The sequence below is a fragment of the Megalops cyprinoides genome, chromosome 17, assembly GCF_013368585.1.
Source record: "Megalops cyprinoides isolate fMegCyp1 chromosome 17, fMegCyp1.pri, whole genome shotgun sequence".
NCBI classification, from domain to species: domain Eukaryota; kingdom Metazoa; phylum Chordata; class Actinopteri; order Elopiformes; family Megalopidae; genus Megalops; species Megalops cyprinoides.
In genome coordinates, this window is record NC_050599.1 from 13,530,175 (window position 1) to 13,602,263 (window position 72,089).

The following is a 72,089-nucleotide window of genomic DNA, read 5'->3' on the forward strand; positions in this document are numbered from 1 at the left end:
CACTGACTATAGCGCCCATCAATAGCATATTGAGGTACTCCTGCTCTAGTTGTGTAGGTGTCTTTCATTTCAGTATAAATTTCAATTTACTCTCACACAGAATGTGGGCAACATTCAAGAATAAAATAGCAATGAAAATAAGCACTTAAAGTGCAGGAGATAAATCACTGTTTGGATTAGATGTGCTTAATGCAAACAGTGATTTAAAGACCATGACTACCCAGCGTTTCAGTGACTGACAAGACAGAATACAATGTCGAAGAAGTCCAAGGGGGTTATTTAAGGTAACAATACAGTAAGTTACCTTGTTGGATGTGAGTGTTTATGAACAAAGACTTCTTGGTTTTGAACGTTAACAGTAGGGACACCAATGAGAATGATTTGTGATTATTCTTTGAGGTGATGTAGTTCTGCCCGTACCAGTCCCAGAGATTCCCATGTGGATCTGTATCTCTCAACATTTATCTCTTCAATTTTATCCTGTGGTCATATGAATTTTAAATCTTCGTATATTTGTGTGCTTGTTTCTGATGTTCTGTCTTGCTGTATTTAAGTATAAAATTAACAACAACAACAAAAGCAATCAAGCACCCCTGTTTATTTACTTCCTGTTCTTGCTGTTGTTATTGCAGCACCACAATCAATTTGGGGTGGGGGCTTCCTGTAAAAATGTGAGCCCACTCTGGATCACCTCTGGGTACTAGCTTTGGAATGGTTCCAAACTGGTACAATCCATGACACAGATCGTGTTCATGCAAGATCAATTTTAAAAAATCACAAGCTGCACCATGCTCTGGAACACTACAAAAGGGCATATGTGAGAGTACCCCTAAACTGATGTTGCCTTTTGCACCTTGATTTCAGACGATGTATCAAGCAACACAGAGAAATTATCACAATACTTCTAGCACAACTACATTTGCCATGTAATGTGATGTGTGACATGTTAGTTGATTACATCATGAAAAGTTCATAACAAGCTAACATCTTAGGTAAGCACCATAGTGAATGTGTCTGCGATTTTGGATACTATACAGTGACAACTGTACAGCCTTCCTTTCCCAAAGGTGTTTAGCAGATTTACTAGGCAAATAATTTGGTTAGTTTTATTATTTTCTTCATGTTCCTATGCAACCTACATTGGTAATAAAAATATGCATTATTACCAGGGCAAGTGAAAGTGCAGTTTAGTAGCAAGAAGCAGCTTTCTCAGTTGTTGCAGGATAAATAAACAAGAAAACAAACAGCTGAACAGAAAATGTATACCATCTCCCCTACTAAAACATCAAAACTATTGAAACAACAGACATTAATATTGTGGTGTGCAATTGGTTCATCTATTTAGTATGCTGTTATTTTATGAATGAATATCCCACCATTTATTACTGGCCTACTGTGTTTCACTTCTGAATTTTTCTTTATTGCTTTTTAAGTAAGAATTTAAGCTTAAAAAATCTTTTCATGTCTTTTTGTTTTTTTTTTTTGTTTTTTTTTTTAGAAAATTAGAAAATCATATACAATTATTTTACATTAAATAATGCTATTTTCTGGCTTTTCTGTTTTGTTTAAATGTACGGTAAATGACACTTCTGTCACAAAATATGATCTATAGAATGTGCAATGAAACAAAAAATAATGTACGTTCCTACAGGCTAGCCAAACAACTGAAAAAGGTTACACACACTTATTAGATACATGCATACATGTACATACAATATAGTGCCATGCTTTCACAGTCAATTTGGGAAGTTTATGAATTCAATTTGCATTTTTTTTACCATAAGAGTAGGTTATCATGCCTTCTTGTTATACACAAATGACATGGCATTTATAAGTTCACGATGATGCCATCAGTGACAGATGCTGAGATTTGCCTGTTCTCCCCACTGCTTGTTGCAATACATCAGGTGACAATAATGGGTTTGACAGTCATTGTTTAGGTATTACTTATTGGGGTGAAACATACTAACAAGCGATATGTTTGAAAACTGGATTTTTTAGCATTCCCATTTTTCAACAGTGCTTCCTCCACCCATCAAAAAAGACAGTCATTCTATTCAAAGCCACACCAGCAGGCAAACAACCACTTTTCCAAAGAAAGTGGTCCATCATTGTGAAATATTAGCAGCTCAGTACACGTATATTTTCATGTAATACCTTATTTCAACCACAATCCTGCCATGTGGTTTTCCTCTTTCTGCTTTTGAGTTGACCTTTGTGTCAAAAGCAGTCCTCCACCTTTTAGGTGGGTGTTTGGGTGGTGCCATGCTACTTTAAGGACCAATATCTGGACAGCTTGATAGTGATACTGATAGTGAAACTACAATACTGAATAGCTTCTAAAGGCCAATATGATTAAGTTAGCGTCCCACAAAAGACCCTACAATGCCAGCCACCACTTCTATGAGTGTCAGTTTTTGGATATGACCAGGGCATAAGAAGTGTCTTTTGATTACAAAGGCCTGACATCAATAATGCTGATAAGATCAGAAGCATCTTACTTCTTTTACATTAATTCCTTCCCACAAAACTTCCACTATGTACTAGATATAAAGTTGGAATTTGTTACTGACCAATATTGGACACCAGTTTTTCAACGGACTGTTGTAGTTGAATGCTTTTTACATGTAACGGTTTAGCAGTGTAGGTTGGGGGACATTATTCTTGAGCGTTAGTGTATGACATTTTAAAAATGCTTTTTACCGAGTGTAACTGTCGGCTTTTATCGAAGTACATGCATACTGTAATGTTAATAAAATGTGTATTGCAGTTCAATCCTCAATCTTGGATAAGGCAGATACGACAATTATTATAAAGAAAAATGACCCATGGAAATGCTACTTTCATACCCTAATGTCAAAGGATCATTTTACATAATGGACAGTTATAGGGCAATCTGCTCTGCCCAGGTATTTAGATCCGTGTGGAGAACACACGTGCATCTTCTTTCACTGTTAATGCATTTTCACACTTAAATGATTCTCTAGATTGTGAACCATTCTCATCATCTCTTGAAACTGTTTTCTATTTTCCAGTTTCACACGACGTGCTCGGGGAAATTCTCTCTTTCCTCTCTGTTTCTTTTTATAGCATTAACAGATTTGCAAGGCTTTCACAAGTTCAGGTGATACAGTAGACATTCTGGGAGAATAAATAAATAGTATCATTTTCTAATCAGGACACAATCATTGTTGGAAATGCAGCTTTCCACTTAGAGGGAATTCCTGAAAGCCAATTATAATATTGTCTGAATTAATTTATTTAGCTTTTATCTAACCAGGGCAGTCAACTGAAAATGACATTCTCTCAATAGTGGCAACTTGGAAAGTATAGTGTGAGTGTGTGTGCGTGCGTACATGCGTGTGTGTGTGTGTGTGTGTGTGTGCGCGTGTGTGTGGGTCGGGGGTAGGGGGGATTTCAGTGTTTTGCAAAGGAACGTGTCATCAAATATCAATTGAGGTTGATTATTATGTGATCACAATAGGCAATTAAATGATCACAACAGAATTAAATGATCACATAGTTTTAATTGTAATTATATTATATATAATGTTAAAAGCAAGTAATTAAAGGGGCAATGTGTCCAGAACGTCACTGCATCGGGGGCGCATTAAAACTGAAAAATCCTTAACAAGATTTGCTCTTTTTTACAGTCTGGCTGCCTTTGGCACTGCTGGAATAAATCCATAAATCCTGACATTTTAATGTTGTTGATTCATATAATTTCATTAAAATACTCACATAATCTTGTGTCCTGTTTGTGACACTCCCAATTCACTTACGATTTGAACTATTCTTATTAAAAGGACACACATATTTCATTTTTCAGAAATTAGACAAAATTATATAATCACTACTGGAGAATGACAGGAATGCAACACTATTTGCCCCAGACGGCTACAGGACCACCTGAAATATTGTCCCAAATGAAAGAACAGGAAATGTAGATATTGCGCACTGAGAGAGTGCACTATGGAGAAGTTTCCTGCTCTAGATGGCAAGACTGACTGGCTTTTGCTTGGGTGTCTTGAGTTCCTATCCTTTCTCTGTGGGCTGGTGAGCTCTGTCACTTCCTGACCTGTGAAGTGCTGCTTGTTGTTGCTGCCTTTTTTTACAGGAGATGCTCCCGGCATTTTCCCTTCATATGCAGCCTACAGCTATTCAGACATTGGTCACATGGTCAGGGTTATCCCTGACCTCTATGCACTCGATCTCCTCCCGCTCCCTTTCTCTCTCTCGTTCCTTTTCTCTTTCCCTCTCCCTCTCCCTTTCTTTTCTTTTTGCCCGTTTCTTTTTCTTGTGTCTCTTTTTGGAAGGAGGAAAAAATGTTAAAAATACAGGTAAAATGACAAAGCAGTGTAGAACTGTGCAGCCAGCGGTGAGGAGGGAGCACTTAAACAGCGTATAGGTCAAGTTGGAAGGCACAAACACCAAGGGCATCATCCCGATTACAAAACAAGATGCATTTTGTAAAATGGCTGCTCCATGCTCCTCCAGTGAAATCTTAATGCACTGAGTCCTGGTGTGCTCGGTAGCGAGTACAAAGGTATAAAGGTGAGGGGCACAGTGATCCATCGCAAAATTCAGCGTATAAATAAGGCACAGAATAGATATGCTATCCATGTCAACATTCCATAGTGTCATGAGACCAAGAACGCCCAGCTCCACTGAGGTGACTGTCAGAATCAACCAGAAGTTTCCCAGGGGGTTGATGACCAGAAAAAACGTCAGGATCAGAACGATCAGGACGCTGAATCCAGAGGTCAGGATGGGAGAAATGACGGAGGAGCTGTATCGATCCATGAACACAAAGGTGGGGTTGAAGACAATGAACTTTATGCTGTTGATAAGAGACAGAGGTCTCAGTCTCTCCAGTAACTCCACTACCTCCTCCCGTGTTTTTTCCGTGGTTCTGGCCACCAGGTACATCCTGGACGCGATGATCTCTGTTTCGTCCCTCATTTTGTAAAAAATTATGTCGTCCTTGAAGTGCTGGTACTCTGGGCTCCTCAAGAACGAAGTCTGGAGGATAGATATGAATTCGCTTTTGGTCGATGCACTGACATTCACCACCCTCAGATACTGAAAGTAGTTGTCAATCCATGAAATCTTATTGAATCCGTGGCCCAGTGTCTTCAGGTGTTCCTGAACAGTGGAATTCCAGTACTCTATCGGCTCGTAGATGTAGAACCCAATCACAGGACTGTAGTTGCTGAAGTATTTTTGCTGGGTGAGAGCATAGGAGACGCTGGGAGAGTTGCTGGCTAAAAGGTTGACTATATTCGATCCGTCACTGATTTGTAAACATCCCATGAACGAAAACGATGCGTAAATCAGGTAGAGTATGACGACAAAGGGTTTGACGTAAGTGTTGGTAATCCACTCGGTATAGTGCTCCCGCAGGAAATGCTGGATGAAGTGATTCTGGTAGGGGATGCTGTCGTGGTGGGTGGAGAGGTCGTGCCCGTCGCTCATCATCGTCTTGAACCACGTGGGCTGCCTGTCCAGGTACTCCACCGACGGTATCTTGCAGCAGAAGACGCTGTGATACCTGTTCTGCTCCAGCTGGCCGGCGAACACCAGGCAGGAGCCGTAGAAGGAGAAGACATAGAAGTAGTTGACCAGGATGGCCACGCACATGCTCTGGCAGAAGATCTTGACGGACTCAATGTTGGTGAACGGACTGGCGCCCATCCCGAACGTGATGATGTAAAGGGAGCTGGTCATGGTGTAGCACACCATCACGTCAGCGAAGGCGTCAGCCACCCTCTCCTTGAACGGCAGGTTTTCTCGAGTCCTTCTCCACCCAGCAAGAAGCTCAAAGACTCCTTTTGTTCCATGCCCTGAAACAGCAACAGAATAATGAGTTGATTACAAGTCGGGTGAAACGTTTTTGCAGAGTAAAAAATAAAAGATACTGCTCAGCCAGCACATGCACTCACAAATGGAAATGCGCTACAGTAATATTTTGTAATGTATTTGGAGCAGTTTTACAAATGGAGGGCTGAATACTGTGAATTTAATCGCTTCTGAATATTTTAAACTACAATAACACGTCTTGAATATTTGAGAGGACGTCAAATCATTTTGGATTGTCTGTGTGCCCACACAGATTTGAAATATTCACCTCGTGCTGAAATCTATCCGATTGTTTCTTTCAATCGTTGCACCATAAATTTCCAATCATTGAACGCAGAAAAAGAGTGGATTGATTTTACAGAATTGCATCAATATAATGACTGAGGCAAATTGCTGAATGGACTCTACTAGCTTGCAGTTTTATTAGACTGCAGTACAAGTCAATTAGTTAGTCTCAATTAATTTAGCAGACATGGAAGGAATTGGGTCCTAGCTTTGGTTTATTCATGCAAGTGTGAGTCATTTTATCCATACACAGTTGTAAGGTGGAGTACCATAATTTCAAGTAATATGTACTGGATTGGGGCAGACTTTTAAACACAACACACTACAGATCACGTTTCTTAATTAATCCTGGGCAATCTTCAGACTGTAGAAAGTCTATGAATAAAGACGTCTTTCCTATCCTCCTCATTTGGTGAAAGGTCACAGCCTAATATGGCTACTTATTAAAGGCTGGAAAGAAAAGGAACTCAGCTGAATATAACCATGTTGTGAAATATAATAAAGGGCATGAAATGCACTTTGAATAAGCTGGGAATTTGGATCTGCATGCCAGCAGTTGTGTCTGGAGTGCACAGCTGAATTAAATCTGCTTTAAAAAGGAGGCAGAATCCACAGTATTTACTTTTCCATCAATTATCCCTGTGTCTGTCTTGGGTGCAGGGCAAGACCATTCATAGTTTCTGTCTCTCACAACACATCGCTCAAGCGGGGAAGAATCGACCTGCTCTGAGCAGTCTCTGAGGCCCTCTCTCCTGCACACAGCCTCCAGGGAGACATCAAACTTTAAGCGCAGTTTCACAGAAACGCATCTCTGGGACTGCAGTATGCACTTAATTTTACAAGGGATACACCACAAATTATCAGGAGCGTTGGAGAAAATGGTAGAGGTTTTGTCTTTCATTGACTCATGCTCTAAGTGCATGGACATATTAAGATGGTGGGTAAATTGGCAAACTCATTTATTGATTCAATCTCCAAACCAGTATGAAAGACCGGGAACTCAACAGATTCCTCCCATTCATCACACTGCAAAACCTCAAATTTATGATGAGGCTGAATAATTGAAATTCACAGAAACATAAAAATGGCAGATGTATCATGAATTTCCCTGTATGACTCAGCGTCTGCGACATAAGCCGGCAGCTCGTCGACTAAATATGTCGACGTCTTTAAACGCAAATTAAATATTTCATTAAGTAAGCAGTGGAGGACTGCCAGACTTATAGAAACGGGCCATAAAGAGAGCTGAGAAAGGAACTGAACTTAGCAGCTTAGACTGCAGGACCCCGCCACACTTTCCTTTCAAGTGGCCATATGAATCACCGCTGCACATTTCCACATTAGCATAGTGGTGGAAGACAAGGTCAAGAGGAAAGCTCTTCAATTCACAGAAAAAGTCTTCCGTGAAGGTTCTCTATTACAGCCTTGTGTGACCACGCTGCAGCGTGATCCATGGCACATCGAACTGTTTTCCACTAATGAGAAAAGCACATAAATAATTCAGTGAAAAAACTCCTCTGCCAGAACTCACTGTCCACTTTTAAAATATTTGTGTACAAGTGCTTATATAGATGCTTATAGAACTGTGTGGACTTGCACAACTGATTTGCTATTCAAGCGTTTGCTTTTGATAAAAACCTGTCACTAACAAAACAATTACATAATGCCACTTTCAAATGTCAGCATACAACAACAACAGCAACATTGACACACATACAGAAAATTACATTTTTAAAAGTAATGCATAATATTGAAAAATTGACAGTGGAAATAATGTATAATTTTGTAATATATACCATATGCTTTGACATATATTAAAATGTATTCATTTTATATTGAACATCATGTTACCCTACCATACCTGTTCTTCCTGAGGAATAATACCAGGAAATAAAACAAATACATATTTCAGAAATTTGGCTTAGAACAGGTATGTTACATTTTCATTTCAATATTGTTTTGTGCAAAAAGTGCCTTCAAAAATAGATAGATAATGACAGTGACAGAGGTCACGGGACATAAGAAAATAATAAAATAATGCAGCTGGAGTGGAATCAAATCCAAATATTGACCTTCCTTTTGCCAATAGAAAATGAGAGAGTGACACATTTAACATTTTATGACTTGGTTTGTCTTCCCACTTTATAAACTGTAGAACAAAATGTGGAATATAAAATTCATTGTCCAATATTTGTATTGGTCCCTGCCCTTAGAACATTTTAAAACACATGGCTGCAGCATACACATACTGGAACATTTCAGTGTCAATGTCATTAGTAGTCAGAGCTCAAGCTTGCACCAGGTATGCAAAGACAATCAAAAAACTAAAATAGGTAACTCTTTGAAGTATAAGAAGCAGGGACAAGCATAAAACGTCAGATCAGCCTGAGGAGCTCTAAGTCTGAGTGGGTATTCTGCAATGCACAGTTACATATTGTGAAATAGTCTCAGAACAGCATCTTTTGCAGGTGACGTGGTATTGACATGGGTCACGCTCTCCTCTGAAGCTCAATGGGGATTTGCTCTCAGGGAAATAAAACTGCAGTGAGCGTCCTGGGTGAGGTACCAAAGTCACCAGCCTTCACAAAGTCATTACTGCAGAGGTAGACAGGGTCTGTGTGTGTGTGTGTGTGTGTGTGTGTGGTGGGCGGATATAAGGAGGGGGCGGTGGTGGTGATGAATCACACACAGCAGGCAGGTAGATGTCCTGTCTGGGACTTTATGAAGCAGCTTAATTGAAATTGAGGGTACAGAGTCCGATCGTTATGCCACCCAAATCAAGCCTGCCCACCACTCATAATTTCAGATTAATTGCCATAACACATCTGCCAGGACCACATGTCCTTGGACACATCTCAGGACAGGGCCACAATTCAGGGCTCTAAAAGCACAGCCTGACCAACACACATCACGTACTCTGCTCTGGAGTTGGTTTATTTTGCCATCCGGCAACATTATCTAAATGTGTAACAACTGTGGAGGAAGGCCCCGCTGCAAATCGTCTTTGGAGGATGGTGCCTATCAGGGAGTGATCTTCAACTAAAACTTACAGCGGGTGTCCCTGGAGGTATGTGTGTGTCAGGGGGGGTTGGGGGAGAGATGAAATGTTGTATGTCATGTCACAAATGCAGCTTCCAGACAGTTACGATGTCCGACAGGGCTTAAGAGGGCAGTTTGTCACAGGTCTCTGATGGACCATTTCGGGTATAACAGCAGAAAAACCCCGCTTCAAAGCTCTGTCTGATAATATAGCTCCTGCTTCTCCTTGCCTCAGCTCTCTGTCGTAAGGCATTACGTAAAGGTACTACCATAAAAGTTCAATGATACTGAAGCAAACAAAACAAAACAGCAAATAAAACAAAAAATAAATCATAAAAAAACACTGCACAACTGACTTTTAATTCACAGGGTGTCACAGAGTTTCAACGGGGGGATTTAATATGATAAACAAAGACTCCTTTCTGTGTTTCTTTTTCAGTTAGTTCCCTTTGGCATTGTGAAAGACTTGCCATGCAAACTTTTCATTCCCCTGGTGTTCCCCCACAATAATTAAAATGATAAATATGATGTTGTTTTTTGTCTACAAGGGGACAATATATTCATACACAAAATATTGTTTATTTAAAATGAAAGAAATTTCATTCTTACAGAAAAACCTGGTATTCTGCATATGACATTGAGGGCAACAATTGTGATTTAATATGTAGAAATATAGCAGTGTGAGGCCATTATTAATTGGACAAGCTATTTTAAAATCAACAAGGGAATTCTATTATTGATCACATTTCTAATTAATTGAAGATACCTCAAATGCTTCTGTGGGTTCAAAGAATGCTGTGTACATATCTTGGGAATTGATTCACTGTTTGGGGTGTTAATGAATTGATCTGCCATGGTGGAACATGTCGAGCTTTAATGACTTTGGGAGTTGCATAAGCACCACATCACCTCATGCGTCAGAGATGTGGTTGGGCACAGGTGATGAGGTTTTTCAACCTACATACAGTGGGAAAAGGCTGCATCAATGGAAAAATTCAGCATGTCAATAAAATGCTACATATAACTTGTTGATGTACATTGTTTAAAGTGGAAATACAAAAATCTCCATCCTCAAAGATAGATCAGTTATGACTGGTATTTTTTAGATAGCAGTAAGTCAGTGAGTCCACATTTCCAGGGTCAGCTAAAGGTTTCCAGGGGCAAATAGTAGCCTTTTTTAAATCAATACTACACAGCTGTCCTGCAGACTCATCGATTTCTATTGCATATGGATTGTCGGATATAGCGATTTCAATAAATAGGATGAGCCATCCAGATAATGTGCACTGTAACATGCATGACATGTACTGTATCGGCTTGTAAGTGGACATCCTTTTGGGCTGCCAGAGGTCATGTGGACCTGACCTCAGCCAATGAAAAACGCATGCAAAAAGCATATCTCAGAGAAAATCAGTCTTGCTAATTAGTTACAGCAGTACAAGATATATCAAGGGAAATGTCAGGTTACATGTTTGCCTGCTTGTGAAGAGCCCCATTCTCAAGTCACAATTGAGTAATAATAAGGGCTCATGGAATCTGGGCACTTCTTTCCCCTGGGAGATAACAGTCCCCACTACTAAAACTCTAGTAAATATCCACACAAGTCTGAATACTGTAATAATCCATTTGTTTTAATCAATGTTAGTGAAAATGTCAGAATTTATAGATTCATGAAGCAATGTCAAAGGGCAATGTCTGTGTTCAATAACACAGCAAAGATTATACACAGCAGAAAGTACAATGTATGGCTACAATATCAGTGCAGTAGTTTTCCATTCAATATTCTGAGCAAAACCTTGCATTAGCTCAACAGTATGATAAAATTGCCAACACCCATAAAGAGAATAAAATGTCGTGTCCAACAGTTTTCATCACAGTTTCTCATTTGTACGCATTTATTGAGCTTAAAAGTAGGACAACTGAGGGTTTACGGCTTTCACTCTAAGAACTGAACAATCTGGGCCCAATGAATTCAGGACAAGTTTATGTGCTTCAATTTTATCATAAACTTCAATCGCTGTGCTGAGGCATTCAAACTTTATGCTGCAGTGATATGAGTGCCTTTTATGATTCCAACCAGTGCAAAATTGTTCCATTTTCACATGCACAGATGTGGGATGCTTCCTCTTTCCTGACTACATTAAAATAAAGATACCAACAGTAAAACTAAAGTATACAAGATAAGCTCTCGATGTCTTTTCAAAGGACCAGGGAAATCCAGTGTATGGAAGTGTGTATGGAAATCTCCATACGAAGATTCAGTATCATAAATTAATGTACTGCTTGCATACACTATTTTAACCTTACGAAGAGTGTACGCAATAGTGGTGAGAGCGGGATGATTACTTCTCAGTACAGAGCAATTTGGCATATGAATAAAATAAAACTAAATTTAGCTTTGGCAGGATCAGATCTGTCAAGTCAAAGTACATTCCCTGCTGATAGTTCAATTAAAGATGGATTACGTTATCTTGGCTGCATTGATTCCCATATATAAAAGTGAGCATGCTCATTCAGCATTAGCCTGTTTGGTAACTACAAAGCAGAACACTTCACATAATATGGATGGAACTGCACAAAAAAGGCCAATATATACAAAATTACAGGGCATACGCTAGCCATGCAATACTTTCAGGAATGCCCAAATGAAGGAGAATTTTATCAGTATATAAAAGAATAAAGGAATAAAGGAAAATACCAGATACACAGTACAGTAAATCCAAAAAAGAATTACACATTGATTGGCCCTTCCTTTCCACCTCAGTGAACATGTAAATGCAATTTTAAACTCAGCTGTGGCTAGCCTCACTGCAAGAAATCTCCTTTCTCGTAATTCTTAGTCTAATGTGACAATGGCAAATTAAACAACTGGTCACTTAATGGAACATAATATGTAATTCAAAAAGACATTCACTATAAGTAGCTTACATGTAATACGACTAATCTCTTTCTGGCGATTTTGTGTCCTCTTCAGCACAGCAGTAAATCCATACAATTCAGTGGAAAGTTTTTTCGCTCTTTGTAGCAATCTTTAGAACTGTTTCACAAACATATATGAATAAAACATTATTATGTTTATGATAAAAAAATAGATAAAAAACAGGAAAGAATATTATTAAAAGAGTTGACTTTGGCCACAAGCACAGTGCATGGGTGGTTCTGTCATCTTGGAGGTCAGCACTGATAAAAAATAATAAATAAATTAAAAAAAAAAAAATCAATGCCCTCAAAGTCATGGAGAGAGTCATGACCTAAGAAACGGGAGCAGTAAGATTAATGACGTGATCATTCTCTTGGGAAACATTTTTATTATCAGAAGACAAACACTAGCCCCTGTAATCTTCCCACTTCAGTAGCAGGAATGTAAAATATATTTGCTTTAATGCTGGGCATACACTGCTGCAGAATTGTTTGAAATAATTCAAATATTTTTTTAAAAGCATTGTTATATCTTCAAAAAATTGTATTCATTAAAAAGAATGAACTATAAAGGCCTCTTGGCAAGTGGAATCATTCACAGAGTAAGAGGGAAGGGTGGAATATTCTGAGCAAAGTAACATGACATTGACAGCATTAATAATCTTTTTCTTTAGTTTTGTATTCAGTTTTTCTTTTGTCCTGTCAATACATGTCTTCTTTTGTTCTAAAAACAACTGTGTTGTATTATGGAGCCATACTTAATCAATGGCATAAAAGGTTATCTCAGATTTTTGAGGGTATGGGTGGGTTTAAAGTTTTGGGCAGGGCTATGAGTGGGTTTAAAGTTTGGTAAATTTGAGCAGAGTGAGAGGGATTAGAGAGGAATAGCAGGGGACCTTATATACACCAGCTGCAGATACAGAATAGCATTACATGAACTGAAAACACTGTTACACTGAAGCACGGCATGTTATATCGAATATGAAATGCTATCATATTACTGTCGCAATGAAAAATGCTATACTGACCAAAGCTGCCCCACCCAGAGGAATGATGTAGAGTTTGGATTATAAAAAAAGATTCAAAGCACAAAGACGTTCCTGTTAACCAACGGGTGACCTTTGGCTGTTCGCCTGAATGTGGTCCCTAATGAATGATAATCAATAGCCTGTGTGGTGGGAGTGTCTACTACAAATTGTATAGACAGACTCTCTTGTCCACTGTACTCAACAACCTATTGATCCTAGCTAAGGAGACTGACTCTTGGCTAAGACTGTTGGTAGAAAAGTATGGATTCTACACTGAAACACCAGCAAATGACAGAATGAACCTGCTTATTACTTCAACTTTGTGCACACATTAAATTAGCTGATTTCCCAACTCTTCATAGCATGAAAATAGGGTGAATAGGGACCATTCAACGCAGCATTATTTCACCTTAGAAACACTGCCTGTCTCCATGCGATGCTATTCAAGCTTGCTGCAGAGAGACATGGATGAATTTATTTCCCAATAATTGATTACTGATTGATTGATCCTACCCATTGGCGTTCTTTAATCCTCCCTTCATAAATGACTTGTAGGTATGAGACAATATACTCAGCTCACGATGCAATATGTTTCACGAAATGCAGTTCACAATATGAAATTATCACAAAACAATATTCCCCTGAGAAATAATGCTGATAAGAAATAAGAATAATGCTGGTCTTAGTAGAGTCAATTGCCATTCTGCTGCCTTTCTCAGCTAACATTGGCATCATGCGGTGGTGCTATTGGCAAGAAGCAATGACTACAGAAAGCAAACAGAAGTCAAGAAGACTAATGGACAAGTAAAAAACAAAATTTCACTGACATGTTTTATACATTTCAAAAACATATGTTACTATAAATCTTTCTTTCATTTTATAATTTCACAGAATTCGATATTACTATTTTGTTTTGTGACTTGATGTTCAAAACGCTTCAGTAAGTGTCCTACAAAAGTCCGGAATGCAACCCACAGCAGACCCATTACAAAATCACTGCACTGGCTCTATACATACAGATTGATCTTGGTGTTATTGTTAACTTTCAAACTACCAGTGACCAGGCTGTTGCAAAAATCAGCAGCTGCCTAACACCTTGCAAACCTGCTCATATGCTAGAGTTCTCCAAGTAAGCCTGTTTAATGGCCCACGCTACTAGACTATACTCAGTACAAACAAACATAATAGCTGAAACAAAGGAAACTTAATTATAATTATATTATAATTATATTTTATTTTATATTTTCCTGTCAGGAAGTTGTCCTGCATTGCCCAGCTTGTCTTTTTCTTTACACCCCTGTTTTCACCACACTGCCTTTTACTTTGCTGCCTTTAAATCTATTTTTTTTCTCTTTCAATACTTCTTTACATTCAATGTCAGGGCTTACTTTTCTGCTTTCTTGCCATTTCTCACATTTTTGCCTGCACTACTCTCTGATAATTTGTCTTCTATCAAAAGTGCATTTGGATGTTGATTGCATATAGAGATAACTATGTTGGTGAAATCTTTGTATAAAAGCCTTTGTGGTCATGTTTCCCATACAAAAATAATATACTGAGAATATATTTTACAGAATGTGTTTTTTTACCTTATTCAATTTGTTGAATACATAAAAATACATAACTTACTACCGCTTTGGTATACTGCAATATATTTCTGGGCCACACAAAATATTCTTAAATATAGTACAATATATTTCATTTTCATATGGGATAATATTAGTATTTGAGATGTGTCATAGTAGCCATCATTTTTAAATTGTACTTGCATTTTTCAAGAGATGACATTTAGAAAATCCCTTTAAGTACTTTGTAGTTCATGAGACTGGAGTCAGAGTCCTGATGTCTTATAAAACAATGTCATTTTTCACTAGCTGTAAAAAAAAACAGATGAAAGAAAATAAACACAAAGACAAAAATTCTCTTTGAGCTTCCTCATTTAAGACTGTCTGTAGCATTTGGTGAGTCATCTCCTGACTGAAACCAAAATAACCTTTGAGGAACATCAAAAAAAAAACTTTCACAAATGGTGCCTGTCATGGAATAATATGTAACAAAATGTAAAGAGTTCATTAACTACTTTACAGCTAGGAGGTTATTTCAAAACAATTACATAAAAACCTTTGGTTGTCTTTTTTAAGGCTAGTCATGGATAGTCATGGATAAGGATAGTCATGATTACAAATGTCTAAGCCTGTGTGCATTTCCCCCCAATATAGATAAGCAATACTAACATGCCCTTTGGAAAACTTCATGCAATCCCCATTCATTTTGAAGTCCATCAAATACATGCTGTGTCCCATGGGAGACCTCTGTGCAGCTGTGTCTTAGATGACTGGATAAAATCAATACTTTCAAATTGCCATTTAAAAACAATGTAAAATACAAAAGGCAATATATCAGAAAGTCCCGCCATTAGCCAAGGCAGGGACTCAAATGCACGCTTTATAGCAATTCATCTTGGCTTGGACCCAAGTTAACATTACCCTGGAGTCTGAAGGCAAAACATTTCTTTTCTATGTTGAAGGACATTATGTCAGTAAAAGAAGCCATTGACGTTTTTCAAGTAAATTCTACACGCATTCTACACATGTCACGTATGTACAATCTGTTTGAAATTTCCCTTGTCTCTTTGGTAAAAAATTAAGGGTATTACATTTATTTCATGTATTAATAACTTTGGCAGTAGCAATCTAATATTACCTAGTATAAAATAAGCATTTTGGTGTTCCTGCAACCACAGCAAATTCTAGTTTTATCCAATCTCTGCTATTTCCACACCATTACAGTGCACAATTGTGTGGCCTGGTCAACCCCTGAGGCGTAAACATTTTTGATGGCCATGTAATTCAAATTCAGGTTTCAGGTTAAACATGAAAGCACAAGTGCTGGTTTATACCACTGAAATTTACCTGTCATAAAATCATAAGTATGGACAGAACTGTCATATTGTAGCTGTTTACATTCTAAAGGTGAAAACAGTCGTATTTAAACAAATGGAAAGTACAGCAAAAATAGTTTTAGATCAGATGCAATCTGTTACAACTAAGTAATCTCATCCATTGTAATGTCAGTCATCCCACTCTTTTCTATAATATTCCATTTTGTACAAAACTAGCCAAATGAGCACATTTCTACTCCAGTTTTACTGCCTTTTGCTTTGGGTATCCCTCTTTTTCTGTGCATTATATAATACATTACTTCCAGTAAACAGCACAGTTTTATTCCGTATCTAAATAACGATTTCCCCCCCTATGCATTATTCAGCTGTAGTCATTCTTTTATTACTAGGAGGCCATTATCATAATCTTCACATGTCATACCACCTGGCTGTCCCTTTGACAAGAAACAACACAAGAAACAACAAGAGGTCAGAAGAATGAGAGTTTCCCTGAAGCCAAATGCAACCCTGCCACATGTAATGAACATTACCACTGTCATAAATGAATTACAGTGAATTCACATCCAAATAAAACTCAATATGAAGGTAGTGGACAATAGTTGACAACAGCAGATTATACAAGGGTCAGTGATTTTGCCCTCTAAATGTAGCAAAATCAAGATATAAATAAAATGGCACAATGAAACAATGTAAGTCATGCTCCCGTAAGAGTCTGTGAAAGGGAGGCAGAGACTGTGAATACTGAAAAAAGGCCTGTTATAGACTGCCAGCCAGGTGCACAAATTCAGTACAATTTTAATTTCCATTAGTAAATCAAGGGAGTGAAAAAAAAAACATGTGAGCATTTGAGAATGTGTGAATAAATTTCATTATTCATAAGATTATTTTATTCATTGAGATTATTTCATAGATCTCAATTTTCTACTGTCTGACTCAGATCATGTGATGAATACTGTTGGAGTTAAGACCACATGCAGTACATAACTGTGCAAGTTAGGCATGAAATATGTGCTGCAAAACCTATTCAGAAAACAAGGTATACCTCCTTTCACTGTGAGGTTCTTCTCAGCATTTCCCATATTCTCTCAGAATTACAAGTAGTAATTTAATCTTTAAACTTTTTACTGTTACAGGTAACAGTACATTTTATACACAGAATAAAAGACTACATTGTATGTAAATATCAGACTAAATGTTTAACATGCATTGTGTTTCAAATGTTTGTTATATTGTGTGTTACCTACAGTATATCACTACAGTTATCACAGTATATCAGTATGACACCTACAACAGCTGTATGCAACAATTTCCTTTTTAAAATGTTTTAATGCTTGGGGTGATATGTAAATCACAACCTACTGTGACTTCTACAGGCAGAGAATCATTTCCAGTGCTTGAAGTGAGTTTGATATAAAAGGAGAAAAGTAGATTGCAGAGGCTACTTTTCATTTCAAGACAAACTGAGGTGCATTTCGCCAAAACCATGAATCAATATTAGAGGACATTATTTCAGTGGCTTTGGGCTCCCAATAACCGCAAACAGTGTAGTAACGTATTGTCAATGTAACAGAAAAATTGCACCTGCATTTAAGAAAACAAAGAAAATAAGGAAAATGCATAATAATAAGGAACTGCATAAGTAAGACATATTGAACAAAGCACTCTGATTTATGGAAATAAATAAGAAGTATGTGAAAGCAGTGTTGGCAAGATTGATCTAAATCTCTTAATGCCATTAAACACTGAATTTACGTAATACATAAACACAAAGAAATATACAAGATATTGGGTTCTACATCCAAATCCTTATCCAAGGAACCAGTCTGAAATGAAGACAATATGGGAAAGAAATGTCTCACAGCTGATGATGAACACTGATCCTACAGTGTTTTAAACCAATGAATATGAGTTCAAGCGTTGCCAAAGAGTGATGGTGATCTGCATTGCAACAGTTGTAACAAACCAGATCAGAAATGCTATACAGCTTAGAAACAAATACTCAAGAAGATAGTGGACCAACAATAACAGATAGTTTAACGATGCGGCCCAAATAAGGCCCAACTGACAACAAAGACCAATGACCCAGCCTAATGCACGTATATAAATTTGTGTGCACGTGTAAAGTTGTGTGAGCGTTATTGTTGGAGCCAGCCTTGTCAAAATTTTGGATGTGTATGCAAATGCAAGAAATGCAAAAAAAAAAACACCTGACAAAGATGAAAGTACAACCAAAGACCAGAAAATGGTGGGGTACTTTTAGGAGACAGGCCGATTAACTCTCCATAAAATGGACATGCACTGGTTTTATGACTCGAAATTTTCGGATTCAGTACCTAGTAAAATAGCTCAATTCACATAATTGAACATGAAAACTCATCATATCATCAAAATGACGAACTGTCTCACTACATGTGAGGATCAAAATGCCTCCACATACTCTAGACATGACACAAGTAAAATTCTGAAAAGTTACAGTATTGGAAAACCATTCTGTACCACATGGATGCCACACGTTTTAGCATTTAATACTAATTAGGCCCACACTCAGTCTAACTGTAATGAGTTTTTGTCTCCAACTTTGAGTAATGGATTTTAACCATGTGTTACTTTTTTTGTTTGTGTTCAGCAGCCACTGACATTAATTACAAATTCTGTGTTGTGTTGGGCACAGTGATAAAAATGTAACACTGAGAATCAGACAGGGAGTAATAGATTTGTGTTTACAGCCTCCATAAATGCAACCCCTAATAAATGTCACTAGATGTACACATTAAAGCTCTGAAATAAACAGCAGTTCGTAAAACATATTTACAAAATGATTCTGCTGAGCCCATGCGGATAGCATATATTTATTTTGTTAAATAATATTAACTTATGATTTCTATGCATTTAACCCACAAATCAGAATATAATTCACATACCACAAACTAATACAGAATGTTCTTCACAATTTCCCATTTATCTCAGACATTCAGTTCTGGACCTGGAGGTCTATGATGTCTTGTGGGCCAAAGAAATTTTGATATAATGGTGCTGCAGTTCCAGAGGTGCCTCGGGCTTTATTCAGCCCAAACCATTTCAAGTTGGTTAAGAGAAAGTCAGCAAAACTAAAGGGTCTGCAGGAGCACAGCTGACTCCCATTGTCCTAAAAACATACTCGGCTAAAGGGTTAAAGAAGCTTGACTATGTGGAATGCATTTAAGCCCCCCCCCATTCCTGTCACATGCTTAAGTGCAATTATGTGATATGTGATATGCAATTGATATTTGAATTGCCATTTGTGAGATTTGTCTAAGCTTGTCTAATATGCTATGCACTTGTCGTGTTTTGTGTAAGTAAAGTAAAGTAAAATTTCATGTATGTTAACAATGACACAATAATATACAAAACACTATGCATTTAACATGGAATGTGTCAATGTGTCAAGGAATTAACAATTAAACAATAAACCTAAAAAAGGCTTAACAACAAATTAAAATGGCTGCACATAATATCAAGCAAAGGAATAAAATTTTTATTCAAATAATAACAAATAATAGCCTTGCAAAGCCCTTATTAACCTAAGCAGATAATGAAAGTGAAAAAAAAAATGAAAGGAATACAGACTGACATTTTGATTAAAGAATAGCCCATATATTTGACTATAATTCAATTTAAATACATTGCCTGGAAAATATTTGATATGGCTTCCACCAACATGCTTCTATTTAAATTCAGATGAACACATTCAAAATGGTGTTTTCACCCACAATGAAAAGAAGACTGCAGTTGTAACATTTAAACATTAATTTCATTTGGCCTTAAGCATTTTCAATGTGCCTGTAAACTCAATGGCATAGTTAATACCATATTGTTTCACTAAAATGACAGTTCCGTACAGTGTTGCATTACATAAGGTGAGTTAAACTGGAAATGACAAAAACACAGAAAAACTAGGGCTGCAACAATTATTAACTATCCGACAATTAAATTAAGTTAATTTCATCCAATGTCACTGTTCAAACCAGTGGCAGAAATTAGGGCATAAAGTAGGCTTAATAATCACAAAACAATAAATAAATAAATAAAGACGAAGGGGTATTTTTATAAAATGTTTATTTTGTTTTTTAATGAGTGAGCCACCGCCCTCATTCATAAATGCGCTTTTTAGATTCACTGTTATTAACAGAAGGGAAGACAACATCAGAACTACCGCTTTTTGTGTCATTAGCATATCATTAATTTAACTGAAAAAACAAAAATCCAAATAGTAAAAATGCCACCTGCTCACCTGTGGTAGTAGGCATGGTGAGAAAGCAACAGCATATTATCTCATGATGAAACAGATTTGTTGTGCATTTAAATGAGAATATGCTAATGGTACTACTTTTGGTACATTCATGTTAAAATTCCCCTTTAATATTGTAAATGTCAATGTGGACACTACTGATGTCACCAGAGGACACCAGGAGATGCTAACTCCCGCTCAACTGGCAACCCATTTTTGATTTTTGTCAGGAGCTCAGCTGAAGTCTCCCAGACCATCTGAACATACCATGCTGACACTGACCAAAGTTAATGAACAGCATTTCTCTGGGGATTTTCAATTCCGCATGTATGCTCTGTTTTGTTTTCGTATTCTTACCTACTCACAGACAGCCTAGTACCGTGACTACGGCTGCAAAATTCTGGGATTTTTCAAAATGGAAAATTTTCCATGGGAATTAATGTTAATTTTCCAGAATTTATGCAAATTAATATGTTATAGCTTTGCATTTTAAGTATAAAGTCTCAAATTAAATAAAGCTCAACATCTTGGCAGATATAGGTTATTCATAGTCCCTGTTCCCAGCTTAGTTGTATTGTTCTGTGGAGAAAAATAAAGGGGGGAGTTATGAATGATGAAACAGAAACAAAAGTATAACACATTGTAATTTCATAAGTAGAGTTGGATAATTAAATTACACTGAAATTGAAATTCAGATATATTATTCCATCTACAATAACCCTAAGGTAAGCTTTTACATTTGCATAGATACAATAACCATATTTAACAAACAGCATGATTCCTCTGTCTATAAACTCCTCAGCACAAGCTGAAATGGTTAGTTTGTTAGGTCTGTAGTCTTTGATGCAATGCATACAAACTTACTATGCAACACCTACAGGGCCTCGGAGAGGTGTTCAGGCCTTTAGTCATTTCTCACATTTAAGTGAATTACACATGATACACTGAAAATTCTTTCTGTATTTTATGAGGGAGTGTTACAATGTCACCTTAAAACAATTAATTACAATGATACATTGAAACTGAATCATCATCAGTAAGTTTGTGTAAGTGTTTTCATGAGGTATGTATCTCAGATTTAGCTAGTATTTTGAGCTAGCTTGCAAGCTAGTTCAGTAGGGGTAGACTCTGCAGGGTTTGAATCACTGTCATCGCAATCTGTACAGCACACCAAGACAAACTTGCCAGTTAATAGCTTGCCAAGCTAAAGGCCATAGTCCCCTGCTGAAGGAAACAATCATTCTCTTGTTCTGGCTCTAGGGGGTAGGCTTATATTCTGCTACACTACAGTAGTTGAAAAGTGACTGAACGCTTCACACAGACTCTTACTGGAATGTTAATCTATGTAAAGCATACATAACATAATTGTCAGTTGACTTACAACACTTCTTTAATCTCACTAACCAAAACAAGAGGTGAGCAACAAACACCTGCATGGATCATCATATCTATCTGTTTGATTACCCAACGAAATCATAATGAAATCAATTTCACTATGTAGATCTAAAGCTACAGCTATCTATTCAGTTTCCACTTGAACTGGCTACAAAGCATTATCATACTTCACACTTGAACACTGCAGGACAATCCCAGGCAACCCTAGATAATATATGCTGATATATTACTATGCATACCATAGTAACTGATAGTTACCATGGTCAGCTGGATTGCTTCCCTAACACAGACTAAAATGCGCCCCCATAAAACACAAACATTGTATATGAATTTCTCTGCAAAACATCAAAACATGTAAAAAAAAAAGCTTGCTGAAGAGATCAACATTTAAAAAGTTGCAATATCTAATGCTTTGTTAGCTAGCTTGAGCTCTTCGCTCTGCAGTTCTACTTAAGGGTGAAGTCCCTCATATTAATATAATCAGAATTATTATTCAATATTGGTAATTCAGTAAATGCAAATTTTGATACAATGTTGCCATTGGTGGGAGCGTAGGGGTACAGATCTTTCATTTGGAGTCCGATGAAAGGATCAATCATGGCCATGAGATATCATGATATCCATGACCCCATGGCCCCTATTGAGATATCATAAACAGTAGAAAAGTTTTAGATGGGGTGGAGGAGGAATGCCATTGAACAGCTGAAACAGAACTGAAGTGGCAAGTGGGATTTTTATACTTGTGGATGGGGTTAGTTGGTCGAAATTGATTAATTTCAAAACGACTATCTGAAAATTCTCCTCCAGAATCTTTGTTTGGAATTTGTCTTTGCATACATCCACATCATATCAGGCAGAATCATATCATACTAAGTACATCTTTATAGCACAACTTCACTGGAAGTACCTCAAATTTGACATGCTATTCTTCACCTCTTTTGTTGCGGGTATCCATACTGAAAAGCTTTTCATTTGTTTTAATAACCAAGAACATAAGTTTAATTTGAAATCATTTCATGGTTTCTTAACCAACTTCATGCTATCTAGCCCCCAAACAAAAGCCCAGAATTCACTGCTCTGCTTCTCCCTCTCTCTGTGCAAAGTGCACTTGCAATTCGCACTGTTGTTACTTATTCTTCATAAAAATACCTTATCACTGAAATGCATAAATACAATTCTGGGGATTGAAGGCAGACAGGAAGTAGGTATTAACGAGCATTTCAGTAGAAAGTAAATAGCTTAAGTGATTCAGTAAAACCACATTCAGAAGAAAGCTCTGAATCCATTTCTTATATAGTTCCTATGACGATTGGAAGAAATGAGTTGCAGGGAATTAGAAATCAAGTGTCTGTCCATTTACTGCTTTTGTATTACAAAGAGGGAATGACATCGGGCCAGAATATTCTTGCAGAAGGAAATTTAGAAACCAGTAACATGTACCAACAATTGAGTATGGTTCAGGTAGCATAAACCTGTATATGAAAGAAAAGGGGTCATCACTATAGTTTTGAAATTAACTACATGAATAATGCGCCATTTACTGTAGTGGTTAAAATAACACAGATTTTTAATTATTTTTTAAGTTTTAAATGTTAGTACTGGATGTCACTTGTGATTTAGATAATGAAAACACTATTAAAGCTTCCAAGTTCACTACAAAAATAAAAGATATCAATAACTATAACAGCACTAACTGTTGTATGAGTTGTTATTTGAGAGAAACATGATTTCTGGCTGTCGGTGCTGTTTGCATTGAAGAACTGTTTACAGTATCACTTCTTTTCTGATTTCCCTGCTGTAAATTTTACAGCTTATGAGGTCGTTGCGCCTTTTTCTGTCCAGTCAGCCGAGTGTATGCAAACCTTACAAAACAATAAAAGATTTACAGAAGTCATATAGAAACTTCCCTATTCTGTACTAAAGTAACACCTGCTACCAAGTGAAGCAAAGGGTGCTTTGGGAGCATGGTGGTAAGCCAGGTCCACACCAAACAAAAATGCACTTATCACATTCTCTGACTGGAAAATGTGGTAGATTTGTTAATAATAATAGGATTCCTTTGATACTAGCCCCATGTGAATAGTATTTACTCCACTTGTGGTGGAACTCAGACAGCCTCTGTTTTTCATAAAACTCAGAGGGCCATGGTGATTTCAGTACAAAGACTTAAGAACGAGCCTGATAACACCAGCTATGTGCTCTACCGCTATTTGTCACCTTTTCTTTTTGTCTGTTCATTCTTTATTTCAGCTCAGGTGTCTTGTTCTGTCATTGTGTCAGGCAGCAGAAAAGCTGCATTGTGCGGTGGCTCATTACCATTATCTCTCCTTTCAGCATTTAACTATTCCAGCATTCCAGATTCATACATTATTTTGGTACAATAATGTGAACGTTTGTTTGGTATCATGTCAGTTTTATGCACACTCACTTCATTTAACCAAAGTGGATTCTCTGATTTTTTAACTTGGTTGCGTCATTAATATATTCAGATATTCAAATCGGAATGTGTGCTGAATGTTTCTCCTGGATCAGTGACAAGACGAAACGAGGAATATGGACTGCAAGAGACCATTATTTGTGCATAATGTTGACAGTTCAATTGTTCCCTTTATTTACTTGGAAGATCTCTGCTTAAATATCAACGATGGGATAATGAAATAATTGCACTTAACTTCCCTTTCCCTTTTAGCTCAGCAATGAACTTGGGATTTCATAAAAGCAGCCCAAAGGACCATAATATGAAAAACAATGCCTGCAAAAACTGATAGCCGGAAAAAAAAACCCTGGAATACTGCCATGGAGATTTTCATGGGATGCACACAACACCTGCAGCTATGGAACACAATTAAAAACTCCTCTTTGAGGAAGCCCATGCAGTAATTTTTGGTCATAACCTCCCTATGCAGCTGGGAAGGGGTGTGTATGTGGGGCGGGTAGCTGTCATTGGAATACTCACCCATCGCAAAGAAGGGGATTCCGAGTAGCGTCGAGTTAAACTTTCCATCGGAAATGAAAAAAATCCCTGCTGCAGTCACCATGGCGATGCAGATGGTGAGAACCCCCAGCAGGCCGAGGAAAGGCTTCCCCCGCAGGCAGTCTCTCATGGAGCTGGAGACGGTGGCTGCCAGCAGGACGAGGACCAGGCTGACCAGCACCTCGCTCCTGGCTAGCATCCCCGTCTTGTGGAAGTCTCTCCAGAGGCTGAAAGAGGTAAGCGACTGAATGTACAGGTCCTCGCTGGCCTCAGCCAGCTGATGGATGAGTTTGCAGAACTCATTCTCCCACTGCTCGGCAATGGCATCCTGGGTGACCGAGTCGTAGTTGTGGAGGTAGTATGTGATCTGAACGGCCCTGGCGAATTTCACCTGCTGATCGCGGCTGTTGGGGGCGAACACCACCCCTCCCAGCTGGTGCCCAATGAAAGAGACCCTCCCGTCCTAAAGAAGAGACAAAATCAATTTGGTCAGACAGTAAAACCTGGATCTGGCACTACTGCTAGTCCATTTGCTAGTCTAACCACATTATTGAGGAAATACTATTACTGAAACTGGCATTTCAGTTTTCATTTAAGCCATATTTCAATTTCACATTCCTTATCTTTACCCATTCAGAGATCTACAAACAGAACCATAGATCTTCCGAATGCAGAGACCATTAAAATATGTGCAAAACTAGCAAACCAGCAACACAGCTACTAAATATGTATCTACAATGACCAAACTATGTGTACTTACGTAGTGTTCATACACACACAATCTGTACAAAGTAGCCATATTTGATAAGGAATGATACCCTCTCTTACTTGTCTTAGTGATGTATTATAAGTAAGTTGTCACATCACACAATTAAATTACATGCATCATATTAACATTATTGTTTAAATTTGATATTGATTACTCAATCGTTTATCTTTTTTTACACTCTGTCACACCTCACATAGATGTGGCAGTATGGATGTAATATATCTTGTTTATCCTATTTTTACCAAGGTGATATTCTTAAACACAAACCAGGAATAGAAATGTATTCCATTGAGACATGACTGAAGTACTTGCTTCAACTTGCCCTCTCCACCCCCTGTGAAATTAAAATGGCCTCTTCCTCAAGTGAAGCAATGGTTACGAGGTCATGCAATGGAAAACTGATGCTACTTAAATACAGTGCACTGATTGCCGTTTCAGGCTGACACATGATCAAAGCATCGTCCACTAATAAACACCTGATGGTGGACTATTGTTTTCTGTTACGTTTTATGTTCCTGTTCTACTGCAGCCTGATAACAACAGAAACAAACAGTTATGTAGCATTAACACAGCAAATAATGGCACATTCGCACCTGGTGACTTATTAGCACATAGACAGGATAAGAACAAGAAAAAGAACAATACATCAACCCTCCAATTCATGGAAAAACATACTTCTTGCAGAGCCCCCATGCATGCAAACAACATCAAATTTATCATTGCCAGCTTTGCGTTTAACATTGAGTTGCTGTGCATGAACTTACTATCAAAATATGTAAATATAGTAGATAACCCACACAAGCAGACATCAAACGCAAACAGCGCAGTGCAAAATCTGTGGAGAAAATCTGCACAGACAGTCAGGAATATCAAGACCCCACAGTACGAAGCAAGTAATCACAAAGACAGATATGAAGCGGGTCACTTTCCTCATTCAAATGAGAATTTTCGGGATTCCCGAGGGACACGGTGTTTGAGGGTCGCTGAGGAATGAGACAGGAATGCACTGCTGGTGATGACGGCAGAGAGCATTGGGGGGAAACGGCAGCAGGGGAGTGCTGTTGCCTTGGATGCAGCATTACAGCCTCTTGATGTTCAGGTTGGGAGTGATTTAGTGTGAAGCACAGTATGAATGAACAGGCTCTCGTAAATTACTCACAGGGAACAGTAAACCCCTACCCCCTACAGCTGGCCACTGTAATACAGTCATACCAGCCCCCCCCCCCCCCCCCCCCCCCCCAAAAAAAGCACCATAAATACAGATGTTCCAATGGGTAAGTTACATTCAGTTTTGTGTATCACGATAAAGGGATAAAATTCCAATACACTCTGATCCAGTTCACCACATGGATATAATTCTCTCAATGACCATGAAGCACATAGTACACTGGGCCCCCACGGGGAGCTGTGTAAGAGGCTACTGTATTCACTGAATGAATATATTACAGGCTCACACGCCATATGAATGCAAAAACCGGTTCTATATTCAGTTCATGGGCATGTTGTGCATTTAAAATCTATTTTCAGTAATACAAACATTTTGATCCCACTAAATATAGTTAAGTGATTGCCTCATATTGCAATGCAGAATCATGCCGTGACAATCACACTCATTTTTTAAAGGAAAAGTTGAAGGAATTAAGGTATGCGGCTGGGAAAGTTATAATAATTGCATACACGGACGTAGCTGGTCACATCTTATACACAGTACAAATGCAGAGTCCATGGCAGTCTATTATGTCATTCCAGATCTGTCGGAGAAGGAAGAAACAGGCGACTGCTTCAGTGCCGCACGATTTATTGGAACATTTCTCCTATATGCATGAAATGCAGAACATTCTGTCTGTTTAGTGTGCCTGTGTAGAGCAAATGCATGGCGATGCAACTGCATCTATTTTAGACATTTTCATTGTTCATTTTCGTCTAGAAAACTGGATACATTGCCAAGCATCACACTGCCGCCACTGCAATCGTTATTAAAATTACGGAAGCTACCCAGCTAGTTAAACAGCCGGTGCATCGTTAGGGAAAATCCCGGTAATTCAGATTTTGGCTAATAATGCACCTAAGGCTCGTCCATTCTAACATCGGGGCACCTGACTCATGCATTCCTTCCATAATTGATTGTGGCTCCAGTGGAAACGCTATATTTTAAAGAAACAGCATTTAAAAATCGCTACTGTCTTACCTTTAATGTTGTATTTGGATAGCTCACTGGCACCTTTGAGAAAGTGCTGTTAGAAAGAATAGCTAAGCGGATATCTTCGAAAATTGTGATTATATCATCCAAAAGACATCTCTTATCCCGGTAGCTCATGACACACAGATGAGCAAAAGTGTAATTGAACCCTTTGTAATTAACCCGCAAATCCAGCACCTTCTTGTGGACCTGCAGAACCTGCTCGGCCAGTTCCAGTATGTTTCCCCCGGATTTTGCCAGCAGGATCAACCTGCCATATCTGCCGGGAGTGTGCAGGTCTGAATACAGCTTGTTTTTTGACTGGTCGATGGGGAAAAGACTGTTCGCTAGACTCCGTTCTATTTTAGCAAGGCTGTGCGTCGGGGCAACCAGTATCTCGAGGTCTGTTTCGGGCTTGAATCTGCTCAGAACGGTGGATCCAAAAATGATGGTTAAGACTGCGGGAACAGTGAGGAAAAAAACCGGATGCCTGCTAACAAATAAACCCAGCCAGTAGAAAGAAGCTTTAAGCCCTCTGTGAATCACTTGCCGCAGCATCCTCCTCCGGATCCAGCTTGCAGATGTCCCGTTTCTTCCTATGAAGCACATGTGACATGTGGCTCCGTTGCCCCGCTTTGTCAATCCGTTTTTTTTAGAATACACTACACCTGTAAAACGCTGCAGCAATTTGCAACGAGAGAGTCAGGTATTGATTACTCTTGGCTTTTTTTGTTTCATCTCAAGCCATCCCTCCCCCCTTTTAACCGCTGATCTGGGACTGTTTGTGTTGCTTCTGCTGCAACAGCAGCAAGCCTTGGCGGTCCGATGTAGCATGTGTGCCTAGTTCTTCTAACTACACTATCGGTGGCGCCTGATTTATGTACTTGACTGTAACCATGTGCGGTGTTGAAAGGGGGAAGACGCGGAAATGCTGAGGCAGGGTTATTTTAAGAACACGCGGCCGGTTAGCTATCGTTATTGGGATAAAACCAGACAGACGTGAAAAAAATTCACCCATGGCTTAGTGGTCAAGTACATTTCCCCGAAGGTCTCCAGATTTCAGAGCAATTAGGGGAAACATTGTGTAGCCTGCTTATTTAGCTCATGTTAAACACTACATATGTTGTGCATATAATTTGAACATTTTTTTTTCCTGTGAGGCCACATCTATCTAAATGAAAGCCTAAGACAAAAGCCTACAAATATGGTAGTTTTTTTTTTTTTTTTTGCTTTTTTTGTGCCCGTGAGCACTGCATTCACAGGCCCGGAAGTGCAATGAGGGAATTCCTTTGCATGTCCCTGAGTAGGTCCTTGGCTGGAATTCCTTATTCTAGTCATACAGGTTATGAAACCGAGTCAATACACACATTCCCTTAATAGGATTATGAGATATCAGGTGTCAATTTGTCCTAGGGTTCCATGTGTGTTGCTTCTGAATACTAGTGGCATTTGTGTTAGACTGTCATCCACAGGGTTTTCTGTTTGTTTTTGTACTCTTGATATTCTGGAGATCTCTAGTACAGCTCCACTTCAGTCCGTAGGATGGTTAATAAAAGGAACCTACGCACTCCACATTCCCTCCGAATTTGGCAAAGGAGCTCTGGTTACTATTGAAGTTGCTGAGGAGTTCAGGAGACCTAGTGCTATGGACTTATTTTGATGGAATGTGGAGTGGCAGGGGTAGCAGCGTTTTAGTGTAAAGTTACTGTGTTAATATACAGAATGTCTTGACTCCAGTTTTTATTTCCTCATGCTATACAGGTCCTCCCATTGATTTCCAGTGTTTCTCTTGTATGCCTCTAATTCCATTCTTCTGTTTTGTACCCCTCTTTCTCCCATAGATTTCAGTGTGTTCATCCTTCTCCTGGATGCATTCCCAACATCTAAGGCTTAAATGTTTCCAAATCTGACCTATCATTTCTGCCCTCTCCCTTATGCCCATTTGTTGACCTCTGTACCTCCCTGGAGTCCCCCCCTCTCCTTCTGCCAAATGTTAGACACTCTGGGTTCCTTTTTGTCTTAGTTTGCATTATATTGTTTCTATCACTCCCTCACTTCCTCTGAGGCAGTCATTTTAAAGAAATGTCACACTGTTCTTCACAGAACTCCTTGTCCACCCAGCAGTAATTTGTCCTTTACCTTGGCTATTGTTATACTTTCTTCACTGCTATATTTACACCTTACATTTTCTTCGGTTTATCCAGGATTGGGTTGCTGGGCTTGTCTTCACTCTGTCTTGATCATGTCTCTCGTGAGTCTCCAGCTCACTTCCCAGCACTGGCTCCCTTTCCTGATGGGATCAGAATTGGAAAACCTAGGTGTTGCTGCATGTTGTGCTATCCACTCTACTCCTCTCTGTCTGTAATCATTTATTCCCCTGCCTCCTCATCCGTTGAGATCATTGGCTACTAAGTATTATTCCATTCCTTTGATCTTCCATTTTGAAATCTCGGTCTTTCTCTCGGTTTTTCTCAGATTTGTGGTCAGTAGTGGAAGACACAAACTGCAGATATTAGAGCTGGACATGCACTTATCTATCATAACCATCTTAAGACACATGTTTAAACACAACAGCTTTGCATTATCCTTACTACTGGGACATGAAATGCATTATATTGCTTGTGTATTTAGATTTCCATTTCAACACAAGATGTATTCCAAATTAAAATGTTGTTTTATAGATTTTCTTTATCATATTTTCCCCACATATTTTGTCCTTGATATATGGGATAAGGGTAATGGCATAACAGGAACAACAATAATAATAATCATAATAGTTAAACAAATATTTCTGTTTTAAAGGAGGCCATAAGATCTCAAGGGAGTTGGATGACAACATCGTAGCTCAGAGGATGGTAAACCAGACCGCTGAACAGGACAGAGAGTTGCATTGATAGTTCTTGCTTTTAATTGCATGTCATTGTTATATTTTATGAATTGGATAAGAGCTACTTCATGATAAATGGTAGTTAGCATGTGTAATAAGGAAACATCTTTCTCTGCTGTGACTTTTCATTCAGATCCCTAGGTACAGTGTGAGCCTGACTGTAATGATACTTCCCATGAAGAATATGTAAAACAAGCAGAGAAATGAAATGCTGAAAACATCTGTCATTTCAGTGGAATCTCAATACACAAATGTAATGACATTTTTTAAAGAATCTGTAAAGGAAGTCATAAAACCGGAGCTCGTGATTCTATAGTACCTGGACATTCATCGAAAATAATACTGTCAAAACAATGCAAAGCTCAAGGTGGGTCATGCATACATGTTTTGTGTGTGACAGAACATGCAGTCAAGAGTGGTATAAGTGGGAAAGTTGTCTGGACTTATTTATGTGGTACATGTAGCCCCTGGACTTTGTTGATAATGAGAGGTTTCTCCATGGGACAGTGTCATTCTTCCAGCAGCTAGTTGTCTGGAATCATTTTTTCCATTGTCTATGGCATGGTGGAAAGGAGCAGGTCTTGGAAACAAAAGGTTGCTCATTTGTTTCCTAGGTCTGGCACTGCTGTTGTACCCTTGAGATGATTTCCTCAGTATATATATCCAGCTGTATTATTGGATCTTAGGTAGGTTATATTAAGTCACTCTAAACAAGGGTGTCTGCAAAGCTGGTAAATAGTAGTAGCTGTCTTAACCATCAAGCTATTTTGGAGGATTTGATGCTGGCTGAAATAGTCTTAGTTTTAGTCTGAAATGATCCACTGAGTACCATACTGGTTATTCATGTTCTGGATGAGAAATATGGCTGTTGCATGCAGCAGTCTGGCCTTGACCTTGTTGGACTTGTTTATGTGTGTGTATTATTTAAATGGAGACTCTTTAAAAATGTAATTTCCTGCCTCAGTAACCATCTTTCACCCTTGCGATGGGCTGCAATCTGTCAGGCCACATGAAAGCCTTTCAAATCAGTTATAGGACTAATCAGGTCAATTCATCAAAAACTGTATGGACGTGTTAGTGTATCCATATGTTCACCTCTAAGAATATGTTAGAGGTCATCAAACTGTTTTGTTTTGTTGAAACATAACATTACACCTCTAGAAGCATCATGCTGAGATTATTTTGCAATCAACAATTTCAGAGCCTTCATAAATTTCCATTTCTAAATTTATGCTTCTGTTGAGATTCTATAGTTCTATGGGTACTGCTGGTGGATGTTTATGGTTACTGTACACAAATATTCATTTTTGTATGTCAAATCCCAAGTTAAATGCGTTGAAACTGGGACAGAGTGATATTTTTCCATCATATTATAAATTGGGCCTTTTCCAAATTTTTTTGTGGAACCCTATTAATCGCTTTTTATTTCCTGTCTACATCTTCTTTCCACTCCTTTCGACACAAATGAAGGGGAAAGGGGATGTGTGACAACTAAATTAACCATGTGATTGGCTCAGCATCTTTCACATTGAGAAATGAAGGGAAATTACACAGGAGTCAACACAATTAAGTAGTTAGTCAAGTACCTAAATGTGACTTGTTTGTTGAGTAGAAATAAGTACACAATCAGGTATTCTTTGGATATGTAGGGAAAAAATGCTTAGATCCATGACCTGAAACTGGATAGGTATGTTTACCTTCAACAAGATCCTGTGGAACACTGTCGTCACTCCCTATGGTTACACTCTCCTGAAATCATAAGAAAATAAATAAAATACACTATATATCATATAAATGATCATTTCATGATACAATTTTTAATCTTGAAAACTATTTCATCGTGTTAATGCTTAACAACCCCACCTTTGGGGTCACATTCCATATATATATTCCCCACTATAACCATCCTCCTCAATTGAGATGTACTGTTTCATTCAGACCCTCTTCAAAATGAGTCTTTACACCTAAAGTTGACTACACTGCATTATTTAATGAGGTTACGATGGCAAGTGTCACTGATTAATTCAGCTTGTCCTTGCCTATTCCCTAGACTGGAACCAAATAAGTATCGTACTTTTCTTAGTAAGCTAATTTAACCTAAATTGAGATTCATTAAGCCCTCATCTCAAAGTTTTCCACTGCAGCTCTCATGATAAGCATTTTAACTGTAATGTCAGGGTTAGACAAAAATAGTCATTCATCAGCGGGGTTCTTAAAAAAAATAACCAAACATGGTTGGCAAGGTCATCTTGTTACATTATTTTCTATGCAATGAGAGTAGTTCTTGAGAAGCAGTTTAGGACATTACTATGCCATGCACTGACAAGCCTGCTGTGTACAAACAAAAGGGCATTTCTGAGATGTGCACAAGAGAGCAGGGGAGAGAGAGAGAGAGAGAGAGAGAGAGAGAGAGTGAGAGAGAGGGGGGAAGTGGGCTGATGTGCACTGTGGACAGGAATCCCTTATTTATGCAGACTCCGTGAAACTGGGCCCGCATTCAAAGGCTTAACGTGCAGTTCCTGCCAGGTGGTGTGCCTCCTAGGCACTCCCGTGCAGAAGTCTCTGAAAACACCACCGAAAATGACCATCAGAATAAATCGCCTGACCACGGACAGAATTCCAAATCACCACTCAGTTTGAGGGCAATCTGCTGTGTGCGAGTCGGTATCTCTTCGAGCCTCCCTTTTCCAGCCAAAAAAGCAGCAACGCTGACAGTCTGGCCACTGCTTCTGCCTAGTGGTTTATAATGTGGCAAAATACAATGTATTTCGAAAGAAATGGCTTTAGCAAAGTCATTAAAGTACCACTACTGTAAAATGTATGCAACCAAAATTGACTCCGAAACTATCAAAACTAGTGACATTACATACATTTGACTCATGAAAGAGTCTAGAGTCTAGTGTCTAGAAATGTTCCCATCCGTGATGTCATTTGTCATTTTGAAGGTTCCATCAGTAGTCACATTATTTGTTAAAAATGACATTTTCATATCTGTACATTTTGTATGCAAAAAATGTTCAGTTAAAATGCTGTTGAAAAATAATATTCATCATGTATACAAGCACTGCTCAGTAGATTTGTCTTTAGGATAGGTGACATTTTACAACTGATGTCTGATGAGATCCCCTGTCAAAGATTACAGGAAGATGTAAGTATCCATGGGTTATTTATATTTTTTACAATGGGATACTGATAATAAGTGACTAGTAGGCAGGACAGCTACTGAACTTGCTATATAGCAAATAAGGTAACTACAGTATCCAGGCAGCTGGCTGTCTGCTAATGTTTAGCCAGCTAACTACAACTGTAGCAATATACCAGAATGATGTACCAGAATGATTGATGATGGTTTTGAGACCTACCTAATATCTACCTTAGTAGATATTTCTGCACAGATGTCTTAGATAGCTAGTTATTGGTGATTGCTCACAAAGATTTCTAGTTTTCCTTAAACAATATTGAAATCCCCTCCTGAAATTTGTCATCAGCTCACTCTTTTCAGGTAGTCTGGACACTTGATAATTTGGTACAAATGTAATTGGGGATATCAATAAGGAAGTAGAATTTTCAGGAAATATATTTTGTTCATTTTTTGCTAGTACCAAGGAAACTGCCATCCAGGCTCATATGCCATACTTTTCCCATGTCATTAAGGAAAGCAGGAAGTGAAATCTTGCATTGTCATGAGAGATGTGAAAGAAAAGGGTAATAAGGGATTAATTCATTGAATGGAATGTATGCTGTCTTCTAGACGTTCTAGTGATTTCTGTTCGGCTTAATGGTTACTTTAAAAGATGGTTAAGGCTTAATGGTTACTTTGAAAGCTCTCTACCATGTGCTGATTGGACCGAGGTTGTTATTTTGATTTGTTTAGTATTAAACCCCATTATCTCCCTCACATAGTTGGGGAAAGATGCACAGTTGGTAAGCAAGGCTATCATCTCACTGAAAATAAATTACAGGAAAAGAACCCCCCTGGCCTCAGTTTCATCACAATGGCTTCTCTGCTTGGAGGTACAGCATCAGTAAAAGGAATTCATTTAAACTGCTGTTGTCAATACATCCATTTAATATAAGTAAGTGAGATTGTGCATAATTAATGATATACTCAGGTATTACAGTATTCAAGATGGCCCTTAGGGTATTTCTCATATCTTTTATGTTGGCTGAATATACTGCAGATGGCTATTCAAATTGTACCTCAGGCATATTCTTCTTTTCTTTTAATTTTCACAGACCAAAGCCCCTCCACCCCCCTCCCCTACAAAAAAGAACCTTGAATATTTCAGGTTTGTCGAGCATTGCACATCATGCGCATTGTCATGCATTATTTCTATGTCACCTCATTCAGAGTTGCGATATGAAATTTCCTTGACAGTATACCATTGGGGATGTTTTCTTTAAAAGCATGAAACATCCAATCCCCAATTAAAAAATAAACCTGGCTAGCAAGTTAAGTGTGGGGACTTGGGTGTTAGGTCACTTTAGCATCATCCTGATTTTTTTTTAACTTGCTAGAAATACAGTGGGAGATCTAAAAACACAGCATGCAAGAACCTTTCTGTTACCCTACCATGGCACAGTTTTTATTTTGTTTATTTCTATAGCAATTCATCAAAAACAGCAAAAATAAGAAAAAAAATCCCTTTGAAGAATGACAGCGTATTTTCCTATTGTTATGGGTATTATTAATGATATTCTCACATACCCTGTCAAAGCTTGAGTCCTTCCCAACAGAGTCGCTGCAACCTTGATTCATGAATTGCCTTGGCAGGTAGTCAGGAAAACAGGAAGCACCACCTGCTGAGGACACCAAACGTTAATATTTTCAGGTAAGACTTAATTCGCTGAGAAAGCTCAAAACCTGCAGTGACTAAAAAAGACAGAGCAACCACTATTTTGCATTTTCTCAAATCCATGTAATGTGTTGCATTTTTTAAAACTTTACTGTAACAATGTCATACAAAAGATGTGGTATTTGAATACTCAGGCATGTTTTTTTCAACCATTTTTAAAATATGTTACAAAGTGTCTTCATTAAAAGTTATTGCCCCTTGTTAAGTGTCTGCTGCAGTCCTTCAAACTCCATTAATCATTTCACTTGTCACAGTATATTCACCACAAAGCTGACATTGCTTTCCTTGAAATATATAGCCCCCAGCTCAGGGATTTCACATTCCCCTGGTTGCTATTTGTGGAAAGTGAGCGATTGTAATTAATTGGTAGTGCTCTGGGAATTACTGTTTTCTCTTTTGGTGACTAATGCATTACAAAACAGTACTTAAAGGCCGTCAACCTTGGCCCATGCTTGGAAGTGAGCTTTTACAGTAAAAGTGACTCATCTGGCCAAAGTTGATAATGCAGTTGAAACAATTGTTTTAGATGAAGGTCAAATTAGGGGCAGGGAAAAACCTACTCGAAGTAATAAATAATTTGAAATATGAAACCTTAAGTGCAGAACCATGTAGGTCAATCAGGCCTGTGGTGTATATTTCTGCATTTGACCTGCAGTATATAATGTAAGTACTACACCGATTATACACTTATTATGATGGTAGTCATTGACCAAAGAATGAACATTGTGTAGACCAAGGCACAAACCAAAAACGTTTTCACACACAACTACACAGCAAATGACAATCAGGCATACTAAAATGCAGGCTTTATAAATGCACTTCAGGTACTTCTGTGATGTAGTAAAACCAAGGGAATATGTTTAGTATGCAAATATACATGTGTTAAGACCCTTGGGTGAGTCAGTTAGGTTGGTGTTCATATTGAATGACCAACAAAACATTTTCCCTGGGGTTAATTTTGAACATAAAACACTGATAAATGTGACAAATAAGGCAAAGGATGATCTCTGAGAATGATAACCGAATCAAAAATGTATTATCAAAGTCCTGGCAGAAAATGTTTTAGGCTACCTGTGCTTATGTAGTAGAAAGGCGAGATGTTGAATCATATCCATCTTAGTGTGTGTGCTCACACAGGTAAATGCTAAAGCTTTGCAGTGGAATTGAAACACCATCCTAATCAGCAGCTGCTGTCCCTTTGACCACGGAGATGAAAAGACAAGAAGATCGATTTCAATTAATGAAGGAATGCAATGGAAACCATCTTGTATTCTTCTTCACATGACCTTTTCAAGGTTCCCTATCTGCTAGTTTGTATTGAATGAAGTGCACCATGCAAAATACCCTTCAATTTTTAAGTGCTAATCCACACAAATATGCAATTTAGTGTGGAATAAATCCTTACCCTATATAACTGCCTGAACATTTGCTGTCAGTCTCTATCAATATTCATGGGTTAGATCAGAGAGACAGTGTATGCCCTATTTAACACTGCTGGTGAAGAAACTTCATTAGAGAGATCAAAGATAATTAATTCCCTATCCAACACCAGCATTACTGAGACTATTTTAATTTGAAGAGAATTTAGTACAATGCAATTGAAAGTTTCCATCAATTTGATTAATTCTGCGGCATTTTGAGGCAGTAGGTCACAAAAGTACAAAGTTCATACGAAACACACCAACAGTGAGAGCTGCTTTTTGGTAGTAGGGTTAATATCTGTATTCAAAATCCCAGATTGAGTACATTCAGGTTACCAGACGGGATATGATACAGAAATAATTACCCCCAGAATTTCCACCTTGTACAATCCTTTTACCCTTTCTTATACACCCGGTCTGCATGGCTGGCTTTACTGTCAAGTAAGCACTGAACTGTGGATTTAATTGATTTCCCTCTCTTCTTTCCTCACAGTTGTTTTTTTTCTTTTTTTTATTTCTGAGAGCATGGGGACCTTTCTTTGCCCCTGAATGACATCCAGGCATGCAAGGGGAAATGCAAGCATGCTTTTTGGCATACTCGATAAGTAAAAAAAAACTTGCTGGAACAAAATCAAATTTGCTGATTATGAAGTTTGACATCTGCTCTGCATCATGAAGTAGCCTGTGCCTCAGACACTCACAGTGCCCTGTGCATACTGGGTGTGTGAGGTCCTGTACCTCCAGAGTGTAAGGACAACAGCTAAAACAATGCAGTGACACAGTGAACACTGTTCTGTGAAAAAAAAGAGATTTGTGCACATTTAATTCTTACTTCTCATTTTCTAAACATTATACTTGCCAATTTGGACATTTAAAATGAAAAACCCTAACCCCAACCCTAACCCGCACTTTTTTCATATCACTCAATAGCTCAATATTTTTGACAAAAGATTTCATTTAAAGAGAGGATGTTGCTATGTTTGATTCAGCCAAATGAGTTAGTTCAAATCCCCCAGGGGCAGGCAAGAGGAGCATGAGAGACACAATGATAAAAAAATCTGTAGCTGTTGCTTGAGGATTTAACATTTTAGAAAACTACTGACAACATTCACTGTGTGCATTAGCATTAGAAGGGAAGTTTTTTACAAGAAAAAAAAATAGGAAGGAAACTGGGTCAACAAAATGTCTTCTTGTGAGCAAGTGTGGCATTTGGGATCCTTTTTTTGTTTTTTCTTTGCCATGTTTTTTTCTAGTAATTTTTAAATAAAGGGATTTAAAATATGAAGTCTTTCTCTTTGTCTTGCTCTCTCTCTCTCCCTCTCTATATCCTCCCATCTGTCTCTATGTACTCAATATTATTGTTATTATTTTAAGAGCATCCCTTTCATCTGAGACACAAGCAGCAGTAAAGGTCTTTCCTGACGATATTTTAATGATTTAATCCACAGCTGTCACAAGCCTTGTCTCTCTCTCTCTCTCTCTGTCCCCCCCCCCCCCCCAAATTCTTGTGACAGAATGATGAATGTTAGCCCTCCGGAGAGAAATCACATAGCCTTACACTTTTGTACACGGAATATAAAGATACAGAAATGACATGGGCGTACTATTATAAATGATTATCAACACAAGCACTTTTAAAGTGTTTCCCATGTGACACTCTAATTATTTATTGTTTTTGTATCAGCATGATCCACCAACAAACACCCCTATACCCTTTCAGATCCAATGAGTCTGTCAGATTGTATCAGTAATGTGCCGTAAAGTACCTCATACATATAGGTTTGATCTGACAAACCCATCCGCTCTAGAGGGGCATAGTAGATAATAACACAAATGGCTTACAAAGTAGGGGCTTTACCTATATTATTGTGGAAAATCCATTGAAAAGAGCCACACAACAGTAAATATATACACATGAAGCATTGCAATAAACTCTTTCAATGTAACCTTGATTTAGGTCAGGGATACTCACCAGGAAATGATTTTTTGAGTAGTATCTGTCTGTAACATGCCCCTGTGTGGGCTGGGATTTTGGCAAATCTCTTGCATTCCACCCATTGAGATTTCTGCAAGAAATACACAAGTAAAATGGCTAAGGGAGGAATGTAATCAAACAACTGATGCTTTGGTCTTAATTTTGACTAAAGAATATGTATTTATTATATATAATATATTTAGAGAATGCCAATATGTTTTCAAATTAGCTTTCTAGTAATTGATATTGTCATTATTATGATTATTATCCTTAGTAATAGCAACAGCAGTTGTTTTAGTGATAGTAGTATAAGTATAAATATTGCACTGCACATGCTTTGATGGGTGAACATTTTCTCTGGTTTTGTGAGAGTTAAATGCTAATTTGTGTTCTTTTGGTAGCCGTTTCCAAATGAACTTTCACCATAATCTGAAGATCTATAGCCTTAGCAGTCATAATGCTGAATGACTGAAATAAGTCACTAACTATTTTAAGGTTTTGGTATGGTTCACCAGATATTAAATATAGATACCCAACAGATTATTTGGAATAAAATAAATGGCTGAAGTAGAAAAACCTGGTCAATCTAGTAATTTCTTAATTAGGATAATGAGGCTCAGAATGCTTCATGATAAAGTGTTTATTACTCTCCCTTACTTGAGCGAATGCATTTTTATGTTGCAAAATGTGATTTCTGTAACTGGGGAACAGTGGAAGGGTTTCATTTTCGCATGGTAATTTATATAAATCAGTACATTTTGAAACCTCCAAAACACTGACAGTAACTACAAAAGTGAGTTTTGTTTTCTTTCTTTTGTACTTGGAGGGTGGGGGTGGGGGTGGGGGTGGGGGGTGTTCAGCTACAGACATTTGAGTTTTTAAACTTTATCAGTAGAGGAAAGCAGTAGTTGTGTGTCAGGCCAAAAGCCAAATGCCAAAACTGTGATAAATGACGGTACAGCTTGAATTTAGTCTTGATTAAATCCTATTATTCGTGAATACAGATTAACACCCACCATTCTGTGGAGGTGCAATGCTGACGGATGCAATCAGTATGCAGTCTTCTCAAATAAAATTAAAGGAAATAAAACAAAAGGAAAGCATGAGGTGTACTTTGAGTTTGTTGCAGTAAACATCATTTTCTTCTCATGCAATGGCGTTCGGTTTGAAGTGATCCTGTAATGGCAGACACAGAAGAACAATGAAGATGGAAGTGCCTTTGTACTGCTGCTCTAAATGGCCAGTTAGACCCAGGTATTTGCCACGGAACCATCAGAATCCAATTACTCTGAGAGGAGCTTGTGTATACTTCCCTCTTCAAAACTGAGACAATATTTACACTCTTTCATCACATTAACTTCAGAACTTCTTTGCCCCTAGAAATCCCTACCACCAGGAAACTTTACAATTGTACATTGTACAAAAGCTTTGTGTGTGGATACAGCATTTTGCCATCATTGCGTTTCAACATCAAGTCATGCCCAAAGCATTTACGCCCACGACTGTCAGAGCTGCTGAATGGCAGAACACCCCTCCTTGATGGCCTTCTTTCCTTAGCTCTACTGCATGCTTTATTGAGGAAAAACCACAGACGGTTGGGTCCCTGTGGTAAGTAGATCGTTGAAGTCTGTAGCTGGAACCTCCAAACCTGAGAGTCCAGATGCTATGTGGTCTCCAGAGACCACATGCAGCCTTTCCATGGAAGCATCTGTTCAGAGAGGAAGAAGCTCTGGGCTGCTTTTCTGGTTGTTCCCATTACTTGTAAATGATTGTAAATGGCACAACCGGCAGAATAATAACAGATGACAGCAGAACTGATACCAGCATGAGATTTTCAACACCCGGATGAGAAATGAGAAGAGAAAGGTGTATTGAAAGGTAATTCTGCAGTGATAAAGTGATCCAAAGAAATAGCACAGGGCAAATAAAAAAGAATATTCCATTTGTCTGGAATGAAACCTATTTTTACCATACAAATTCACATTAGCATTGAAACACATCACAGGTTTCTGCTATGTCATGTGGTCCACCAAAAGGTTTTTACAGTTCATGACGAGGCCCACTTAAAATATAAATGGAAAATTTAAAAGAGAATTTATGCATGCATGCGCTTCATTCATGCACTCCAGCGGCATACTTAGTTACAAAATTACAGTGGAAATTAGTCTTTGTGAGCTGCATGTAATCTCTCTTAACCTTGCAGGGATCATTTTTGAAGGCACTTGTCTTTATGAGATCCAGTGCATTCATGCCTCCCTCTTCAATTCGAACATCCTCCAGACGAAGCCGGCAGAGTGGGAGGTACATCCGGAGCCTGACACAGCAGATGACTTCTGTGAGGTAATACGGGTCTAATTGAAAAGCACTTGGGTAGGAAGAGCCATGGGACTTGACTGTGAATGGTTTGAATCCTACTTAGGGGTTGATTAATAAAAGTGCACTGGTTGCAGAGTGCTCAGGAGTATGTAATCCTCCTCCACATTGTGTCTGTATAGACCCATCCCCATAAATTACCTACAGCCTCCTCTGTATCATTCATTCTCATCACTGCTGCCTGTCTCTGTGCTGGTGACTTCCTGCTGCAAATCCCCTCTCTGGTGGAAAGATTCCTTTTCCGTTTCTTTGTTATTTTGCCTCAGGTCACACTGTGTTTTCCTTTTCTTTAGCGATTAGCGAAAGCTTCTGTGTTCAACATAGACAGCAGTGCGCTGGCGCACATTTCCTCAGCTCCAGAGATTTCTTCTATCATAAAAAGCCTGCAACAGGAAATGTATTTTTCACCTTATTATTTTTTTCCTTTTGTATTTCACATTGCTTCTGATTTGATTTGATAAAAAATATAAATAACATAACTACCAGATGCTGTTACAACAAGCATGCTTAGATATCTAGAAAATACCATAAAAAGTGGTGTAACTATTTGAGCATATTCAACAATGGAAATACTTGTTTTATATGAAGGGCACGTATCACATTCATCTGTGGTCAGTGGTGAATAGACAATCATCCTGTATTCATAAATACAATATTTCCTTTTTAGCATCATGTGCCTATTCAAGATGCCAAACACACACGGCATAAAACCCATGATGTGAAAAATTCAATTTGAGATTTAATCATCCTGTCATATTACAAACCACAGCTTGCATACCTTGAATGTGGTTTATATTGTAAATTTGTTCCTGTCCTTCCATAACTGCATTAACCGCAGCAACACACACACCTATTGCAGACTTCCACGTAATAACACCAGAAACCTCTGGACTTTATACTTCTTGACAGCAGCATGAACGCTGTAAACAAAAGCCTCCATGTAGTAATCATTTTATCCTTTCCCTCCAATTATCATTTTAGAGGTTCGGTAGTTCTTTCTGATGTCTCTGACTGTCTGGTGACCCCGGGAAACCTGCTCTAATTGGAGCAAATGATGCTCATTAGCCTCATTGTGACATTGTGTTCCTCCAGCACAAATCTAACAGGTCTGGCATAAAAAGAAAGCCGCACATACTTGCTTTGATTCCGTGGAATCAACACTCACATGGGAGACATAAAACAGTAATGATGTTCCGGATAACAGGTGAACATTTTCTTTAGTCGTACTTTGTTATTGCCTAATGGTAGCTTGTGGGTGCCTCACTACAACAAAACTGTGGATGCAATGTTTTCCCGTAAACATTATAGCTGACAGACAGAGATGTGAAAGTACATTCACAGAGCATATAGATGCATACACTGTATATTATCACATACAACATATAGAAATGATGCATTCAGTTGATTATGGATCAACTGAACCTCTGTTCTGACATTAGTTACACTGTCCAGGCATATACATAATGGAAAGCTTGCTGTTGATACAATATTGTTTGGATTGCAGTTTCAGCAATAGGGAGACGTGTGATATATTGTTCTTAATGGAGAGTTGTGAAATATGGCTTTGGAGTGTTTAATCAGCAGTGTTTAAAATATTACATTAAGTGCATTAGCAATACACTAAATAGCCATCCTGGGACTCAGTTTCCTCAATAGGACATTAACTTATAATCCTCTTCAGCAGTACATAGAAAAAGGTTTTCAATCAGCATAGTCAAGGCCACAGCTAAACCTGCCGCCATGATGGATTTATGCACTCCATACATTTGGCCGTTTTTAAAACAGCCATTTTTCTTTGGGAGAGGAATCTGTGTGCGACCTGTTCCTTTGCTTCTTCATGTTATTTCCATCGATCAACCTGCAGCTCCAGACCAGCTTTCATTAGAGATGTTCTTACTTGAGACCATCCGTTCTGCAAACTAATGTATTTCCCACAAAATTCAAATTGTTGTCAGTCCAGATTTATGCTGAGGGGAAGTAAATTACCCTTGACTGACAGAATCCACAGACTGATTTTGATGAAGTGAGGTGGCTAAAATTGGAAGTAGAAAAAATAACAACAATATCTTAAAATGAGGCAACATATCTGGCTCTAAGGTGTGAAGGACGAGACTGTGCAACACATTGCTAAATTGAACAGTATATTGTTAAATCATACAGCAAACTACTGAAGCCCCTTGTGCTCCATTAAATACATCAATAGTTAGAATGCTTAGAGCACTTTACATTGATGAATTACTTTGCCAAAAGCAAAGCTCCTGCTGAAATGTTGATTTATTATGTTATTAAAGCATGCAGAACTCTCTCAAGATGAGGGGAAATGGCTGCCACTGATTTTTCCAGAACATGAGTGATCATGTTAACTGCGTGCCAGTTATCTTTGGAAAATGCCACCTTTTGTTGCTATTTGTGATTGAGTCCACAAAGAAGGACATGTAATTGCCTTTAACTATTCATTTCTAGTGTTCAAGTGGCACTTTTTATAACATAATCACCAGCCTGAGTTACATGTACAGAAATCATCCAAGTTGTTGCGTATGAAATTGTCATTTAGTGGAAACAATTTGCATGGAAACTGAGGTTTGTTAGCCATGCACTTTAAATGAAAGCATTACAAAAATGCTTCATTGTTACAAAAAGATTTTCTCATTCAACATTCAGATACTAACCTGTCACCTTGTGATGCATCACTTAGGAGGAAAAGGGGAAGAAATTTGCTTTGTTTCACATTAGTTAAATACTACCCACTCTGCCATTTGTTGACGTAATCTCAGTATTGAACTACAATTCCCAGCATGCAAACACATTGCAGAAAATGGTGTACTTCATACGAGCTGTCATCACTTGTTTGTTGAAAACTAGGACAGCAAAGCCCCGAAAAATGGAGGAACTGCAGTGACATTACATGTTTTGCATGCACATTTTCATTTGCTTGTGCCAGTGCGATGCTCTACTATCAGCAGTGATCACAAAAAACCTTGTTTGTTTCAGCATTTAGTCCAGTGGTGAGGGTTTAACACCCAAAACCTTCCCCATGCTGGCTATATAAAATAGGATTAAAAAGGACAAGGTTTCATAACACCCTGGCACAGTGTGAACCCTTCTAATGAACACAAACAAGCAAAAAAAGAAAATCTACAAACCTAAAGATGTACAACAATCTTTACATGTCCCTACATCATTATGGAGCCAGGGAAACTGGCAGTTTTTGACCCTACTGTGCGTACTGGCTGAAAACCATTAAATACTGAGATAATGCCACAAGCAACTGACTAGCATAATATGATCCAGGGCTACACATACAGTAACAAGCAAGTTCCATCATGTTCCCCATGTGATCAGGCACTGTAGCATTTTGTCTGGTGCTTTGTAGAATGGGCATTTCAGAAATGATCTGCAAGTCATTTTAGTATGTTTCATATGATTTGATCACCAGAAGCCTTTATCTGGAGCATAGTTTAAACAGCTGTGTTTTTTTTTTACTTTAGTTCCTGGGATCATGTATCCTGACCAAGAGTACAAAATCAGGTCCCCAGCCCTCACTAGTTGCCTTCTTGAAACAACCCTTTTAATATACCAAATTGTGACTCCACCTCAGTATGTTAATGTTTTGGCTCCCCGAGTGCTTGAGGATGAGCAAGTAGCCATGACATCCTTATCTCTCAAGCCATCTATTAAACCCACCACACCAGCGCTGTGTCACAGACATGTGGGCTTATTGTTGACTGTTGACTTTTACAGGATAACCTACTGCAGTTGGCTGACTACAAATATAATGAAAAGGCCAGAATAATCCCCTGACCTTCCTCAGCAGTTGCACTTCCTAGCTTTTCAGATATACACTTGTTTTCAGTAGTGTTCACAGATTTTTTTGTGCATGTAAATTCTTTATTGTGTCCATGTTTTTATACGTCCACGTTTATGACACAATAATTCAAAGTATACATTTGCAGCTATTATTTGATGGTACAGAACAGCACATCTTAAAATCATAGACCATCAATTTGGAAATACCTGCTCCATATTTTTCCCTTGTTCAGCAAAGGTCAATGTTGAAGGTTCTGGAGAGTCAAGCGGTTCTGCTGTTAAGGAGTTCTGATTTTGAAGAGTTCTGGTATTGGAAGAGGATTCACAGTAAAACCATGGATCTCCATAAACAACACAACAAAATGAGGGAATTAATGCCATTATAGGACAGTCTTTGTCACTGACTGTTGTAGACCTGGTCCAGAACAAAACCTATAAAAATGGAAACATAAGTATAACATATTTCCTAATCGCTTAAATGAGGACAAAAGGCTGTCTAAGTGCAGGGTAGATGAGAAATTCATCTCTGTTTCTTTCTCACTAAAAGCCTCCATGTTAATTAATTAAGATATTTGTCTTCAATACAAAGTTTAATCTCAGTGGCATTGATTAAATGTTCAATAAAATCAGCTCTGTGTAAAATAAGATTTCTGAACCTTTTGGCATGATGAATGATACTGAGATGAAGAAAAATGCTTCTATTTGTCATGGAAATTTACAGAACTCTTCAGCTTTTAAAAGAAGCCCGCGTGCATGCGTGTGTGTGTGCAGGTGCGCTATTCAATTCCAAGTGATCCCTTAAAGTATTGATAGGGATAGATTGGTTGCTTGAAGTATATGGGCCCTGATCATTGTGTAACATAATGGTTATGCTAATATGACGTGTAATGTGTGATGTGATGTAATGTGATGGGCCTGTAGATGGTATTATTTCACTACAAAATATGGTGAATATTTACATGGTTTTCATTTTATTCATGCATATATGTATTACTTTGCTTTAGAAGTTGAGAAGATAAATAACTGGTGTTAATTTGATTTGGGGATTTTCTTTAAAAATGGATATCAATCAAACAGCAAAAAGGAGCAAACTGGTGTGTTCTTCCCTCAGCTCTCATTTGCTTAAAGGTTAATTCATGCTCTATGTGCATACTTAAAAACCACATTGTTATCACTGACGTCATCAGTGTCATCTCCAGACACTTCACAATGAAGAGAAATAATAATAAGACTACTGCAATTAATTATGACTGTGATTTTTCTCTATGTTGACTCTCTGGTACTTTACCCACAGAAATATGCACGAAGCATATTCTTACTGTTCATCCCCTCTGTACAGCAGCAGCAGTCTTGTCCGTGCATGAGGAAAGACTCTGAATGCAAGCGGACTGCAGCAGTGCTTCATCTCTGCCGCGCTGAAAGATGGAGGCAGGACTATGAGCCCACTGACTCTGAAAGTAATGAGAGAGCTGTACCCGTGTCTTCCTCACCATGCGTGACCTTGATATCACTGAAGGATTTAAGACACCCTCACCAGCAACGACTCAAAGGCGAAAATGATGTCACGCATGCTAATTAGGACTGGCCAATGGGAGCCCTGCGTCTGCACCCTATTAATTTGATCCATGTCGTGACATCACACACCCCTTCATTACAAGTCAAACCATCAGCTACTCCCTACACTTATTTTTCAGGTGATTCCAGTGGCACCCCAAACATACCTTCATCTTTAAACAATACAGAATGGCAGATTTTCAATGTCCCTAATGTTGGCTTGAAATGCTATCTTTATCAGTCACAGAAACTAAACCTAATTTATATTTTGCTGTTGTTTTGCTTTTGTTATTCCTTGACACATTTCAAAGACTGAAATTTTCACTGAGAGTGCAATATGAAATATCAAACATATCAAATTAAAGATAGTATGTCAATCAGTGCTGATCCTTTCTGCTCATTTCATACATAAATGCAGCAACACCGGACACCCAAAAAACCCTGTACACACTCCTCCTGATTTGCTTTGCATTTTCTTTCATTACTCACTCTTCTTGCTGCAATATGCATGGCTGCAGGGTAAACTGGTAGAAGGTACTTCCTCTCAGAATGAGGAAATCCCAGCACCACCTTTGGAACTCTACTACACTGGTTTGAACCATAGAGCAGACCGTGTTTAAGCACAAACAATTTAGGGAAACAACAAGTTGTACTAGTCTCTGGACAGCTCTGTGGAAACGTATATGAGCATGCCCTTACAATATGTACTGTATGTTTTACTTAATATTTTCGACTACTACAAACATGACAAATGGTTAGCAGATGGTCTTATCCTGAGTAACTTTCATAACAATTGTCATGGTATCCGTCTTTGCAGCTGAATATTTCTTGAGGCAGTTTGGGGTAACTTGCTCAAGGGTACAGCAGCAGAGGCTTATGTTTTGACTTTACCTCTGGGCCACACTGCTGCCTAACTTATAAATGTGTGAGAAAGAAATTTAGTATTACATTTAGACTGCAGTACATTTACATTTGTTGCTACTACACTAGGCAAACTGTGTACACAGGATTGCTGTGTAGTCTTCATTAATAAATCAATAAATCAATGAATTGTTTGAAATTCATCAATGGCCTGGGAACTGCTGTAATGATTAGCCCAATACAAACTGCAAATGTGATGACGGTGCAATGCTTAGCATGGCATGGAAAAAGAAAATAATATTTGCGGATATTGTGTTATATTGAAGATGTTTGATTTTACAACTTTTTTAGTATGATCATGTTTTATTTGAATTTCCTGAATATTCTGCTCATTAATGCAATATTAGCATGCATGGTCATTCACGTCACCTGTCAGACTTACAAGAGGTAATGAGAATAAATAATGAATTCCCAATCAAACGTCAGAGCGGGAACATTTTGCTAGATGCTAGTCTTTTACCACAGTGATACGATACTGCAAGCAAATGTAGCCTAGAAACAAAAATAACCTTACCGTGCTGCAAATCACATTCCTTCATATGCAAATCCTCTGAAGTATGTAGCTTCAAATCAGTTTCTGAAAGATCCCCCCAGTCATTAATTTCATGGTGCTTTCATATGTTCAGCCAGTCATTCTTAGAATACCCAGTGGAAGAATACTCATATTAATTTCACAGTTGCAAATGAACTGCAAATTGTAAATCTGCTGACCGTGTTCAAAACTAATCAAAAGGCTTCAATGAATGGGCACTATACCGTATGCATTCGGCAGTGAATTACATTTTACAATGTATATGTCTCACAGTCTCTTGTGCATTGGGAGCCCTGTGTTTTTCATTATGGTTATTAATTGTTGTAATGTACAGGTTGACATTTGAACGCTGTTGAAGGATTTATAGATCAAGGTCATGCAAAATAAAGAAAATATTGCTCTCTAGTAAAATATTACTGTTATCTCCCATAGGCTCTCACTGCTAGCAATTACATGCATTTCTTAATGGGAAACATGTTTTGCTTTCATGGAATAGAACCTGCTTTGATTATTGTGATGAATGGCTTTGAATTTCAACAGCAAAATGATAAATTACATCACAGTACAATCATTAAAATAGAGTGGCTCCTGTTTTATGAGATTCTTTATCAGTTTAAATTGGTTTCCAAAAGATTTGGCTTTGGATCAACAATTAAAAAACTGGAAATATCCAAAAATATATTGCAGAAAAAGCTTTTTTTCAAACTCATTCTGAAGCTAAACAATTTTAGTGAATATGAGATTAACAAACCAAAAAATGTCTTAAGGGACTAAATTTGATTACATTAATATTACTGATATGTTTTATTGTATTGTTTTAATGTACTGTTTTAATGTATTATCCTCTATTAATTGATTTTATGGGGTTGTTTGGTTTAAGGGGTAAGTTTGGTTGAGGTAAAGAGCACCTATCTATGAAAGCAATATAAAATGTATGTTGTGCACAGTGCAGTGTTGACACAGTTTATCTCATCATTGTTGGAATGATGCTTCTGAACTCCCTTGCATGTTCAGTTCTTGTTTTTGTGGTGTTTTGTTAATCATTTTTTAATATACAGTACCTTGCATACTTATCTCTGTAATTACCACAATGTGCAGATAATGTCATCTTGGGCTGACTCACAAACAGTCACCAAATGGTCATTCAACATTTCCTGAAGAAGGAAAAAGAAGCACATTCCGATAAGAACTACATCTTCAGTAAAGTGAAAAATTACATTTTCTTTCTGCCCTTGAGATAACAAATGTGTTTCATTAGTCAGGATATTCTCTGAATGTGGGGCTCCTGCAAGATGGAAAAAAAGGACAAAATAAAGTAAGTACTATTCCTCCAATTTACTACTGTTCTGATGATGGCAAAAGCAGATGTGCCTTCCCCTGTGGTCTTCAGACAATGAAATGTCTGTGTTGGTACAGGCTGGATGCAGTCTAATGGTTTTATTCATGTAGACCAGTAGCATTCTCTCTTTAAAAATACTCACAGTTCAAATAAAAATTCATTATAAAATGAAAATTGTGAATTTTGTCTATTCCGTCTCAACCAAAATTGCTATTCTATCGCATAGCAGGAGAATTGATCAGATGTTATGACTGTATATTGCCAGAAATTCCAACTGAAAACATGTGGCCATGGTGAGGCAGTAAAGGCAGTTATCTGGGTCAGAAAATGTATTTGGAGTTTATTTTGTGCCATGCCTCTCGAGGCTAATAAATACTGTGCATCTAATTGAACTAAAGAAGAGCATGCAGCAATTAGGAGACTATTTATTGTGGTTTATTTATTAAAGCACCAAATACATAGAAAAGGGGGGAGGTGGGACAAAACGTAATTCATGCTTAAATCCCTTTCTTGAAGTCAAGGGCAAAAGACATTGCTGCTCAATATCATAGAGACCCATGTTTGTAAAGCAGCAGAAGTTAAAAAACTGAACCCAGTAGTTAAGGTTACTGAGCAAGTGTGGAATTCAGCTACGTAGATAAGTTACTGATGAAAAGTGTTACAGGGTGGTGGGACACACCTGACCAAGGGAGGTGGCAGGAGTCCAAAATACAGTGCAAGGCAGGTGTTTATTACAGCAAGGTCCAGATGCAGAAGTGAAACATACATACAGTGGAGGGATTTTTATTAATAAATAATAATAAAAAAAAAAACCCTAGCTCACACTACCAGACAGACTTACAATCTCATGCTTATTGCAGTCCCTGACTCCAACTGTCTCTCCCAGGCTTTGCAAAGGAAATGGCTTATATACTCTTTGCCCCCCACAGGTTACCTTCGACTGGAGCACACCAAGTTGCAGGTAGGTAAATCGCTATCTGAATATCACATATTTAAAACCATGCAGTCATCATGCCACATCACAGCAATACCTTACTAAACACATAAAAACAGATTTTAATTTAAACCTACACAGATAATACATAGAGTAATATTCGATCATCACTACTTTACGCACCCCCCGTTAGGTGCGTTGTTTGTCTCACCCAATGTCAATAAAAGGGGTTCGCGTACGAGCGCGTCTTTTCCCTGTAACCGCACCGAAAACGCTACCGTGTACTCTGTGAGGTAAGTTACCCGTGTCCACTGTTAATTACCAAATACAGTATACATAACCCATCTACAGTAGCAAGTCATTACAAAGTTCAGATTCACATTCTTAACGATGGATTGCACGAACCGGTCGTTCACTTTTCCTTCTACGTGCGCGAAAGCCGGTATTTCGCGGTTATAAGAGAAATGTCAGCACTGATTCAGCAACTGTCACCTAGAATATAAAATAGTGCTGTTCATCGGAACACACCAGGAATATCCAGGACCATTTATGTTCTTTCTCCCACATTTTCACAATTGAACAGTTTGATCCATATGAGATGCAAAAAATAAAATGCGGCGCTAAAGTGCAACACCAGCGCTAAACTGCATGTTCACAAATGGCTCCCCAAAATGACTGTTGAGTGTTGACGGTTAAGACTGTTACCTGAGTATATATGCCTCATCTGGAGACAGTGTGACCTCTCAGTGCTTTGATATGCAATATTAGGCCTTTGTATAGAGAAACGTATTTAACAATAAGGCTAAGTATAAAAATAAATATGATCACAGTCAAGTCAGTTTTTTTATTTTTGTGTTTGTCGCTAATGTTTTATAATTCGCAGTTCTGGGATATTATGGGATTTGTATTCCATCCCTGCCAATTAAACGGTAATCTGTGCACACAGGTGCTACACTGCCCAGTGGAATACTGGATTGGTATTACAAAGTACAATGAGTAGTGTTTCTAAAATATATAAATAAACAGCCTACAGTCCACATTACAGCAGGGCACAAGTTCTTTCACTCAGGGTGTAAGTGTCTGTGGCATAGTTCGATCAGGGGTGCGTAATTAAGAACACAGTATGTGACAGTATGATGAAGCAGCGTGGACCCTGTCAGACATTTATTTTGCTCACGACACAATTGCTCCACTTTTTCTCTGCTCGCTATAAACAGCTAAATCTCCTGGAAATCATCACCCTGATCATGTAAGAGATTGAATAAGGACATGCCTATTGATCCCCTGTGAGTGTGGTGTGACGTGGCACAGGCATGTATGGGGATGGAATGGGAGAGAGGGAGATGAATTATGGGGTGGTGGGGAATCCTGGAAGACACCAGTGATTTATGAACATTACATTACATATTTGCTAAGCCGATGCTCTTATCCAGGGCAACTTAAATCCGTGTTTTACGCGTAGTATTATCCATTTATACTGCTGGATATTTAACAAAGAAATTCACATTAAGCACCTTGCTTATAGGTACAACAGCAGTGCCCATGTGGGAAATTAAACCTGCAGTTTATAGGTTAAAGGTCTTAGCTGCTTAATCAATTCGATCTTTTAAGCTGTTTTGGTAAAGACAGAGTTACAGCTGATAGCTTATACCAGTGAATGCTTACAGTACATCATTTCACTTACTGCTTGATATCTTCGGCTTACTGCCTAGTCCCATATCCCTAACTAGCAAAACATGATTTGAACAATAAAGAGTGCCTTGCATAGAACTTCCTATGTTTCTGTCCTGAAGTAGCATCATCAGTAAGTGGTTGATAGCGATGTTATTAGTAATGCTTTGGTAGATCAGCATGTTGCATATAGCAATGGCATAATATCACAAATGATATTCTTTTGGTGGCTGCTTTCATATTGAGGTCTTTACCAATTCTAAATTTGCACCCTATCATGCATATCTACCAGTAATGGGTATCTGAGAAACATGGAATGTGATTTAAAGAAATTAGGTGGGAGTTAGACTGTTGGGCATTCTTGACATATTTCTTTAATTCTGACACTAAACACAACAAAAAATTCAGCAATCTACAAACATGTGTGTGTTCTTTATTCATAATCAATATTGTTGAATGTTTGCAATATTTGTCCTTGTCATCAGTCAGAGACACAAACACAAGAGTTTCAGAAACCCAGCTACTCCTCAGAGTCACCATCAATGAAAAGATGGATCCCTATTGATCAGCTTTCACTGGTCATTCATTTTGCTAATCTGCTTACCAAACACAGTAAGAAGCTTATCTGTTCCAGATGACTTAAACAGTAGGTGAAGGACAAGTCCAGAGCTCAACTGCCAAGATGGGTTGATGCTCAGGAGCCTCTTTTTCCAATATGCTTTTGAAGTCTTGTATATTGGAGGGGAGCAAAAGCATGAAATATTAAGTTTCTGCTCCTACTAAAGCTTATTTCTGTGATCATCCTTCAGGAAATGGAAGTCCCCCCTTCCTCTTGAAGTCCTCAGCAGGTCACAACCTCAACAATTATCATGAGAGTGCAGCAATAGAAATGAATAAAACGGGCTGATGATTACCATAACATTAGTTTAAAAATGCCAAATATCAAAGGTCCATGAAGGTCCTTGGCACCAAATATGCCAGCACTTCAAAGTGTGAATGGTTGGAGCTGCTTTCAGTTTTTGGCTGCAGATAAACCTAGAAATTGTAGTGTCCTGTCCCAGGGTGGGAGACTCTCCCCAAAAGGAACAAGAGTACCTTTGTTTTACCACTAGATGGCAAAGAAGCACTTACATGGGGATCAATTCAAGTGGTTGTAGCCCCTGACCAGTGGCTACTCTGGCTCTTGAAAGAACAAACCAACATGTTCACTTTAATATTAGCACACATAGGCAAAAAAAAATTACACATACTATTTGCATTGTTAAAAAATAAGCAAGAGTATTTAAAATAATTCCTGAGGAGGGGGGATACCTTTGGTTTATGCTAACATTGGGAAAACAGGCTTTACAGTACAGCAGCTTGTGAGGCTGGGATGTGTCTGTGTTAGGTGACAACCACCGCAGCTACACTGGTCTCATACATGTGACCTAGACCTCATCTGTAAACAAAGCATGACATTGTCTGATACCACCAAACAGTCTTGTTTCTTACCCAGAGAACACATTGACGGGAGTTCTTTTAAAAGCCAGAAGGTCCCGCTGCATCCCAGTCAAAGGCCATCCCCGCTATTCACTCTGCTGCCTTCGATAAATGTTAATTCCCCGTACATAAAGCATTGCTGATAAACAACCGGTGAGTCATTATCAAAGCACTGCATGGAGGAATCGGTGCTGTTGGTCCTCGTTCATGTAACTTGAGCTGTGACTTTTACGCTTTTTATTGACGTCTTAAATGTTTCTTTATTTCTTAAACCATGGAGACTGCAGGGAAGAAACGTGTTATGTTTGCCTCTACACAGTCACACCTTGTACAATTAAAAACATGCTGGATTTTGATGATGCTGTAGCTACTGGCTGAGCACAGACAGTGTCATGGTGGTAATGTGATGTAAATGTGGGACCACATATTGAAGAGGCTGGACCAGTTCAAGGGGAGTTCAGTCAAGTATCATGGGAATTTTTTAGTTTTGGAGAAACAAGCAAAGCACAGATCAATGATTGAAAAGTTGACAGCAAGAAAATGCCAGAGGACAGAAAACAAGCGTTCACAAAATTGGTAGAAAGTAGCTACTTACATGTCATATCAAATGAGTCAAGTAAATGTGCATTTAAAAGGTTCTTGAAAGCCATACACTTTTACACTGGTTGTTTCTTTTTTCCCCTTCATTGCACATTTTTTTTTTGGAATTGCCTGTTGTACCTTCGGCTCTTTTCAATAATGACAGCTGACAACCTCTACACACATGCAGGAGTGCTGACGTGAGATGAGTGCAATCCTCCCATAGAATCACATGCAGCCAACAGCTGTTTCTTGCACTACAACTACACCACAGTAATTGGAAGATAGGTGCAACTCCACAGACATCATCTGAGCAGCTGAACTGGTGCCTGTTGAATCACAAGGTGAGAGTGGTGAGACGAGGAAACCCAGGTCAATCCACCCACCCCCATCCCTAGTGGAACGAAGCCAATTTGGTCATTGTCGGCAGTTGAAATAACTGGTTTCAAGCATGGGCTGCAGGGCTCAGCCTTCACTCATGAGCACTTTGCTGACTGCACCACCTGGGAGCAACTGTGGTTGTTTCTTAATCTAGACTGGCATAATTATATATATTCTTGCTGATAAAGTCTCTCTCTGTCTTTGTTCTCACATTTAGTGCTGATGAAAGCCTTTTTCTGGCCCTCTCTTTCACTGCCCCAGAATGCACTGTAAAGCCCTCTGCCTCGGACAGATGATGCATAAGGGCAGCAGCAGGTTAGAATGGGTAATGTAGCTTGTAAAATGCCAAATACGCGGATGGCTTCTGAGGCTCTGCTAAGGTGGCCCTGTCCAATGAGCTGTGCACCCCTGGATTCTTAAGCCCAGTCGGATCCCTCTAAAAATAGGCGACAGCTGGATAAAGTGCATTCTTTCACCTCACGACTGTGAGGATCGGGGTGATTTATGCCAGTAACCCACTGGCTCACCAGCTCAAGGGTGAAAAATCACACCGGATTTCATGGTTCGGAAACAAAATAATTTCACGCTTTGCGAGCCAAAGAATAAATTGCTTCCCATTTAGAAGTTACTTGAGATCAGGGGGAGTCAAACTTGATTAACGTCAGGACAACAACAAAAGGTCATTTGTACCATTTACAGACACAGGTGGGTTGACATTTAAAACTGACTGGCATGCAAATGACAGTGAATTTAAATTATGGTAAAAGCATCAGCAAAACACTGCAAACCTTTCTTGATTTTGAGTCTTCATGGGCAATATTGTTATGTGTATCATACTCTATAAAAACACTTGTAGCACTTGTCATTCTCTATGTGGCAGCAAAGTCCAAGTGAGCGTTTAACCCAGCCACTGTTATTTTAACACATATTACATTTTTATATGTATTGTCATAAATTCAGTGACCAATGAAATTATGTGAATATTGTGCAAGAATAAAAATTGAATATTTCCTTAATTCCCTTATTCAAGATAAGCATGAAAAGGTTACACTGAATGATCATGGGAGGTGACAGTCCTCTCCTTGGAATAGGCTGAAATTCATTGCCTCAATCATACTTCTTTCAGATCCAGGCCATCTTTCAGATAGGATGTTAACATAAGGTCCTGACTCGCTTGTGTCCATTAAAGATCTGGGGGGCCCTTATTGCAAAAGACAGGGGTCCTTCAGAGGTGTTCTGGCTCTCTCAACTAGGCCATTTATTAATCCTTCACTTGAATTGGTTAAAGAATTCTTATTTTGTCTCCTTGCACTCCCACCCCCAACCGTAAAGTGTTTTGAAATTCTGAGTGTACAGTATCTCATGAATCCTATTCAGTGTAATGATAATGATGGCAATTCTTCTCACACACAGAATACCTACCATACAATGAATAAGAAACTGTTTTTTTAGTGTATCGTTTTTAGTGGACTGTCTCTTTAATGTCATATCAAGGATGTTTAAAGTGCAATTTTGGATGTTTTTCTTTTTTATTTTATGGGGCTGTACAATTTTAGAAACTGCCCCTCTTTTTGAATTCTCTGAAGACTGCATCATTCCTAATCAGAAGCTCTAAAATGTACTAAGCGTTCTCCAGCCTAAAATAGACAAGCCATTCAAGGTGACTTTTTTTCCTCTAAAAACAAAGTTTCAGGGAAAGATATCAAAAATGCTTTACATTTTGAGTTACTTTAGGGTCATTTGTTTCCTCAACCTGTCTGTGCACCATTTTCTTTTCAACCACTGTGAAGATGCAGGCTTCATATTCACCAAAATTAAAATTTTAACTCCTCAAACTTTTGTGATTATATTTGTTTGTATTTTGTGTTTGTATTTTGTATTTTAAGAATATTTGTCTTAATACTAGTAACCAAGTGTTTATTTTCAAAGGCATTAATACTTGCTAGCAAGTTGTCAGATCCACCTTAAACTGTGTAATGTGATTGGTTAATTGTTCCAAACCTCATTTCAATTAAATTAACAACAATATAAAAGAAGATGTGTTTGAAACTGAAGAGGTCATTCTGTTCTATGAAAAGATGTAGTGTAGGTCTATAGTATATGCATTGTGCATTGTGTTGATTTGACGTTTTTTTTGTAGTAATGTACATTTAAATGTTTGTCATATGTGGCTTGGTTTTTATCTTATACTTTAAATATCAGGACCTTTTCTTTGATACTTCATGCCCTGCACTCTTTTAAATACCTTTTTTTAATGTGAGTTGCACTAGCCAGCTTCATCAACCACCTTATAAAAATTAGCAGGCCAGCAATTAGCATGTGAAATGCCTTTACATATTTGGAAACTTAAGCTTATAGTAAATACTTGCTGTAACCAGGATTGAGCTTTCATGCTGCTTGCAGTTGGGATGAGGTTTATTTTACAGAATATGTAAATCAGTCATACCAATTCATAAATTGGAGACGCTTACTAGCTACTTTTGGGTATACAAAGTTACAAAGCAATTGCATTGCTACCAGCTTTGGACAAATTTTTTCTGCATTATCCTTATGTTGTAAATTGCCATGGAATATCCCTACAAAATCTAGTGAGATTGGAATATCAGAATAAAAATGGCCATTATTTATTCAAACTGAATAAAAGGACAGCAATGTACTGTGTGTGTTGATACAGTTTATAACTTGGTTGATAGTCCCAAATGTTTAATATCATAAGGATATTATGATGACTGATGCATCTCGGAGCTAGGGGCATTACCCAGGCACTATGCAAACTAATGGTAAAAACACAGGGTAAGAAATTCATTTGTAGCATATTCCTTGCGTGCTTTAAAACCATCATTGTTCTCCTAAAATAGAACTTGTGTGTCAGGCATCCAAATGAAAGTTGTCACTACTAGTATGAATGTGCTTCATCAACATACCTAAATGAGGAGTATATGAAGCAGAACAATAAAGTGTGGAGAAGCCCCACAGGAGAGCAATATAATAGTTTCCTGTGCTTTTGTTTTCCAGCTCCCAGGTGAAAAGATCACTGCTGTCATTCCCACCCCAAATCTGTCAACAGCATCCTCTGTTGAAAGGGAAAATGAGAATGATGCCTTTTAATTAGATTAATCAAAAAGTTAAATGAATTCTTTTAATCCATCCTGACGTGATCTGCTTGCCCTGTCTCACAGCACCAACACAATTAATAGAGAAAACAGAAATGGAGGATTACCCGCCAGTGAACCACTGGAGTTCTCTCGCAGGGGAGTTTAAATCGACTAGATAATGCAGCGATTTAAATTATTCATAAGGCAAACAAGCCAGGCAAGCCACTTTAGTGCAGTGTTTTTCCCTGGAAAGGAATCTTATCGGGAAAGCTGATCTAACAAATTCTGCGTAGCTATTCATTCCATCGCCGAGGTGATTTAATTATTTTAATAACCCCCGCATTTGCGGTTGTGGGGCGCGAACGGTGTTTCCTGTTTTTCCAAACCGTTGGGGCGGGTTGGCAGGATTCATTCTGACAGCTAAGTGGGACTCCTGACATCAGACGCTCTTCCTTGAAACTGGGTTTTCGAAATTGCCAAAATCCCCCACATCCTGTGTTTCAATTATGGAGCCATTTGGCAGGCGGCGAGGGGATGTTTATGAGCCCTGAGGGCAGCTACGCGGGAGCTGTTTGCTCCAGAAGAGCGGATGGGTAAAGGCGTGATTTTAGGTGTGGGCTAAGCTGTTTAATATCTGCGCAGCAGTGCAACCTGCAGGGGGATTTGGAGCAGTGTTATTTCAGGCTGTCTTTTTTTCCCCTCATCGATTGTTGTTGTTTTTGGGAAGCTCCTCTCATGAAAAGAGGAAAAAAAAATACCCCACCATGCTGGAGGAAAAGAAAATCCTCCATGGTTTGAGGGAAGGGGGTGAAGAGCAGTGTTCTTTCAAGCAAATGGAAACACTTGCTTTAGGCAAAACTGATAAACAGCCAACTTGAGTTGTTGAGCTGGCTGACAGTTTTTGTTTTTTTTTTATTGTAGCCAATAGCCATCTGCAGTGTTTGGAAGACTGACCTCTCCTCTGATGCAAACTTTACCAGCCATTTGTTTTGTTTTAGAAGTCACCCATACATCTACTATACATCATTTTGCTATATTGTTACTGTGATATCTGGCTCACTAATAAACCAAGGAATGCCATTTTGGGGTTTGGGCAATAAACAGGAACACATGACCAATGGAAGGCAGGAAGTCATAGGCTGCCATTATTAAAATAATGATGGGAAATTCATTGGCTAAAAATGTTCACATATTAAAACTGCTCATATTTTACCAACTTAATATATTCCAGAATATTCCCTATTGAGGCCTATGATAAAGTGCCCCTACCATTGTGTGCTGCAAAATGACAATGCAACAGGAGCTGTTACTGAGCTTTTGCATTTGTTTATCAATGATGTTAAATTATGCAAGCTTTACGCTGCAAGATCATTTGCATTTCAGTAGAATCTCCACTGAAACTGGAATCAGCCATAGAAATGCATCTCCATAAAACAGCCTGCTGTCGTCAGTGAGAGCTAATGTGATGATGGGGTTTTATGAGCTTTAGATGTTTCTCTCTCTTTGCTTTATTGTGGCCCATTCTTGTATTTGGGTTGGTTGGTGTGATTTATGAAGATCTGTCACACCACACACACATCGCGTTTATGGGTTTCAGATGGATTTAAAGGTCGGCTCATTCTTTATCACAGGCTGCAGAGTGCAATCTGTGTTCATCTCAGAACACACAAACACACACACAAGTTCACACACAGGTGCCTGGACTGGAATATAAATATTAGAAAAGTTACTTATCATAAATAGAACATATATTGGAACAAGACTGGAAGAGAACTCATTGGAATATTATATCTTTACTTTCAGATGATATTGCCCTAATATCACAGAGCCACATTAATGTGCAGTATAGTACACAATCACCCAGCTGGTGACCACAAATGGGGCTCACTGTTAGCAGGAAAGGTGCTACACACAAACAGTGAGTACTGTAAGGGGGTACCAACAGCTTTGGGAATGATTGTAAAAGGAGGTAGAGAAGATGAAGGCTTCCAAAGAAGAATGGGCAGAGAAGAACCATGTTTAGAACAGAGATCTTGGACCTCAAGGCAACATTCATGTTTTCATCATTAACGTCATATCACTTCATATATAGTTCTGGGTCAAAACACAATAAACAGACAAGTGAACATATTAAAATCAAGCACTTTGGCATAAAAACATGCATAACACTGTCCCAAGAAAAGTTTCAGATATATTATTTGCTGAGTAGGATTTGTGATCAAGGAGTGATTCTAGGTGCACAAACTTGGACAGTCTTGGATGTGCAACCCTGAATAGGAATAGCTGCAGCCAGCGTGTAGGAACCAGACCTGGCAAGGGCTGAATGTGCAAGGCAAGAGCTGGAATAACAGCTCTGTACTAGATTGTAGCGTAAGGCCTGGAACACTGATAAGGTACAATATGATCCTCCAGGAGTGAACAGTTTTCAGTTAAGTCATGCAATCTGCAGGTGTATCATATTTCCTGCCATTCCACACCTAAATTATTCAAAATTAAAATAATATTAAAATAATATTTAAATTAAATAATAGGGGGGTCGTGCAAGTCAGGTCCATCTCATGTGTGAAAGTGACTTTTTTTGTTGACATCTGAACATAGCCCCCACTGTTGTGTCTGTTGTCACACCCCCCCCCCCCCCCCCCCTCCTCCTGCCCTCACCCTCCTTGTCAAGCAAAGGCGTGATTTTGATATCTTCAAACAGCTCAATGTGTCAAGAGACAGTGGCCTCAGGAAAAGTAGCAAATGCCTTTAGTGTCCTCTGCTATGCTTCCTCTGGGACTGTTCCTAATCTATCACAGCATCACCTGCTCATTGCCCTTTAGACAAAAGAACAAGACCTCCTCTGTGTTTTTATTTAGACCTCATTTGGAGAGCCAAGCCTTTCGACTCTGTTGTGCAATGGGAGAGCGAAAACAGATCTAATGGATCAAGTGCATACTGAGTGCATTTGGCAAGAAAGATGTAACCATAATTTAGGCATTTATTCCTTGATGGGAAATTGTCATGTAATTGGGTTACTTCTAAACTTACTAAAAAGGAGGTCAGAATAAATATTTCACAAGTCAAGAATTCTACTGCCTCCATAATCCAGTTATTCCCTTTGATAAGGCTTATTTGGTTGGGTAGAATTGGTAGAATTAATGGCTTGTTATTGGTAGAATTAATGGCTAACAATGATTTAGATTGAAGTGTGAATTTATATGTGTGAAATAATGAAACAATCAGTGCAGCCAAGTTTTGATGTTAATTTTATTAGCTGTTACACGATTGGTGTCTATGAGAGCTTAATAAGGTATATATTCAGTCATTACCCTGGCAAGGACTGATCCCTTCCATGTTTAGTTTTGTCATTTGTACCACAAAAAAAGTCAAAAAGTATGCAATTTGAAATATCATTTCACATGATACATGCAGATTGTTTCAAGGATAACCAACCCCATTCATATATGCACAAAACCGGTTGTTGATTTCAAATCTGCTGGAGGACTGCAGAGGAAATTAAGTGCCCTATAGCACCAAGGGTATACTTAAATGAACACAGGTTACAGGGATGTAAAATTTCCCCTGAGCTCACAGAAAGTACTGGAAGTTCTTCATCACATAGAGTAACCAATCATTTCCTCCAATGAGTGTCTGTCTATCAAGTGGCTGAGCATTTTATTTATTTGCTTAGCACACAGAATACATTGACTGTTTATGCTGCTTAATATTTGCCAAAGCATTTTAGTGCCTTTCTCAAGGGTACAACAGCAAGGGTACAACAGCAGCCCCCTGTCTGTGATTTTAACCTACAAATTTTCGGTTTTAACCTTTGTACCAGCAACACAAGACCAAACAATTTCTCCATTTCATTCACATTTTAAAATAATGTAAAAATAATATGTTTAACAAGTGTCCTGGTTTAGTGGTGATTTGGTTATACTGCACCCCCTCCTCCACACAAGGGAGGTCTCCCCACAGCTTCTGTGCTTGACACTCATTAAAGAGATGGATTTGGATAATGGCCCTGCCATAGATGGTCATCAAACAGCTTCCCACCACAGAAATGGGGGAGCGGGGAGCCTGAGCCAATGAGCCCTCTAGGCTTTGAGTAAGAATTTGAGCAATCATTACATATTTGACTCTTATGCAGCTCTGCTTCCATACTTTCCAACCGTGGAAAGCATGATTTAACATGAATACTTAAGTTCATTTTCTCCTGTCTGAAAGTCAAAGTCCATCACAGTTAGATTGAACAATAGTTGGAGTGAAAGCTGTAGGTACAAAGAAAGTGAAGAGAAATACATGGGTAGGAGTGGATCATAAAAAAAACACAATAAAATTAACTAACTGTGAGTCAAGAACGTTACTTAGTCCTCAAAGATCTGGAAAGCATAATCTCAAACAATATAGACTTTACAATTTGAAGAATGAGCTGTTGGAAATTGATCATTCTGCTTCTGCCTATTTTCCTTCCCTGTGAGTTTAATTGATGTGCTTTAACATTATTTTCTATCCATTCTATTTGATTAATTGAGTAAGTTTACAAATGCGGTGTAGAAATAACCCCACATGTGGCAGTCACAGTGAGAACAATGATGCAATCAGTGTGGCTTTCTAATGCCCGAGCCTTGTGTTTCAGCAGCCTTGGTAAGAAGAATGATCACTAGTGTAATTTTTTTCTGTTAAATTATACACAAATCCATAAGTTCCATCTGTCTACATGCATTTACTTTTATTCATGATTTCATTTGTCTATTCTAAATGCTGTTGGGTGCACAAATGAAATGATCTCTGCTTAATAAATATCTGAACTGTTTTGTTTTCTGTTCAGGGGGTTATGTGAGGGCTTGTGCACAACAGGCCCAAGGTTAATAAATATTGGCAAATAGTCATATGTGTTTTTTTTTTTCCTCCACCCCAATGTTATGCTATATAAAAGTAAACTGAATTTATTCATAGTGTTGACTCTTGTGTTGCAGTGCATTCATCACCTCAATAGAGGTGTTTATGTTTTCATCTGTCAATTTAACATCCGCGGGGTGAGTCAACCACTGGCACTTTCCACTGGGCAGTTTTTGTAGTGAGTACTCCGGTCACGATGTAGCACTGCCCGGGAGATTTTTTTTTTATTTTTTGAGCCAGTCTTTCTTGTGGGGGAGAAGAGGCTCAATTACGGGGTCTGACCGTTAGGGACCGTCAAACGTTTTTGTTTGTTGTCAGTCATGGTGATAGTCTGAGTGGATTTCAGCATTCCCCAGTGGCGATGATGAATCCTGTGACCTACGACCAGCCCATCGGCTGACATTTACAGTGCTGTAAGGGCGGAACTGTGTGTGTGTGTGTGTGTGTGTGTGTGTGTGTGTGTGTGTGTGTGTGTGTGTGTGTGTGTGTGTGTGTGTGTGTAGGGGAGGGGTCTCCAGCTGCAGCTACCAGAGGCATCATTCCACACAGGCTTGTTTCCCTCCATTGAACTATGAAGTGCAGCAATTTATTTTTACTGTGCTTTGATGGTTTGTGAATGGGCAGTTGAAGGGGACACGTTTATGAATCACAGGCATTTCCATTTCACCTTGGGGGCTACTTTACCCTTGTTGGGTGTCATTATATGACCAGCTCCTTGGAGTTTCTCTCCCTCCCTCCCTCCCTTTCTCTCTCTCCCTCTCTCTCCCTCTCTCTCTCTCTCTCTCTCTCTCTCTCTCATGCAATCTTGTGCAATGACAAGTGTGAATTGGAACTGTGTGACCATGACATGAGTTTGAGTAATTGAAAATTGCCATTTGCAAGGTGTGACTATCATTCCCTGATTAATGTATGCCCATGGCACAGCACCTCTAAAGAACGTTGATCAGGTTTCTAGACTATGTTTGTAAAGGCAAAAAGTTAGCATTGTACAGTAACACAAGTATAGTATAAAACAAATCAATAGTCTTAAACTGTGTTACCAGTAAGAGCAGTCTTTTTTTATTGAGCCTCAGTGCCCATAATGGTTTAAAGCTCTACATCTGAGTCAGTAATAGACATTTAGATCGCTGTATGGAAGCACTCCTATAAATGCCTCTAGAGCCCCAAATGTCTCTTTCTTTCTCTTAATTTCTGTATGAACCAATAAAGAAGTCATTATCATTGATTTTGACACAGCAGATGAATTTAGCTGACTATAGTGATATTTCTAATGGAGGAGGGAAAGAGCGCCTGCAGTCGTTCTCCCCTTATTCCCTCCACAGCTGAAGCTGCACTGTGCTTTCACTTGCACTTGCACTTGTCCATTACTTTGAGTCATGTGTTTCAACAAATGTAACATTTTCCATTCTGACACCTTTTGTTTTTTTTTCAGTGGGAACCTGGATAAAAATGTGGATTGTGTTATCAAAAGATCTTTCAAAAGAGACACAACAGCTGTCAACCCTGATCTATAATGTCCTGATTATAGATCATTTTTTGCTGATGTTAAGCAACTGGATTTACAAGGCTATATTGGTTTAATGGTATTGCCTAGATGCTTATGTGCAGCTCACTATCTGTAGACCCACTGAATGCACTATAATGAAGAATGCAAAAGTGTTCTTGTTCTTTTTCTTATTCTTATTGCTGTAGTCCTTATTCTTATTATTATACATATTTTCTATACTTCAGATTACTCAAACATCACAGTACATCATGGAGGACTGACCAATAGAATTCCTGCCATTTATCTCAGACACTTCTATACTAGTAGACTGAAACGTACTGCTCACTCACCACGTTTGTGGTGAGTGGTAGATCATGAAAAAAGATGCAAAGGCAGAACTGAATTTCTGGGGGTAGCTAAGGCTATATTCGATCAGATGGCTCCAGGAAGAGGGCTTTTGATCTAAAAGTCACAGGTTCAGTTGCTGGGTGTGACACGTTCTCTGTGCCCGTTAAGAATGGTTCTTAATATGAATTGCAGCAGTCAATACCAAGTTGTATAAATAAAACATGTAAAATGTAAGTAATGCCAGTTGCTCTGGAATAAAAGGGATCTGCAAAACAGATAAATGATGCAATATAATTACAATCTGCATGCACAAATGGGTGTCAGATTCAACCATGACTCTTAGAAGAAGTTGAAAGAGACATCACAAGCTCATGTGTCCTTCGAGAACACGCAGCACAGGAAAAGCATCTTGGGTCCATTGCGCCAGCTCTGTTTCATAGTTTTCCAAATTAGATCAAAGAGAAGCAGCAGTCATTTCTCCTGCAGGACTCACACGAACGAAGTGAGTGTGGAAAGGCACTCCCATCAGATGCCATCTTCTCTTGGCTAAGGGATGCAAAGGTTTCTGCATTTTAATTTACACAATTTTGACACATTTATGTGCTCTTGAATACATGGAACGGGGTGGAACTTGGCTAACTTAATCCACGGGTGTTCTAAAATATGCAGATTACCTCACACTTGCTACTCCAAGCTTTAAATTAATGTGGCATTTCTGGGGAATGCCTAAATTTAAAAAAAAAAAAGTCAATGGACATTACAAGGCTGATTTATAAATACCAACTCAACCAGAGTGTCGACAATTCAGGTGACTAATTGTAGTGACTTTGTTTTATTACACATTAATAAATTATATTCATGCCTTGACATACATACTATAATATATATTGCACTCAGATTTAGCCTTGAGCTAGTATTTGCAAAGAATGTAAGTGGCATGTAGTAAAACACATTTACAAACCGACAACACTGAAACCGCTTAGCTGTCATTCTTAATTATTTATGTTAAATTATTCAAGGCAACAAAAAATAATCAGCTACATCACGAAGAAACACAATCATGTAACACAACCAAAACATTACCAAATTTGTTATTTTATTCAAACTTTCTACTGAAATGCTAAGCTGTTACTTGCACTTGGACCTTCTGGTAAAAAGTTTCAGAGCATGGCTCTGAAGAAATTGAAGAAATGAAGAAATTTACACCATCATGGAACTGCTGTGACCTCTGTCACCTCTGTGCAGATTTAATTCTACTTCTTCAGAGTCAGAAGAAATGTATTTATAAGAGGGGGAGCTATATCACAAAGTGATTTTATAAAAGCATACATGTATATTAATATATATACACATACATGTGTATTACGTTTTTTAATTACAAAACCTATACTTCAAGAATATGGCATTCTGTGTCAAAGGGTGTTTATTCTGTTATTACAATAGTAAATCAGAGTATTTGCTGCACAGGAAAGGCAGAAAAGAAAATGAATAATATTCAAGTAAGCCTGTTCATCCCATTGTAGAAGACACTTCACAAAATCCTTACATTAAAACGTGTTACACTTTGCTATATTGAATCCAAAAACAGTCCAAATGCTCGCTGTGGGGCTAAAACATTTAATGCATATCCACAGAACCACCAACCAACCATCAGCTGAGAGACAGGTTTTATAGAATTGCTCCTGAACATTTGCAAAAGTACAACGATTGGTTTGCATTAAGCAATCAATCATTACACAATACACTGTAAATAAATTTCAGGTCCATTAGGGGAGAAGGCAATATGCTGTGTTCATGGTTTAATTGAGCCGGCGCACACACACACACCCTACTCTCTCCCAGGATTTCTAAAGCAGTGGTTGTTGTTGAATGCGACTGAAAGATATATGGAAAGTAAAGGCTAGAATTGAGAATTAAAGAAGTGGTTAAAGCTCAATACACAAAAGGGATTTTTTTATTAGGTGGAACATTGCAAAACATTACAGCTGAATCCAGGCACAGTTAGCCCCTGTTTACTTCGGTTCAGTCTACCTAGTCCTTGAGTATGTATACTACTGAGTATTAGAAATGGATTATTCATGACATCTGAGAACATGCAGTGTGTTAAATGCAAAGATTTACCTTTGCTAGACTTTAAAAAAAAATGTTTTCCTCTATGCAATATCATCTGTCTCACGAAATGCTTGCCAATTGGAGCTTGAGGCAAAAGATTTGAGATATCGCACTCTGATTTATTGGAAACTTATCTTTTACCACGCAGCCAGCATAAAGACGGCAGGCACAGAGGGTTAGGCTACTTACACAGCTCAAACAAAAATACATTGTGATTAGAGAGCCCTTTTAATTACTGTATAAATTTGTCAGCACAAAGTGCGTGCCCTGAAACCAGACTGTTTAGAGTACAATCCCATGTATACCAATAGCAAAGGCTTTCAAAAAAAAGTATTAATTTTTCCTCTATTTGCCAACCGGGAGTACTGAGATGGATCACAGTATTGAACCACCACAGTACAAATTGTTCAAAATCAAACAATCTATCATTTCTCAGAGCTGTAATAGCAGAAGATCTGAATGTATTCAATGTTTAAAATTTGCTAGGGCCACAGTATATGCAAACCTTTGGGTTAGCCCATAAAGCATTTTTCATAATTATACATGATGTGGAAGAACATGAATTAAACATGAACATAACTGGCTATTGTATATTGCACAGTAGCACAGTGGGGGATGCCCAGTGATGATGTATAATGATTTTACCTCCCTAGTTCCATTCTACTCTGTAATATGCATTCAGTCTCTGGCTGTTCCAGTTGTTTATGAGTCTGTTCCCCACTCTGGTGGAGGAGTCCCAGAGTAAAGGGGCTTCCTCTGCCTCAAAGCGATGATGCTGCAAAGTTATGGCAATTGTAAAACTCAATTGAGTAATACTGCAATGGGCTGCCATCTGTTGTTTTCTCATTAAAGCAGAGCATATGTTAATGCCTCGTGCTGCCTGGAAGTGCTGCTAAGTCAAGGACCAAATTAGATTGCTTCTACGATTTTTCCCCATATGCCTGCCATTTAACTTTTTTTTTTTTTTTTTTTTTTTTTGCTGATTAAAACTTCCCTCCTATAGTGCTTTTCAACTGCCATTCTGGGGATTAAACTAGTCTATGGAGAACCCCCAAATCCATTTGAATATATTCATCCCTTCTGCATCCTTATTTCATATGGACTCTTAATACTTAATTAGGCTGGTTTTAATAACTCAAATCATTAAAGATGTAAAACACCCAATACACAGTGACGCAAGCATGCAATGACACAACATCTGTACCTCCTTACTATTGTGTTCTTTTCAAAGCATGCTATGTCTTAGCTTATTGCAAATGTTTAAATATTATCTGGTCCAAGACCGTGTACTGTAGCTTTTTAACAACTTAACTGATAAATGACATATCCAGGTAAAAAAAAAACGTCAAAGCCCTGCAGTTTTTTTGTGTCGTTTGGTAAAAGGAATTGGCTACTGTCAGAGTGAAAAAGCAGAATCAATACAAATGAACTGAAAGTGAATGGGGGGGGGGGGGGGGGGGGGGCTAAAATGTCACTGATATTATCTTCTTTAAAATGGAAATTCACTTCAGCAATCTGCGCCTTACAGTTATAAGTAATAATTTAATGTTCTCGTTACCAATATTTGTGTGGCCTTTTGTACAGGCTACAGTACTTGGTCCAGGGAGACTTCATTTTCCTGTGAAAGGTACTTAAAGGTAAGAACAGACTTTATGTTATCCTACAATGCACGCATGACATGTGTATGGACTTGTTGATAGTGATGGTATTTAAATGCCTCCACCATGACCGAACATCTTGACATAACCCTCTAAATTGGGCCCAGTCGGTGGCTATTTCCACCAGAGATGTAATTGCATTTTGAGAACAGTGGATTTCATTGAATAGGACATTCTATCCAATCTGACTTCATAATCCAATCTGATCATAAACATATAGCCCAGTTAATCATGGAATGGGAGATGGTGGCTGGTTGCATTATCTAGTTGATCATTTATCATATAAAACTTTTTTGAAATATGCCCACATCAACTCCTTGTATTCAGATTTTTTTGGAATTCACTGGACCTTACAGGCAGAATAAGCCACCAGCTGTCATTGATAGTTTCTGCCTTTCACTGCTTTCCAAAATGGCATCTTGCAGTTCTCTCTGGCTGAATGCCCTGGGTTGGAGTCCTTGCAGTCACAGGATTATTTTACTGCCTGTGAGAGTTAGTTAGTGACTGCATAAGAGGCTCACAAAATTCTCAAATGCTCTCCTTCTGAAATGTTTTTTTTCCCACTTGCTCAAATACAGTTTGGCTGGGCTCTAAATTAAATTCTTCAATATAGCTAGTGTATACATAGCAATGTTTGATTGTAGCTCACCACCCCATATTTCCCACTACCAATCCACAACTAGGTGCTGTACTCCCTGGCAAATGCTTCCATATAAAGACATGTTTTTACAGCCAGATTTCAACAGGGCAACATGTAAAAAATGTGGCCATATGATGTTTCATTGTGCCAGGTATTACAGTGGTGCCCTGCAGCCTAACTGGGTGGTTACATTATCTCTCGCAAGTGATTGGTTCAACAGTGAAAGAGGGGTGTGGTCTCAGGAAATCATCAGAAGCTGATGGCTATACAAAGCACTAACTGCAGATTGCAACAGGATGGATAATTTGTAGAAGATGGTGCCTTGCAAATGACTTTTGTCACACAGGGGTATATTGTACAGAGGGAAACCTTAACAAGATAGCTTGTCACTGTTACTTACTTGGTAGAAAGACACTCTTTCACTGTTTGTATTGGCGAGCAGCCAGGAATGTAAAGTTTACTTATATCTTTTGGAGTTCAATGATTAGAGTTTTTTCCTTTTTTTGGTTCATTGGGAAATAAGTCATTTTATTTCAGTTATAAAGTTGTAAAACAGTAATGGCTTTGGAACAGTACATCTGTGTGCATCTTTCATCTCATAAATATTTCAGAATTTGGAACAGAAGTATGCTGTACTATCAGCTTTATTTTTGGCTGAGCTGTAAGGTTCTGCATTCTGGTTCATCCTTTGCCTTTTGAACATTTGAGAGGATTGCAGGTGCGGTTGAGTTGCTGTTTTGCCGTGCCACTTCCAGAAGTGGTTCGCTGAGACGTTTCAAGCTGCAGCTGCAGAAAGATCTGGAATGTAATTCAGGGTATTTCATCTCCCTAACGCTACCTGGCATTCCCACTTCCATTGTAACGTTGTCCCTAACAGACTGCCCTCAGCCGCAGTGCATTATTTTAAGTGCAGTGCCATGTAAAATGCAGTATTACAAATCACTTCTTTTTTGCAGGCTGCCATTTCACTTTCAGATGTTTGTAGGACATGTGTTCTCCCTGAAAATAACTGAGTTATAGTGGTGCGTAACGGCAGGAAACACTGGCCGAAGCAAACGTGAGGCACATACAAAAGCCAGTGAGCTCCCTGAACTATACATTTTCTGAAATTTCAACTACAGGAAAATTGATCTGAAAGTAGGACATCGGAATCAAAGCTCCTGTGCCTTATACATTTCAATATATTCCTTATCATTAGTTTATTAGCCATCCTGCCAACATACTGCCGTATTCTAGAATTCCAACAATGGACAGCTATGGATTTTCTCCACCGGGAATCTTATGCTGGTTTTGTACTCATGCACATAGGAGTGAAAAGAAAGTATTGAAAGCAAATCTGTGCACATTGACTACTATTTTTGTGAAGCCAACAGCAGATGAGGTCAGACTTCAATTATGCCAGGCCCGAGTAAGTGAGGTAAAATGCAAAGTATTAATTAAAGTTTTTTAATGTGATTAAATGAAGACAAACTAAATTATTGACAGATGATTACCATGATAATTATGACTATGAACACTGTAGCAGATGAAAACACTACAGTAGTTTTTGAACAGTTTTGTTAAGCTGCATGAAATCCTCTCAGGGTAAAAGAATATTCAGACCTAGATGTACAACCACTGTTTCATATAATATTTTTAAAAGTAAGATTTTTGAAAATAAAATCTCAACAGAGGATCAGGGCCACCTCAAGGTACATTATGACCATATCCTCTCTGTCAAAGAAAAATTCAGTTCAAATTGAATTCAAAGGTTCATTTGTAATATGTCATTCACAAATGGGTTAAAAGTTGTGATGAGTCAAATTCTCCCCTTAAAAATAATTTAACATGTTTCTGCCCGTTCCTATAGGGGACAGTTAAAATGTATAGTTGAATGGACTATTTTGTCTCTCTCTTTCATTCGAAAGGCCTGCTGAAGCAGCTAATAAAAGACAATAATAGTCCTTGGCTTGGACATCTATGACCCTTCATACAGAGCATTTTAAGCCAAGATATGGCAGACTCAGTGTGCCTTTCTCGATCCCAATGGCCTTTCAGACTGCTTGACAAACTCTGCCACGCACAGTACAAAACAACTGTGTCTTGCAGTGCTTTACTGGCTTTGTGGGTGTACAGTCTGGATATTTTTGTCCTGCTTGTTCAATAAATATATAAATAAACAGAAGTGTTTGAGCTCTTGGCCCTGATGCCAAGCCGAGATTAGTTGCGCCTTTGAGAACGGCAATCCCGCTGTCACCAAGTTGGGTGTCTCCTGTATATATTTGGAAATATTGACATTCGTCCAGATGTTATTACTTATTCAGGAGAAAAGCATACACAAACATTTTAATCAATAGCGGCACAACCCGTTGGACAGTGACGTTCAATAAACTGCAGCAGCGTTCCACGGCCATGGGTTTTTCTTCTAGCAGGCAATAACATTTTTACTGACAAAGTGCCCATCATACCACAGCAGGCTGTTATAAACACCTTGTCAGCGGTCGGCTTTGTGTTTGGCAGCATATCTACTGGAGTTAGTGATCTGCTTTGTGGGCTGTCTGTCTTCAAGGGTACTCTAATTAATGTTGAACTCTCAGCTGAAAGGCAAGTGCATTGTTTCATGCGAATAGCTCTCTTTTCCTCTGTAGACAAAGCCCGAGCAAAGCGCTGGGCCAGATTTATAATTGTTTTCAAGTCTCTCCTTTGCACCAACGGACGTTATACTGATGCCGAAAGATCGTACACAGTGTGTGAAAGGCTTTGCCAGACATTTGAATTCAGTGCCAGTTGTTGCTGTAGTGGCAAGGAAAAGAGCCGTAAATATTGCATTGTGAAGGACTGTCACTTCCAAGGTGACAACAAAGCCATTGCGTACCACAGCCTGCACATCAGAATGAAAAGGGGTTTAAGTGGCTGTAATGACATTGTAAACCTGCATTGGGGTAGGACAGCAAGGCATTTTTTATACAGCCGGTTTTATGATTTTATCAATATTAGAAAAGGGTATAACATACTCATCCTGAGAAGCAAAGCAACAGTCTGTGAGGGAGCCACATTATCACAACAGCACAGTAATTCCTTAATTTAGCTCATTCGTGTTGTGCCAAACAAGCAATTATACACTTCACAGACATGCACTATGCTTTACGTTGCTTCCTAAATCATGCTGCAGTTAATCCACAGAGCTCAGATGTCTTTCATCAGGCTACTCATTTTGTGGGAAATCAAGAGCAAGCACTGTTCAACGTCTGCTACTGCTTTGTTGGTCCTCTTGCCCCCTAGTGGCCCATTGTTGTTACTGCTGTTCACTGCCAAAAAAGCCACTGACTTTGGTGAGCAAGTGAAGGACACATCTGTTTCTAGGGCTGCCTCCCCCAGTCACAGCCAAAAATCAGGCTTAAGGAATATAAACGAGCAGTTTATTGCAAATATTCTCAAAAGTAATACTCCAGGGATGTTTTTAATGATTGCTTTTAGTGTTTCTGTGAAATCAGTTTGGACCATGGAAACGTTTCGCAGCTATATTTAAATATTCTTCTGCTTCCAGAGGTGCCCACATCTG

At 38.5% G+C, this 72,089-nt stretch overlaps 1 protein-coding gene across 1 annotated transcript; it reads right to left on the reverse strand.

The window, feature by feature from the left end:
• Window positions 1-4,023: 4,023 nt before the first annotated feature.
• Window positions 4,024-28,442, reverse strand: ptchd4 (patched domain containing 4). The gene is made up of 3 exons (XM_036550449.1): window positions 27,626-28,442; window positions 24,651-25,131; window positions 4,024-5,843 (listed from the first exon to the last, which is right to left on the reverse strand). Exons 1-3 carry the CDS (start codon window positions 28,223-28,225, stop codon window positions 4,162-4,164), a joined length of 2,763 nt encoding a protein of 920 aa, XP_036406342.1. The 5' UTR covers window positions 28,226-28,442; the 3' UTR covers window positions 4,024-4,161.
• Window positions 28,443-72,089: the final 43,647 nt, after the last annotated feature.

Coding starts and splice junctions, on each gene's coding strand:
- ptchd4 (XM_036550449.1), bottom strand. CDS start 28,225: ATGTGCTTCATAGGAAGAAACGGGACATCTGCAAGCTGGATCCGGAGG. Junction 25,132..27,625: donor ATCCAAATACAACATTAAAG/GTAAGACAGTAG, acceptor TCTCTTCTTTAG/GACGGGAGGGTCTCTTTCAT. Junction 5,844..24,650: donor AATCCCCTTCTTTGCGATGG/GTGAGTATTCCA, acceptor TTGCTGTTTCAG/GGCATGGAACAAAAGGAGTC.